The 60,948-nt window shown below is 34.9% G+C and overlaps 10 protein-coding genes and 2 non-coding genes across 19 annotated transcripts; 6 read left to right on the top strand and 6 right to left on the bottom strand.

Annotated features, from left to right (window-relative positions):
- Window positions 1-2,404: 2,404 nt before the first annotated feature.
- Window positions 2,405-4,160, top strand: LOC118052174 (ATP synthase small subunit 6, mitochondrial-like). Of its 2 annotated transcripts, XR_004688143.2 has the most exons (4): window positions 2,552-2,650; window positions 2,875-2,917; window positions 3,651-3,694; window positions 3,896-4,160. XR_004688143.2 is itself a non-coding variant. In XM_035063026.2 (2 exons), the coding sequence occupies exons 1-2, from the start codon at window positions 2,530-2,532 to the stop codon at window positions 2,919-2,921; spliced, it is 168 nt and encodes a 55-aa protein (XP_034918917.1). In that variant the 5' UTR covers window positions 2,405-2,529. The 2 variants fall into 2 exon arrangements, 1 of the variants encoding a protein (XP_034918917.1); XM_035063026.2 differs by lacking the exons at window positions 3,651-3,694; window positions 3,896-4,160 and having other exon boundaries at window positions 2,405-2,650; window positions 2,875-2,921.
- A 1,291-nt stretch (window positions 4,161-5,451) lies between these two features.
- Window positions 5,452-9,605, bottom strand: LOC118052173 (UDP-glucuronic acid decarboxylase 6). 2 transcript variants are annotated; one of them, XM_035063023.2, is made up of 13 exons: window positions 9,453-9,605; window positions 8,776-8,878; window positions 8,110-8,196; window positions 7,803-7,890; window positions 7,586-7,677; window positions 7,385-7,449; window positions 7,211-7,299; window positions 6,972-7,049; window positions 6,714-6,807; window positions 6,553-6,619; window positions 6,381-6,444; window positions 6,227-6,267; window positions 5,452-5,981 (listed from the first exon to the last, which is right to left on the bottom strand). In XM_035063023.2, exons 2-13 carry the CDS (start codon window positions 8,863-8,865, stop codon window positions 5,796-5,798), a joined length of 1,041 nt encoding a protein of 346 aa, XP_034918914.1. In that variant the 5' UTR covers window positions 8,866-8,878; window positions 9,453-9,605; the 3' UTR covers window positions 5,452-5,795. The 2 variants fall into 2 exon arrangements, with proteins under 2 accessions (XP_034918914.1, XP_034918915.1); XM_035063024.2 differs by having other exon boundaries at window positions 9,362-9,477.
- A 9,057-nt stretch (window positions 9,606-18,662) lies between these two features.
- TRNAR-CCG (transfer RNA arginine (anticodon CCG)) lies at window positions 18,663-18,735 on the top strand. Its single transcript has one exon. It is a non-coding gene; the product is annotated as a tRNA-Arg (tRNA).
- Window positions 18,736-19,847: 1,112 nt separating this feature from the next.
- On the top strand, window positions 19,848-20,225 carry LOC118052172 (dolichyl-diphosphooligosaccharide--protein glycosyltransferase subunit 4A-like). Its single transcript, XM_035063022.2, has one exon. The coding sequence runs from the start codon at window positions 19,848-19,850 to the stop codon at window positions 19,959-19,961; it is 114 nt and encodes a 37-aa protein (XP_034918913.1). The 3' UTR covers window positions 19,962-20,225.
- A 2,229-nt stretch (window positions 20,226-22,454) lies between these two features.
- TRNAH-GUG (transfer RNA histidin (anticodon GUG)) lies at window positions 22,455-22,526 on the top strand. The gene has a single exon. It is a non-coding gene; the product is annotated as a tRNA-His (tRNA).
- Window positions 22,527-25,049: 2,523 nt separating this feature from the next.
- On the top strand, window positions 25,050-25,409 carry LOC118052171 (dolichyl-diphosphooligosaccharide--protein glycosyltransferase subunit 4A). Its single transcript, XM_035063021.2, has one exon. The coding sequence runs from the start codon at window positions 25,050-25,052 to the stop codon at window positions 25,161-25,163; it is 114 nt and encodes a 37-aa protein (XP_034918912.1). The 3' UTR covers window positions 25,164-25,409.
- Window positions 25,410-28,319: 2,910 nt separating this feature from the next.
- Window positions 28,320-29,952, bottom strand: LOC118052170 (CASP-like protein 4C1). Its single transcript, XM_035063020.2, has 3 exons — window positions 29,192-29,952; window positions 28,716-28,851; window positions 28,320-28,611 (listed from the first exon to the last, which is right to left on the bottom strand). Exons 1-3 carry the CDS (start codon window positions 29,398-29,400, stop codon window positions 28,396-28,398), a joined length of 561 nt encoding a protein of 186 aa, XP_034918911.1. The 5' UTR covers window positions 29,401-29,952; the 3' UTR covers window positions 28,320-28,395.
- Window positions 29,953-30,994: 1,042 nt separating this feature from the next.
- Window positions 30,995-35,816, bottom strand: LOC118052169 (dephospho-CoA kinase). Of its 5 annotated transcripts, none has more exons than XM_035063015.2 (5): window positions 34,803-35,815; window positions 32,861-33,015; window positions 32,670-32,766; window positions 32,289-32,434; window positions 30,995-31,585 (listed from the first exon to the last, which is right to left on the bottom strand). In XM_035063015.2, the coding sequence occupies exons 2-5, from the start codon at window positions 32,896-32,898 to the stop codon at window positions 31,138-31,140; spliced, it is 729 nt and encodes a 242-aa protein (XP_034918906.1). In that variant the 5' UTR covers window positions 32,899-33,015; window positions 34,803-35,815; the 3' UTR covers window positions 30,995-31,137. The 5 variants fall into 5 exon arrangements, 4 of the variants coding, with proteins under 4 accessions (XP_034918906.1, XP_034918904.1, XP_034918905.1 ...); XM_035063013.2 differs by having other exon boundaries at window positions 34,789-35,815; XM_035063014.2 differs by having other exon boundaries at window positions 32,861-33,020; window positions 34,789-35,815.
- A 545-nt stretch (window positions 35,817-36,361) lies between these two features.
- Window positions 36,362-39,551, bottom strand: LOC118052167 (ubiquitin-conjugating enzyme E2 7). The gene is made up of 6 exons (XM_035063011.2): window positions 39,392-39,551; window positions 39,189-39,291; window positions 38,496-38,593; window positions 38,293-38,393; window positions 36,994-37,071; window positions 36,362-36,604 (listed from the first exon to the last, which is right to left on the bottom strand). Exons 1-6 carry the CDS (start codon window positions 39,435-39,437, stop codon window positions 36,527-36,529), a joined length of 504 nt encoding a protein of 167 aa, XP_034918902.1. The 5' UTR covers window positions 39,438-39,551; the 3' UTR covers window positions 36,362-36,526.
- A 761-nt stretch (window positions 39,552-40,312) lies between these two features.
- Window positions 40,313-44,111, bottom strand: LOC118052168 (ubiquitin-conjugating enzyme E2 14). The gene is made up of 6 exons (XM_035063012.2): window positions 43,951-44,111; window positions 43,759-43,861; window positions 42,551-42,648; window positions 42,286-42,386; window positions 41,001-41,078; window positions 40,313-40,619 (listed from the first exon to the last, which is right to left on the bottom strand). Exons 1-6 carry the CDS (start codon window positions 43,994-43,996, stop codon window positions 40,542-40,544), a joined length of 504 nt encoding a protein of 167 aa, XP_034918903.1. The 5' UTR covers window positions 43,997-44,111; the 3' UTR covers window positions 40,313-40,541.
- Window positions 44,112-51,555: 7,444 nt separating this feature from the next.
- On the top strand, window positions 51,556-54,557 carry LOC118052162 (heat shock cognate 70 kDa protein 2-like). The gene is made up of 2 exons (XM_035063002.2): window positions 51,556-51,980; window positions 52,639-54,557. The coding sequence occupies exons 1-2, from the start codon at window positions 51,767-51,769 to the stop codon at window positions 54,369-54,371; spliced, it is 1,947 nt and encodes a 648-aa protein (XP_034918893.1). The 5' UTR covers window positions 51,556-51,766; the 3' UTR covers window positions 54,372-54,557.
- Window positions 54,558-56,147: 1,590 nt separating this feature from the next.
- Window positions 56,148-59,686, bottom strand: LOC118052163 (uncharacterized). Of its 2 annotated transcripts, XM_035063004.2 has the most exons (3): window positions 59,535-59,686; window positions 57,277-59,064; window positions 56,148-56,660 (listed from the first exon to the last, which is right to left on the bottom strand). In XM_035063004.2, exon 2 carries the CDS (start codon window positions 58,766-58,768, stop codon window positions 57,314-57,316), a length of 1,455 nt encoding a protein of 484 aa, XP_034918895.1. In that variant the 5' UTR covers window positions 58,769-59,064; window positions 59,535-59,686; the 3' UTR covers window positions 56,148-56,660; window positions 57,277-57,313. The 2 variants fall into 2 exon arrangements, with proteins under 2 accessions (XP_034918895.1, XP_034918894.1); XM_035063003.2 differs by lacking the exon at window positions 56,148-56,660 and having other exon boundaries at window positions 57,078-59,064.
- Window positions 59,687-60,948: the final 1,262 nt, after the last annotated feature.

Genomic DNA, 60,948 nt, shown 5'->3' on the forward strand with positions numbered 1-60,948 from the left:
TTGTGTTTTCTTTCAAAAAATATTGGGACGAGCAACTTATATGTTCAATTCTTTGTGTTAAAAAAAAAAATCAGGTCACAACGAAGCTCAAATTAAATAGCTAGTAAATACTAAATGGTATGTCTAGGTCAGTGTATCCCTACCCTCAAAACACTATTTCACTTGAAAAGTGTATAATGTACGATTTTTTTTCCTTTTCTATTATTTTCAGTTTCACCATTCACCAACTTGATATGTTTTTTATTTTTTAAATTATCGTTTAATATTAGGTTGTGTTTGAGAATTGTACTTTGTAAAAAAAAATATTATATTTTTTGAAGCTATATACCGATCTCATGAATTTAGTTTTTTTTTTCTCGATTTCAACTGTAACACTATATCTATCGAGAACAAGGTTTTTATTTTTTTGTTATGCTTTATGAAATTATTTCAATCTCATGATCCAGCTCACAAGGTAACGAATTAACTTGTATTGACCTAATTTTTTTTAAAAGAGGCTGCATTTTATAATTATTTTGTTTTTTGTTTCATTATTCTATACTGAGTTAGTTGAAAATTAAGTTTTATATTTTTTTTAGTTTAGTTACCTCGATATCATGACTGAGTTGTAAGAGGTTGACCCAAGTTACCTATGTTTATTTTACAATGGTTATTTTTTAATTGAATTTCGTTATTTTTTTTCGATTTGTTTTATATAGGACATCTCAATCTTGTGACCATGAGTCACGAGTTTGACGAGTTAATATAGATTGACTAAATTTGATTTTTTTTGTTAATTTTCAATTGATTTTTTTTTAATTTCACATTCCAACAACTCAATTTTTTTTCCATTTTTAATTTTTCAATATTAGGTTGTTTGAGAATTGAACCTTGTATTTTTTTTTCAATTTATTTTTAGTTTATCACTATCTCATGATTTTTTTATTATTTATTTCAACTTATAATATTGGATTTGTTGAAAATTGAATTTTAATAATATTTATTTGTATGGAGTGATGTCATATCATGATACACAGGTTGCAAGTTTATAATGTTAAGTTCAGATTGATTTATTATGAATTTTTTTTTTTCTGTAATTTTTTTTATTTCAATATTTTAATATCAAGTTAGTTGGAAATTTAGCTTCACTGTTCTTGTATTTATTTTATATGAAATTATCACAATATCTTTATTTGGGTAATGGTTTGGCAGGTTACCCATATATGGTTTTTTGTTTATTTTTTAAATTTTTATTTAAGTTTATGTTGATTAGAAATTGACATTCATATATATTTTTATATATTATATAATTGCCAAAGTTTCATAATTAAAGTTAAAAATTTAACAGTTAACTCTGAATTAATCTAATATATAAATGTTTTGATATTTAAAAATAAATATAATTCAATATATCATATGACTGAATTAATATATTTTTTTATATCATTAAAAAACTGATCCGATCTGCAAAACAACGTGGGCTAATAAACTATTATTTATCATTTGAAAACAATGAGCTCATGCTCACGTAATTGAAATTACCGTATGTTGTTATCTCCTACTTGTCATTTGTCAATACGGAGAAGAAGAGAAGTCACACGAGTGAAGGGGAAATAGGATAATACAAAGAGAAGAACACATGAGTGCGAGAGGATTAGGAATACTATTTATCTTTTTTAAAAATGAAAAATAAATTGCAAAAATCGACGTTTCAGATGCAAGAGAAAATAGATCAAAGGTTGAAAATCTGTTCAAAATAAATAGTTTATTCTTTTATTCTTTCATGCATGGTTTAAAAATTTGGCATGGCTTAATGAGTTGACTTGAAATCCCTAAAATCAAAGTTGGAATTGAATTGAAAAAAAAAAAAAAAAAAAACTTAGTGTGACTTTTTGATCTTATAAAATACTTAATTGTAACTTGTTAATTATTTTTTTATTTCTTGTTTTGATAATAAAAAGATTTCTTGTTTTGATTAGAAAGAGATTTCTCTCATAGTATGTAGTAAATTTTAAAATATTTTTTTAAAAATTCATGCACTCCTCTACCGAAACACGTAGCTATTAATCTTAGCTTGACATATAAAACCTAATTAAATTGAAGTATTTAATTGAATAAAATAAAACATTGATTATGTTAAATTTATTTTACCCAATTAAATTTCCAGTGATCATTTAACTGTTCAAACCATAACAAAACACGGAAAGATTACCAAACCGTTAGTTTCTCCAGGGAAAAAAAAAATCTCCAATCTAAAAAAAAAAAAAATCACGGAAAGAAAACTAAACTTCACGTTCATGAACAGAGGCCCAAAGGGCAAGAGAACAGAAGCCCACTACAACCAAGACATCAGAAAGGTAGCCCAAAGCAGGTCTACTCTGACTGTAGCTCAGAATGGGCTGCACCTAAACCAGTTCAGTGCTAAACCATTATCAGTCAGCAAACAGATCCCCTCTGCTTCACCGCTAATTAGACGCCCGCACCGCAGTCATTGATTTTTTCAGCGTCTAAAAGACAATCACGTAGAAGAGAGAATCGAAAAAGAGAAGGATGAGGAAGTTCGATCCATGGCCGGTATTCTTCAAGAGAGAATGGAACCGTAACTGGCCTTTCCTCGTTGGCTTTGCCATCACTGGTGCTCTCATCACCAAATTCTCTCTCAGCCTCACCGGTAAACCCCCTTGCCTTTCCTCTCTATTAAGATTTCAGATCTGGCGTAGTGATTCGTGTTTTAATCACAGCCTTAAGCTATTTTATTGCAATTTACTCACTCGATTAGAATTAATAAATATAAATGTTACAAAATCTTTATATTTCCGTCTTGCGTATAAATAACTTAAGACTGATTTAGATGACATTTCTACAGAATTAATGTTTTAATTTCCTGTTCTGTAGAGGAGGATGCGAAGAATTCTCCTTTCGTGCAAAGGCACAAAAAGTAAGTGTGCCCGCGAAACCCTAGATTACGATGATGTTGCCATTTCTTCACTTTCTTTTGTTAAAGTTTGAATAATAAAAGATTTAGCTATACTGTGTGTAGAGTAATACATTGCTTTCTTATCCTTCTCGGTTAGTGAAAGATTGCTCGCCAATTTTGAGGGTTTGCTTTGTATAGTTTACAACATTCCAAACGGGGTCAATATTGCTAGTTTTAGTTTCTAGATGTGCGATTCACGGGCCGATGAATCTGTATAGTTTTTTTTTTTCCAGTCTACTTCAATGTATGAATCTAAAGCAAATTCTGCCTTCAAAAGCTTGTTATGAAGAAGGCCTGCGAGAGTGAGGAAATGCATCTCTCTGTTGCCTAAGTATTTGAATGGCAACTATTTGGTTTTAGAACGTGGGAACAATACTTTGTCGATGTTGTTTTTTGTTAAGATTTTTTCATTTTAGTGTATAGGACAAAATGCCCTTTCAATTTTTATTTTTGTGGTTATGGATTTATTAGATGCCTCCTCTGTACATGAGTTTCTTGCATGCATGAGAGAAGAAGACGAGAATTAAGTGGATGATTTTGTAAAAGTTTTTTTCAAGCCTAAAGTTCTTAACCTGGACAATGTGGATTGCGTTCATTATTTTGTGGAGACTACCTGCATTTCTTTACGTCCTTTCTTACCTTTACCTTTTAATTTTATCCAGTTAATGATTGCTGCTAACATGTTGTCTTTCAGGCACTGATGCTAAATGAACCCTGTCTAAGATGAGCAGCCTTCTGGTAATTTTTTTGCGCCTGCTTCACCTCCTTCTCTGTATGCATAATAAATAACCATGTCCAACAAGAAAGTGGCACTTAAAGGTGCCTTCAATCAAATCTTTTTTTGATGAAGAAAAAGTGAAAGTTGCTTATCTCTAGTGCCTGAAAAACAAACATGGAACTAATCCTTGCAACATTCTAATAAGTACCATGCCTTCACAGGTGAATTTGGAAATGTGCTCTCCAGGTGCCAGATCAATGCTTATTATGAAGGGCATTTAGCTTTGTTTGAGTTCATATTTCTCCTCTTAATGTTTTGCAGAGTTTTTGTTTCAGTCTCTGTGGTTAAATAGACTGATGACTTTTGGGTAAAAGAAAGGCTTTGTCTAGTTATAACAATTTCACTGCATGCTACTGCTGTTAGCCTCTGCAATGTAACACTTACAAGTGTGAAAATAAATGCACCATGTGAAAATTATTATTGTTATTGTTATTATTTCCATGGTTTTGTTCCATAAAAAAAGGTTCAACTTTGGTGGTTGATTCAGCTGTCGCTACTGAAGGAAATGCATTCACGGGCACCACCTTTTAGAAATTGGCGAGGCTGCATGAAAATTGTGATATTAGTGTAGTCAACACATGCCAGGGACTCTTACTTTTCCGAAGTAAATGGTATAGTTTGATTGTGCTTCAAACTTAACCTCCCCGGGAACCTTGATTGCAGCTTAGCTTTATGGTGAGCTTATTAATTTCATCCAAATTTCTCATTCTAGGACCTTTAGACTGCAACATGATTTTGCCAACTCTAGATGTTGTGACAAAAACGACAGCATCGATGCCTATGAAACTTCTGATAGGCCATGAAGATATTTGCCGGCAGTCAATGAATATCAATTGGTTACGAGCAAATTCAAGAATAGTGGATATATCCAAACCTTACTTGCAAACTTGTGCTTGGATATTAGTACTCAGTATATTTTTATAATAGAGATGTAAATTGTTATAATTCATCATCTCGTCTGACTTTTTTGAATAATCTCTAAATGCCCATTTGTTTTGCATCATCGCCATTAAACCTCAACTATAGTTGCAGGCATGTGTTTTGATTTTCTTTCTGCTGCCAAATCAGTCAAACATGATCAGTGCAAGAAATGAAATCAAGAAGAATCTGAGATGTGAAATATTAAGCTGTTGTACACATGGGACACTCAACCCAACATAAAACTGGAACTACCGATTAATTGAAGAAAAGATGATTTTTTTTTCATACATTGTTGAAGCAGGGGAGAAGAGATTGATTGAGTCTGCTGAACAAGTGAACGAAGCTTAGCTGCAGTGTTGAAGATTTTGGGAATTCATGCAATAGGACCGTTGGCAATATGATTATTATTGCTTTCTGTTTTATTTTGAAGCCGTTAGTTGTGGCATTCTGGAGGTCGGTAGATTTTACTAGCAGTGGCCAGTCTCTCCTCCCTCCCTCCCTCTATTTCTTAATTTCAGCCGAAACGACTGGTTTCAAGCACCAATTCGGCTAAAGCCCAACGCCCTTTCCTATTTCCTAGTTGGATCTGTATCTGTTGGTGAGAAGGGTGAGAAGTTGGCTAGACGTAATATGAATTTTTGGGAAAATCTCCATTGTTATTCGTTCTTCTTGTGTTGTACAATTCATTTTATCAAATGTCATACAAGTCATATTGAGAGGATAGAAGTGGAGTGCAGTGTCCATGCATCTCTCATGTGGTTTCTTGAAAAAGATAAACCTAATTAAATTTAATAAATTGTTGAAACTGGAAGTGAGAAATATCATAATGCTTCCCTCTCTCGAGGCAACAAGAGCATACAGACAAGTTGAAGAATTTATAATCATTCTTCTTTGATGTCACGTCTAAACCATTTATCTGGGTGTAGCTAAAATCAGGTTGAGAGACAACAAAATTCTTGATGGAAGCTGCGCCCCAGAAAAATCCTCATGAACATCTTGGGCCCAAATATGCTATTACCAAACTAAATTAACCAACTTCGGCCTGTTTTATTTTGTTATAGTAGTTGATAGCTGTAATAATTAATAGTTTCTATATTTATAGGTGGCTGGGAGATCAAATTCATGAAAATTTCACTTGGTTCAGTTCTCTCTGGGAACTTCAAGCCTCCGTCGGAAATCCTCCTCCATGAGAGGAAGGCCATCACGCAGCTTAATCTTCGGTTCCCAGCCTAACAATTCTTTTGCTTTTGTGATGTCTGGCTTCCTCTGGCGAGGATCATCTGGTGTGTTCTCCACTCCTATGATCTCTACTTCAGGGTTGATAAGCTGCCAATGAACGTGATCAAATTAATCAAATAGGCCAAATTCATTCATGGAAAGTTTAATTGGTATAGGTATTTTTGGTTTCCAACTGAAGATGATGAAGTCTGCACAAAGACTACGACAGTAAATCCAACACATGGAAAATACAACTAGCCATGGAGCAACGTGCTAATTTCAATGTGTCCTAAAGAGAAATTATTCCAAGTAAATTCATATCCAGGAGGAGATGCAGGCAAATTGAAACTAACCTCCTTAACAGTCTCCGCAAGCTCCATCATGGTGAATTCACCTGAAAAATCAAACCTTGGGTTAATAAGAGTGACAGTTTCCATCTATTTCAACTTTCATGAGATAGGTCGCTAAAGAACACCAAGTGATTTGTTACAGAGCTTGAAGATTAACCTGGATTTCCAATGTTAATAGGCCCAGTGTTCTCTCCTTCCATAAGCCGGATGAGGCCATCAACCTTCAAGTATTTGAAATAAAGATGAAGGGCACACGAGTAATTAAGACCCAATCATGACAACTAATATCATCTACCATCATTTAATGCAACGAAAAATTTCTAGCCTACCATGTCAGACACGTAACAGAAACTCCGGGTTTGGGTTCCAGGTGCTTGAACAGTCAAAGGCTCGTTACTGTATAAATTCACCGAACAAGTGCCAGTAAGATAAAAAGCTGTGACAATAACTTTTTCAAAAAATCACAAGAGCTGCTCTTGTACCGACTTACCGGATTGCTTGGGCTATGAAATTGCTGACAACACGACCATCATCAATGTTCATTCTGGGTCCATAAGTGTTGAAAATTCTGGCAATTCTTATCTCTGGCATAGGGGAAAAAATAGTGAAGATGCTTTAGATGTAGGAAATCACAGAGAGAGAGAGAGAGAGAGTTGAGTGAATATGTTTTGAACATTGGAAAATCACAAAAAGAAAAGATAACTGTTTCAAAATTATCTCGGGGAGAAAGGGAGAGAGAGCTACATACCTATCCCATGCTGCCTGTGATAATCAAACATCAGAGTTTCAGCCACTCTCTTTCCTTCATCATAGCAACTTCTGACTCCTGTAAAAATTAGCAACATATCCACAAAAGTTAATATGCATTGGAAGTGGTACAAAAAGTATTTGTCCTGAAATACAGTATATAAGGCATCTTCAAAGAAATGAACAGTTTGATGAGGAAGGCTTTTGTTCCTGAAGGAAAAACATAGAAATCTAACACACCAATTGGGTTGACATTTCCCCAGTAGCTCTCATCCTGAGGATGTACAAGTGGATCTCCATAGACCTCGGAAGTTGATGTAAGCAAAATCCTGTTTGCCAATTAATGTAAGCTTCAGTAACAAAGGATCATCCATTATGAAATAATAACTGCGAGCTAGAGTAGCAGTCTCAAACCTTGCTCCAACTCGCTTGGCAAGTCCCAACATATTCAATGTCCCAATCACGTTTGTCTTTATGGTCTGTCATGCATAGAAATTTTACAGGTCAAATGGCAATTCAATGGTCAAAATAAGGATTCAGAGTCACAAGAACTTAGAGAGGGAGAAGTGAACAAATATATAGATAAGGACAGGAGCATGATGTACACAGGCATACCTTTACAGGATTATATTTGTAGAAGATTGGGGAAGCAGGGCAAGCAAGGTGGTAAATTTGATCGACCTCAACTAGCAATGGCTCAGTGACATCTGCACAGAAATAAAGCAACATCAACATGGCCATTTTAATTAATGAACAATAGAGAAAGCAAGACATCATTGACATGCATTGGCTTTGCACTGCTGGAGACGCAAGAAGTTAAAAGCAACAGTACCGTGACGAATGAGCTCAAATCTTGGATGACCGATCCATTTCTTTAGGTTGTCCTTAGAGCCAGTGAAATAGTTATCCGCCACAATAACCTAGGAGACGTAACAAACATAATTCAGAATAGACCAACCATGAAATTCAAATATTACTCACAAATTTTTATATTCTATGAATGTGTGGAAATGCTTTCCACTTGTTATTGGATGGACAACTGTCTGTTCTTATTGAAGCAAAACAGGCATAGCCAACTCATAAAAACCTGTCAATCTTCTTGAATATCTTCAGATGATTTTGAAACAAGATGTGCCTACCTCATTCTTTTCATTTTCCATCAACCTGTCCACCAGGTGTGAACCAATAAATCCAGCTCCTCCAGTGACCAAAATCCTCATATTGGACTACCAAAAAAATAAAAAAATCTTTTATTAAACAGAAGGGGACGCCATAGTGACTGCTGAGAAAAAAAATATATGTTTCTGATATTACTACCAAACAATTACCCTCTATAAAAAAATCTCAATTAAAGCACGAAAACATCCACAATCAAGTGTTAATGCACGGGTACTTTTCAGAAACCCTTCCATGATGGGAAAATCTACCATTGAAAAATTACCGATCCTCAATGAACTCAAAATCCAGAAAGTAAAACTAGATTGCATCTAACAAGATCTAGCAAACATGTTCTCTAAATTGCACTCGATTTTAATATTATAACTTCGGCGTTCAATTTTAATATTGTTACTTCTTTTCCTTGCAATCCAAAACTCAATGCAGCATGCATTGCAACCCAAAAAGAACAGATATAGAGAAATAAAAAGTAAATCGCAAATTGGATGTCGATGTGTAGCTTGAAACAAATTTATCACGATTTTGTGCCATGCAGATCATGGATCATACAAAAACTTAATCGAATACCAGAGAAAAAACAAAAAGATCACAGCATTTATAAATGGAAAAAAAAGTCAAATAGTTAATACCTGGAAGTACTTGGAAAATCTTAAAGGAGATGGAGTTGGAGGAGCTTTTGTTGCAGAGTTGTGATTTCCATTCGAAGCCTCCTTGGCCATTCTTGTTCAATTTCTAAACAAAATCAAGAGATTAAAAGAAAAATCTCAATCTACATCAATTTCACAAACAACCCAGAAAAAGAAAACAGTAGATGATCATCAGATGCATAAACAACCCAAGAATTAAAAACTCAAAAACCTCATATCAAACCACCCGACTAGCATCAATCCAAAAAAAAAAATCAAATCACCTAAGTGATGTGAAAAAAACGTCAAAATCTCAAACTTTGCTACAAGCCATGAAACTCAAGACTGCAGCTTTACATAAAGAGTTCAATTGTAACCAAATTGGCTTCAAAATTTAAGGTTAACAGCTAATTATGAAAATAAACAGACTGACAAACGACACCAACTAGTGACGGAGAAGGAGAAAGAGAAAGACGCATGAATTAAACGGGACTTCGAAAACACGAGAAGAACAAAGCTTCAAATGCAATAACAAACCATACCCCACCGAGATTTTTAAAAAAAAAAAGAAGAGAAAAGAAAAGAAGACCTCAGATCTGAATCTCTCACAATCCCGCATCCTTTTCTTTTCGACAAAAGAATAACAGAAAAAAAATCCCAAGTGATTGAGAATTAATTACCAGGATCACTTTTGCAGCAGGAAGAATTCGAGAGAGGATTTTATAATTATTATATTTATTTTGATGGGACTTAAAGATATGAAGGACTATATATATAGTGTTCGATGTTCGATTGAGGTTGAGTTAAAGCGAACGTCGCTGTTGGTACAGGGAACTTGTTTGATTTCCGATTAAAGAGTAGGTACACGTCAGATTAAGGTTTTTATCTCTTTACTACGTTTGTCATAAGACATGCATTCGTTTACGTCATCCTGTTAATTATCCTGGATCATGGAGTTTGGTAAGGTAGGGCGAGTCTACGAGATCCGTGTGGTCACGCAAGTCTTGATATTCCCACGTGACCTATCCTCCAACATCGGTTCATGGGTCCATGTTTTCGTGTTCCACGATGAGACTGTGTTTATTGATTAGATAATTAATTTATTTAAAAAGTATTGAAAATATAGTAATGTTTATTTTTAAAAATATTTTTTATTTAAAAATATATTAAAATAATATTTTTTAATTTTAAAAAATTATTTTTGATATCAATGTATTAAAATAATCTAAAAAAATAAAAAAATTATTAATTTAATAAAATAAAATAAATTTAATAATCTCTGTGAGAGTTTTGAGTTTTGTTGAATTACTCTTTTAGAATTTTTTTAATGTTCTTAATTATTGGAGTTATTCAATTGTTAAGTAAAAATTTAAGTTTGAAATTGTTATTTTAAACAATTAATCCTGTTTTATTAAAACATCTAAAATTATTAATTTAATACCTGGATATCAAATTATATAATTTACAGTACACAAAACAATATTATTTTAGTAAATTATTGTACTTGAATGAAATTATTATATAAAAAATGAAAAAAAAATAAAACACGAGAGGAAGATTATAAGAAGAAGAGACAAGATTAAATTAAGAGTTATCATAAACGTTTTGAAAAAAAATTAGAGGGTCAATTTGACCCCTTCTCTTTCAAATACCCCCCTCGATCTTAACCCATGTACCACCAAAAATTTCCTTCCATCTCTCATAATTTTTTTTTCCCTTCCTGCTTTACTTTCTGCTTCGCTGCAACTGCTTGCATTATCTCTCTTCTAGGGAAGAAAATGATTTAGCAGAAATCTGGGTTTTGATTGGCTGAGACCACTGGTAGCTGGTGGTCTAGCGACCATGTGATTTTTAACTCGGACAGCTAATGATCCAGGAATGATTCAAATGAACTCTCCGTTATTTATCTGCCACGTAAGATACAGCACGGTTTTTGGAAAAATGTTATGCCTTGTACGTGCCAACATTATCATCCTCGTCAGATCCAGACCCATCACACGTCTTCACTCCGAAAGTATGACCTACCAGTCTGCACCCAAGAAAGAAACCATTACCGACCGATCTCTACTCACAGCCCATCACGTAATGGCAATATATTAATTGTAGTCCTTTGGGAAATATTCTTATTTGTTCAGCGTATAAAGTTCAATATTCTTGTAATCTTCCATGACAGGTGCTGATCATAACAAATTCAAAAAGGAAAGTAGAGAGAGAGAGAGAGAGAGAGAGAAGATGGAAGATTGTTATGTATGGACACAAGCTGGCTGCATGACGGCGTCAACAATGACTGCTGGCGGCGTCAAGGATGGCGGCAAGGACGGTGGGCAGTGGCTGCAAGGTGGCAATATCGGTGGTTGCCATATTTGACCAAAGTTGGAGATAATTATCTCCTACCTCTGCTATAAGAAGAAGCTGCCAAGGAGAGCCCGTGTAACACAAAAACAGAGAGAAACACAGAGAGAAAACAGAGAGAGAGCTAAGGAGAGTTGAGTTGAGTTGAGAAGATTTTCTCCTCCTCCTTGTATTGTTGTTTGTATTGTTTGTAAAGCTTCATTAATACAAACCAGTAGCTCCGTGGAGTAGGCAAGTTGCCGAACCACGTAAATTGTGTGTGTTTGAGTTCTGGAAATAACCCAACAACTGGTATCAGAGCTTGTTCTTGAAAAAGAGGGTGTTTGATCCAAACTCAAAAATCAAAGTTCTCAAAACGTGTTTTTTGAACATACCATCGTGTAGAGGACAACCGGACGAATCCACTGTTGAAAACCCGGCGAATAACCGACGTCCTGCATGCCCGCACGCGCCCACACGCTCCGAAGCAAGCACTGCCCACGCGCACCAACGCGCCGTACGCGCGCCACGCTCCTTCCTCGCCCGGTTTTCTGAAAAACGGGTCGGGTCTGACCCGCCACGTCATCAGGTCAGACGGTCAACAGACACGTCATCCTGCCACGTCAGCTTACTAATCGGCTGACACGTGTCTTAATCAGGACCGTAGTAGTTTCGATCCAGTGCGACTCAGGCCCTAATCTGCTGACACGTGGCGTAATCTACACCGTTTCTGAGTTTTGATCTGGTGCGACGCAGGCGGTACTCTGGCTGACACGCGGCTGCATCTGAACCGTCCGTTAATCCAAAACTTCGATTGCTAAAATCTGAGCCATCCGAAGTCCGATTGGGGTGATCTCAGTGTCATTTCAAAGGTTTTTGGCCGTTCCGGACACATCTGTAAGGTCAGATTTGGGAAATTTGAATCGGAGAAGTAGTAAAAATGGCAGATGAAATAAAGGCTGCTGGAATTGAAAAATTTGACGGAACAGATTTTGGATACTGGAAAATGCAAATTGAAGATTATTTATATGGGAAGAAACTTCATCTTCCCTTATTGGGAAGCAAACCAGAAAAGATGGAAGAAGAAGAATGGCAACTTCTTGATAGACAAGTTCTGGGCATTATCCGGCTATCGTTATCAAGAAGAGTTGCTCATAATGTTACGAAAGAAAAATCCACTGCAAAATTGATGGAAGCCTTGTCTGGGATGTATGAGAAGCCATCAGCAAATAATAAAGTGCACTTGATGAAAAAGTTGTTCAACTTGAAGATGGTCGAAAACGCTTCTGTGACACAACACCTCAACAACTTTAATACCATCACAAATCAATTATCATCTGTTGCGATTGAGTTTGATGATGAGATTCGTGCACTCATCTTGCTAGCTTCACTTCCAAGCAGTTGGGAAGGCATGAGGACAGCCGTGAGCAATTCGGCTGGAAAATCCAAACTGAAGTATGATGACATTCGAGACTTGATTTTGGCTGAAGAAGTGCGAAGGAAAGACTCGGGTGAAAGTTCAAGCTCAGGATCAGCTCTCAACATCAACACTCGAGGGAGGAGACACGATAGAGGCTCATCCAGAGGCAGATCAAAATCCAGATACAGAAGTAAAAGCAAGTTTGGATCCAGAAAGCAGGTTGAATGTTGGAATTGTGGCAAACCTGGTCATTTCAGTAGGAATTGCACAAAACCGAAGAAACCTGAAGCTGACTCTGCAAATGCTACCACAGATGAGGTACAAGATGCTTTAATTCTTTGCTGTACATAGTCAAATTGATGAGTGGATTCTTGATTCTGGTGCTTCATTCCACTGTACGCCACACAATGAAATGCTGGCAAAATTATGTTGGAGGAGATCATGGTGTAGTCTATCTGGCCGATGGAACACCACTGAATATTGTGGGTATAGGAGATGTGCAAATCAAGACAATGAATGGATCTATATGGACCTTGCAGAATGTAAGGCATGTTCCTGAATTAAAGAAGAAGTTGATCTCTGTCGGACAACTTGATGATAGTGGTCATTCAATACTTTTTGCTGGAGGAATGTGGAAAGTATCAAAGGGAGCAATGGTTTTTAGCTCGTGGAAAGAAAAACCGGCACCCTGTATATGACCACAAGATTTGCAGACATCATCGCCTCAACTGAAGCAGAAAATCAAAACACAGCTATGGCATTGTAGACTTGGCCATATGAGTCAAAAGGGGATGAAGATACTTCAGTCGAAGGGAAAGCTGCCAGAGTTAAAAAAATGTCGATCTAGACATTTGTGAAAGCTGTGTTCTTGGAAAACAGAAGAAGGTCAGTTTCTTGAAGGTTGGTAGGACCTTACGACCAAGAAAGCTAGAACTGGTACACACAGATTTATGGGGACCGTCTCCAGTAGCATCACTTGGAGGTTCTCGGTATTATGTGACTTTCATTGATGACTTCAGCAGGAAGGTATGGGTTTACTTTCTGAAAAATAAATCTGATGTGTTTGAAAACATTCAAGAAATGGAAGGCTATGGTTGAGACTGAATCAGGTCTAAAGTTGAAATGCTTGAGATCTGATAATGGAGGAGAATACATTGATGGAGGTTTCAAGGAGTATTGTGCTGTCAATGGTATCAGAATGGAAAAGACCATTCCAGGCACACCGCAACAGAATGGCGTTGCTGAACGGATGAACAGGACCATCAATGAACGAGCTAGAAGCATGAGGTTGCATTCAGGGTTACCTCAAACATTCTGGGCTGACGCAGTTCATACCGCAGTTTACTTGATCAACCGTGGACCATCAGTTCCTTTGGAATTCAGACTGCCCGAGGAAGTATGGAGAGGAAAAGAGGTACGAATCTCTCATTTGAAGGTCTTTGGATGTGTTTCCTATGTTCATATAGATTCTGATGCTCGCAACAAGTTAGAAGCCAAATCCAAGAAATGTTTCTTCATTGGCTATGGAGATGAAGAATTTGGATTTCGGTTCTGGGATGATCAGAATAGAAAGATTATCAGAAGCAGGAACGTGATCTTCAATGAGAAAGTTATGTACAAAGACAGATCAAGTGAAGAAACAGAGATGGCTGATTCAGATACAAGTCCACAAAGATCTGAATTCATAAGATTAGAAGGGCTTCCCGATGTTACTAAGCAGAACAACAATCAAGAGTCTTTACAAGAAGATTCAAGCACATCTGTGCCCACTACCACACAAGAATATGCGGAGCCAATTGAACCAGCTGTTCGCAGGTCTTCGAGGACGATAAAGCCCCCACAACGGTTCACACTTTTACTGAATTATATTTTGCTGACAGATGGTGGTGAACCGCTAACTTATGAAGAATCCTTACAAGATGGAAACTCAAGCAAGTGGGAGTTAGCCATGAAGGATGAGATGAGTTCGTTGCTGAAGAACAAGACTTGGGAGCTAACAACATTACCTGAAGGAAAGAAGGCCTTGCACAATAAGTGGGTTTACAGAGTGAAGACTGAGCATGACGGAAGTAAACGGTTCAAGGCAAGACTTGTTGTCAAAGGGTTTCAACAAAAGAAAGGCATTGACTACTCTGAGATTTTTTCTCCAGTTGTGAAGCTCACAACAATCAGAGTTGTTCTGGGGATAGTAGCTGCAGAAAATTTACATCTTGAACAGTTAGATGTAAAAACAGCATTCCTTCATGGTGAATTGGAGGAAGACATTTACATGCAACAACCAGAGGGGTTTGAAATGCAAGGAAAGAGAGAATCAAGTCTGCAAGCTACAGAAAAGCCTATACGGTTTGAAGCAAGCTCCAAGACAGTGGTACAAGAAGTTTGACAACTTCATGTGCAGTTCCGGGTATACAAGATGTCAAGCTGATCATTGTTGCTATGTCAAACATTTTGACAACTCCTACATCATTCTACTATTATATGTAGATGATATGTTGATTGCAGGATCCAGCATTGAGGAGATTGATAAGCTGAAAACAGCAGTTGTCGAAACAGTTTGAAATGAAGGATCTGGGAGCTGCTAAACAAATACTTGGAATGAGAATCATCAGAGACAAAGACAAAGGCATACTAAAGCTCTCACAAACAGAGTAATGTCAAGAAGGTTCTCAGCAGGTTTAGTATGGATAATGCTAAACCAGTAAGTACACCACTGGGGAATCATTTCAAGCTCAGCAAAGATCAGTCACCAAGAACTGAGCTAGAAAGTGGATACATGGATAAGATTCCATACGCCTCAGCTATCGCTCTTTGATGTATGCTATGGTCTGTACCAGACCTGACATTGCCCATAGCAGTGGGAGTTGTAAGCCGATATATGAGCAATCCTGGAAAGCAGCATTGGGAGGCGGTGAAATGGATCATGAGGTACTTAAAAAGGTTCATCGGAAACCTGTCTTAGTTTCACAGCTGGTGGTTTTAAAACTTGAAGGTTTTGTAGATGCTGATCTAGCAGGAGATATTGATAGCAGAAAGAGCACTACAGGATATGTATACACTCTAGGAGGCACTGCTGTTTCCTGGAGTTCTACCTTGCAAAAGATCGTCGCTCTTTCAACAACAGAAGCTGAATATGTTGCAGTCTCGGAATCTGCAAAAGAGATAGTATGGTTGCAGAGTTTCCTAAAGGAATTGGGCAAGTTGAATGGAAAGGTACTTTGTATAGTGATAGTCAGAGTGCAATCTTCCTTGCCAAGAATCCAGCATTTCACTCCAGGACGAAGCATATTCAGATCAAATATCACTTCATCCGACAATTGCTAGACGACGAGCAACTAATGCTAGAGAAGATCTGTGGAAGCAAAGAATCCAGCTGATATGTTAACCAAAGGTGTTACTCTTGATAAACTGAAGTTGTGTAAAGCTTCAGTAGGCCTCCAAGACTAAAAGATGGATATAAAGCCATTTGTGTCAAGTGGGAGATTGTTATGTATGGACACAAGCTGGCTGCATGACGGCGTCAACAATGACTGCTGGCGGCGTCAAGGATGGCGGCAAGGACGGTGGGCAGTGGCTGCAAGGTGGCAATATCGGTGGTTGCCATATTTGACCAAAGTTGGAGATAATTATCTCCTACCTCTGCTATAAGAAGAAGCTGCCAAGGAGAGCCCGTGTAACACAAAAACAGAGAGAAACACAGAGAGAAAACAGAGAGAGAGCTAAGGAGAGTTGAGTTGAGTTGAGAAGATTTTCTCCTCCTCCTTGTATTGTTGTTTGTATTGTTTGTAAAGCTTCATTAATACAAACCAGTAGCTCCGTGGAGTAGGCAAGTTGCCGAACCACGTAAATTGTGTGTGTTTGAGTTCTGGAAATAACCCAACAAAGATGATATATTATATGCAGGAATATGACGCTGCATTCCATAATTTCACCACTTGAAGGGGAAGCATCCTACCTATTTGGTTGTTCTTGCAACAATCTCCACCGAGAACAGGTGGCGATAGCGACTAGAAAAATACAAGAAGGAGAAGAAGAAAAGAGGTGTTGATGTGTAGGAATGCACTGTATTCTAGTATTTTACCATTTGGATTAGGGGAAGCATCCTACCTGTCTGGTTTCCGACAGCTAGAGTGACGCATCGTGTTGTTGAAGCCTTTAAGGGGCTTTCTCATGTTGCGATCACGCAAAGCTCGACCTTGAGCAAAACTAGGAAAAAAAATACAGAGCTAGTAATAATTCAATTCCTGCGAGATAATAACTCAGTGCCTTAATTATCTACGATTATCAATCCCTTAAAGGCCATTTTAGTTTTTTTATAGCATGATTAGAATATATTAATATCCATAATTTTATAATTTCAACTAATACACAAGTTAAAAAGGTCTTTTAAAAAATAACTGAATCCATGACAGTTCAACAGCTTATTACCTAACATTTAACAGGAACACTAATAACATTCAATACAAAAATTAAGTTGTGAATATAAATATAAAAACACGATACTGAATAATTTAAATAAAAGAAACTGTGCTTTACCCAATAAGAAGTTGTGTGAAAGCTATTTTACCCATAATTTTTTTAGACTCAGTCCGGTTCGAAACCCGAGTTACCGGGTTGTTCGGGACAATTATTTTTTTTAATCAAGATTATATTGTTTTAGTGAAAAAAAAAAGAAGTTAATAGATTACAACTGGGTCATGCTAGGTTTTTTGTTCAACCCGATTCGATTCTAGTTTTGAATTCAGAGTTGACCTGTTGAGCCAGATCGGATTTCAAAACTATGATTTACGGAGGAGGCTGTTTTTTAGTGGTGAGAATTCCACCCGAGGAGACCTGCGCTCGAATCCCAGCAGCCACATTGTTTTTGTCTTTGGATTTTAGCATGCAGCAATATAGACTTTCATTTCAAGTAGTTCTCGAACTTGCTTGCTTGGATCATTCTCGATGCATGCTCCATTTCGTTTCTTTCGTAGCAGCTCGATATCTATTACACGTATACAAATAAAGTGAGAAATTTGAAGCCATATTTTATCCACTTGTCGAGTCTGATGTTTTTTAATTGTCAAGTCAACATGTTCTTCCATCAATTTTCCTGGCTACTTTTGGGTATTAGCAATTTAAAAAAAAAAAAAACATTTGTGAAATAACCTACTTAAAAAATTAATAAAATAGCACAAATTATATATATTATGATTAAGAGATAAAATCTTTTCTTCCGCTGGCTTCCATGCCAACATTTTCCCCTTACTTTGCTAGCAAGTCCCAAGCTTGCAGCCAAGAGTTAATAACTCGAGATATTCTTAATCAGCACAAAATATTATTTAACCTTTCTCTATCCAATATTCTTAATTAATTTTAGCTGTAAACATGAATATTCTTTTTTACGCCCCCATACATAGATTAAAATTTTTTACTTAATTTCATATATCTGCACTTGTTTTCTATACTCAAATTGAATTTTAAGCCTCCTTCACGTCTCTAGATACACATCGCATATATATTTTTTCTATTTATATAAAAAAGAGAAATTTTTGGGAGATAAAACTTAACCTTGAAAAGAAACCTAAAATTGCCTTTTTTAAGATTAAATTCTACCCTTTAAAAATAAACACATTTGGACATTAAACAATGTTTTTAAGTACCCCAATCAAAAAATTGCCACTCTTGGGCTTTGCCTCTTCAAAAAAAACATAACGTGGGCCATTAAACCCATGTAACACACACGACCCGTGATTACAAAAAAAACCCATCGACTTGCATTTGAAAGCAGCTGCTGCTGCTAGAAAACAGAGAGATCGCGAGAAAGAGAGAGTCCAGGAGACCCAGAGACAGAGAGCAGTTACTCCCGTCGTCTGAGATCTAACCATTAGTTTGCCCTTTTCGTTTCGGATCTGAAAAAAAGGTATGTTTTGTAATTTTCTCTATTATTTTCAAGTTTCAGAGTCTTCAATTGTGATAGAGATCGTAGATCCATATAATCAAAACAAACAATTGCATTGAAGGTTTTTCGTTTTGCTTTTCTCATCTTTTTAATTTATGTTTAGTTGTATTCACATGATTTTGAAAGGAGGAAAGCAGGTCTGTTATGTAATTCATGACATGGTGATTAATAAATAAAACAGTACGAATAGAAATCATAATTGATCGCATAGCGGAGTGGATATCGCGTTAGACTCCGAATCTAAAGGTCGTGGGTTCGAATCCCACTGCGATCGGTTTCCCTTTTTCTAGTTTTTATTTTTTCATCGTATTTTTTTCAGTGAATTTTATGATTATGAAATCTGGATTCCCATAATGGGAAATTGCATTCTATTGCCTGAAATTGCTGACCTGTTGCAAAAGGTTGCAATTTGTTTGACTGAAGCTTGCATATCTAGTGTACTATGGAAGTGGTAAATGCTGCTTGAGATTGTCTTGGTTTAGCACTGGGTTTGCATTGATGTCATTTTAGGTTTGATGTTTGAACCTTGTCGAGTTGATACATCTTGAGTTTGTGCAACCTGCTGTGAGCATATGAATTAGCATTTACAGGTCCTATTAACAACAGGAAGTTATCAGTGTGAATTTAGATGCTGTAGGGTGATTGGAATAAGTCCTGATTTGCCTCTACATCAACATGGGAAAATGCATTGTAGTTTGTCGGAGAAATGAAATGTGCGCACATCTGAATTGAAGCTAATAAATTTGGGTTCGAGTTGTACACAAGTGACTCTGAGTAACAGAAACCATCCTTAATCTTAACTGAAAGAATTTGAAATGCATTTTGTCTAGTATTTCCATCAACCGATAAGGAAAGTGTCATGTTACCAAATAGACCAAGCTAATGGTGATTGTGATGGGGTTTGATTTTAAGTTGCCAAATTTGATTTGCTGGGCGCAATTGAATGAAAATAAAATGATGACTGTGTCATTTCCACTCATTCTTGTGTGTATTTTTGTAATTTGTAGTTTGTCTTCAGTGTTTCTTTTTTGTGTTGACTATGATCCCTCTTGTTCCCCATATGCTTGCATTTCCAGGCTTCCTTAGACTTCGATTGGAAATATAACCATCTAAATGGGGGCTTGAAAGGCCTTTTTTACATCCATTTTCTAACTTATACAGACTCCCTTTCAGTTTTCTTTCTAGTAGTAACACAATAAGCTGAGAGGGAATGGAACCAAATAGTGATTACTACATGTAGGATTTTGAATTCAGTGTCCTTGAGGTTGTCAACCTTGCAAGCACAGTATACAGTCTCTTTTGTTAAAGTCAGATAAAATTGCAAACACATTGTTATCAATTTTGTTGTGTTACTGATAAATTTGCCTTCTATTTGTGCTTCTGCAGATGTTTGATGATCAAGATCTGGGATTTTGTGCCAATTTTCTTGGCATTTTTATATTTGTTCTGGTGATCGCCTATCATTATGTGATAGCTGATCCAAAGTACGAAGGCAACTGAAACTTGTGTTGTGCACTCTCAAATAAGTGTCCGAGTGATAGTCAGACTGTCAATTTTGTTAGCTCAACCACAGTGAAAGGTTTGAATAGATTGTTGCAGCTCCTTGATGTTTTCAATTTCTTTTTGAGGTTTTAGAATCTAGAGCATTGTTTGTGGCAAAGATGATATGGGATAATATGTTTGAGATTACCAGTGTTTTTACAATGATGTAATTCTATAATAAATTCTTCAAACTTGCACAGGTGCAGAGCAGGTTAAAGCTAAGTTGGACTGGCTTACGCTATAATGAAATCCCCTGAGAGGTATAGATGAACAAAAAACTAAATTCAATCAAAATGTATTTATGAAGTTATTGGAATTTATATCTCTTGAGCAAAAGATACATTTAGTTTTATTAAAATCTCTCATTGCAACTCGTGATGAATCAATTTAACAACACCAAAAATGAAACTCCCATTTATCACCAAAAAAAAAAAAAAAGCAATAGATGATTGAGTTGGAATTTAAATTTCAATGAGGAAATCTGAGATCAATGGTGAAATGTATTTTGCTTGATATATTTTTGAAGGAGATAAATAATAATTAAAATAATAAAGATTAAATCTAAAAAAAGAAAAGAAAAGAAACAATGAATCTAAACATGTAAAAAAAGAAGAAAAGAAATCAACCAATTAATCCCTATAGAAAGCTTAGTAAGAGCTTGTTGTTTCGCAGTCTGGCTATAATTGTTTTTTAAATAATTTTTTTGTGTCAGAATATATGCTAATGATTTTTTTTAAAGAAATTATTTTTAACATTGGTATATTAAAATAATTTGAAAATACTAAAAATATATTAATTTAAAGTTAATAAAAAAATTTAAATTTTTTTAAAAAATTTTTTTTAAAATGTAAAAATAAAAGATAAAATGATAAGTGAAAAATGGGAAGAACATCATTGAGTAATAAGGAGTAACTTAGACAAACGAGTCATCCCACCACCAGTGGAAATCGATGCATGGAAGTGCTGTCCGTACCAATACAGCATAAGAATTTTAGCGAGAAGATTCACCCAACGTCAATAGTTGTGCGAAAAATTTTCATGTTTCTTTAAAAAAATATTAAAGGGGAGGTGAGACAAAGAAATAGATGAGTTTTAGCTGTGATTGTGGTTTTTATTTGTGGCTTTTCAAGTATTTGGTAATGTTTCCGTTTGTTTGCAGGAAAGTGGTTTTCTTTTGGAAAGTGAATTCGGGGAAAAATGAATTCCTGGAAAGTGAATTCCGGGAAAGTATTTTCCGATGTTTGGTAGTGTTATGGAAAATGAACTGGAAAACACTTTCCAGTGTTTGGTTGTGTTATGGAAAATGAACTGGAAAATAATTTATTAATGAATTAATTTTTTTTTCCAAGTTTATCTAATATATATAAAATATTTAATCACTTACAATTGTCATAACCCAATTTTGATCTTTTATTTTTATTATTTAAAAAAAAAAGATGATGAAAAATAAAAATAAAATAAATGAAGGATGAATTAAAATTTGGGTTAAGGGCAACATGATTGGAAGTTTAAAAATTTAATTAAACTCTTGACTAGTTTAATTAATTAAATCAAGGGTTTAATTGGAGAATTGATTTAATTAAATTTTAGATTATTTTAATTAATAAAATCAAGAGTTTAATTGAAAAGTTAATTAAAATTTGATTTAATAAAAAAACTCATTACTTAAATAAAATAAACCAACTCTTTGCATTTAATTCGCTGAGTAGCAGTGAATTATAATTCACTGTTACTGTAGCAGTGAATTAAATGCAATGATACTGTAGTTGTGAATTAAAATTCACTGGCAGGCGTGCGGAAAGTGTTTTCCTTTCTTTAACCGAAGGAAACACTTTCCTTTCTCAAGTAACGATTTTACGTTGACCGGAATTAAGTTTCCGTTGACTTACTGTTTAACATTTGTTCCCAAACATGGGAAAGTCAGGAAAACGAATTCCAGGAATTCATTTTCCTTGAAACAAACAGAGAAAGCTAATGTCACAATTCTTTTTACATATTATTTTTTCAAGGCACAATTTATATTTTTTTTTAAAAAGCACTCTTAAAAACCATAACTTTTCCGAACCAATCTTAAATCTATAATAGAAGAAAGTAAAAGACGTTAATATGTACTGGAATGCACTTGTTATGGAGGTGTAATTTAGAATTGCATTTCAAATAGTTTTTTTTTTTTTTTTTTATAAAAAATCAAAATTTTTTGTTTAAATTTCTTTTTATATATTTTTTAGATCATTTTGATATGTTTATATCAAATAATTTTTAATAATTTTAAAAAAATCATTCCTAAACAACTCCAAAATAAACAGAAAAGCAATATATATTTTTCTTATACATAATATTGTAAATTTTATTTTTTTCCGCGTCCAGTCTCTTGACCAAAAAAGAAAATGTCCATCTAGGTGTGGTTTTAGACATTATTATAAGTATAAGTTGAGATCATAGTTTCAACATGTGGCTGTAGTTTAGTGGTGAGAATTCCACGTTGTGGCCGTGGAGACCTGGGCTCGAATCCCAGCAGCCACACAATTTTTAACGATGCTCTATATTGAGACTTGACACTCGCAATTTAATCCCTTTTCTTTTTCCTTTTCCTGTTGAGAGTTTGGCAGTTTAAATTATCATTCCATGTCTTTGAAACCTGGAAGGGTTATACGAGGTTTTTACATTACTGTAGTGTCTAATATTGTTGCCTTTTTGCTATCCCTTGAACCTGGCTATTTCCGTTCTTTCTTTCTCTGGTCTATCGATTAAATGCTTGCCAGTAACCACCGAAGCACGAAAAAATCATTATTTTATAATGCAAGAATCATTCCGAGTCTTTTCAGTCGAGGATGACAGCGGAGCTGGAGGATGTATAATTCGTCTCCTTCATGCTCAAGGCAAGTCTTTATTTGAGACTTTTTTAACGGCATTTCTCTATCTAGTAAATACATGAACTGTGAAGAAATAAAATATTTTTATATTTATCAAATAAAGTTATAAAAAATAATTTTATTAAAAATTAATTTATTTTAGATACATATTTTAAAAAATTAAATCATCTCTGTATATATTTTAAAAATTAATAATAATTAATATAATAATTTTAAGTTAGGCCCTCCAGGAGGGCAAGACCCAATGTCTAGCTCCGCCACTAGTAATATATACTTTATGACCTTTCTACTGAAAGACAGATCCATGATCTCTCATAAGGCCCACATAGTTAGATATGGGCTGGGATAGAAAGGCCCAATACCTTCCAGTGGGATTTCCAGTCAACCAGAGTAAGTAAACGGACATATAGCAAATAATCATCAAATGCCTCTCGCGTTCCACTCCCGTGACTTCCACAGAGAGCGCGTCACAGGGAGCCACAAAGAGCTATCTACTCTCGCCGTTGAGATCTAGTCAGTAGTCACTCTTCTAGCCTTTTCACATCAGATCAGCTGAAAAGGTATGTTTGATTACCTCCCTCTTACTGCAATTTCGGTTTGCTTTGTTCTCCAAATCTTAGTCTTTTGCAACGAATATAACTCGATGAGAGGGAATTCGCACTAACATAATTGGAAATTGCATTTTATTGTGGAAACGAAGTGGCCTATTTAGAAAATTTACTCTCTGAATTTGGATCTTTATTGTAGAATCTAAATGTTGTCTGACATACTTTCTCGGATTTGTGTATCTTGGCACTTCTTTTTTGGGTTTCTACTTAACCTAGCATTGCTTGGAACTTTGAGACATAGTACATGGTGGTTTGTTTTCTTAGCTTTCGCAACTAGGCTGGAATTTTCTTATTTCCAGGCTGTACATGTTTCTTTGTTTTATCGTCAATCTGTTGGTTGAAATGGAATGTGATATGATATCCCAATAACACTATAAAGTTAGTTGAGATTTGAGGGAAATAAATTAGTTGTTTATTTGAGTTTCTGGAAATTTTGTTATGGGGGCCAGGGACACTATCACGCCGGGGTGTTTAGAAGTGTAGCAGTGTTTGCTATCCCGGTTTTCAATAGTGCCTTTTTTATTTTTAAAAATTATTTTTTATATCAGCACAACAAAATTATCTGAAAACATCCAAAAAGATATTAATCTAAAGCAAGGAAAAAAATTAATTTTTTTCAAAACACTTTTAAAACGTAAAAATAAATAGGCTCTTAGTTTTGATTGTACTGCTTCAAATATTGAAGGGAATTTCGGTGCAACTTTATCTGCCCCGCGGCACATTTGTGCCAGGAAGTCATGGGAAGTTTCCTGCTTAACAAATAGCTGATGAGCATGTCTGGCATTTTTTTTTTACTATCCCTATCAATCCAGGCTAGAGAGTAGCAGTGTGAATTTAGGGACTGCCTTTGTGATTAGAACAGGGAACATTGTTGATTTAAGGAGGAAAAGAAATATGCATGCTTGGCAAAGCTATGACTATTCAAAGTGAAAACCAGGATAGGTCGAGAAGGTGTCCTTTTTTGTTTCTTTTCGTTGGCTTTGCCTGCTTGACTACTATGCAGTTTTGAGCTGTATGCAAATCATTAAGTTGAATGTTAGATAACTTACCTTTGTCTAAACGAAATGAATCTCTAATGCATTTCATTCTGGGCTGATCTTAGTGATGAGAATTGTTCCATGATAACCAACTAGTACTGGGTAGCAGCATTACCGTTGGGATTTAATTAAGATTTGGCAATTTTGATGTGCGCAGTGATTAAATGAAGAAGTATGCATGGCTTTTTGATTCATGTTTTGTTTTTTTTCATAACTCATGGCTTGTTTTATGTTGTTGCTTTCTATTAAGCCATCTTGTCAACTGTACGTGGGTATTTCTGGGCTTGGCAAGGTCATAACAAGAATTTTAATATTCTTTAAAGACCTTTAACATGCTGCAAATACATCCATCTGTCCTGTGAAGATGAAATAAATTGCAACAATAGACCCCCCCTCCCCAATGATCTCCTCTAGAGTAAAAGCATTACAGCTGAGAGGGAACGAATGTAACAGAGTGAATTGTAGTCTTGACATTGTCAATTGTGGTTGTGTTACTGATGCATTTTGCTCTTATTCATGCTTCTACAGATGTTTGATGATCAAGACCTGGGATTTTTTGCCAATTTTCTTGGCATTTTTATATTTGTTCTGGTGATAGCCTATCATTATGTGATGGCTGACCCAAAGTATGAAGGCAACTGAAATTGGTGGCGTTGTACACTCAAATAAGAGTCTGAATGATAGTCAATCAGTGTGAATTCGTGTAGTTTGATCATTATGAAAGTTTTAAATAGAACATTTCAGGCAAATTCTCTAACGCTTCAAACTTTTTTAAGGTTTTAGAATGTGAAGTCTGTAATGGCAAGGATTTCGGGAGAAAATCAATATCTCTACCATGCCGCATAACTCCATGTGCCAAAGCATATTTTATCCTCATTGGTGACAAAACTTGCATCCCTCCCTTTATTTTTTTAATGTTTGGTTAGATCATCAATCTCAACCTAATAGTTTGAGTTGTTATGTTAAATTTCAAGATATAATTTATATTATTCTTTAATATATCTTTTTAAATAAAAGTTTTTTAGACATAAATTTATACAGACTCATATTATTTTGTATTTATTTTTATTAAATAAATAGAGACAATGAGATTTGAATTTCGTGATTATTTGATTATCAATATTTTAATATCATGTTAAAATATTATTTTATTCTAATAATTTTATTCTAATAACTTAAGTTCCCAGAAAGAGGTTATGTTCACAAGTTTTTGCCTGTTTACAGGTTCTTGCCTAAGAAATTAACGAGGTAGTTATAAAACCCCTTCAAATTGAGTGTTCTTGGCTTGCGGGTGTTGTTTTTTATTTCAATATATATATATATATATATATATATATAATCAACTATAATCTCAGCACCTCTAAAGCTTTCAATACCCGTGGGGTATCGTGATCTTCTTCTAGTGATGTAAAGATGTCTCTAAAAGGAGGAACGAACAGCTGAATGAGATTGTTTTGATTGGATAAGGCGTCTAAAGTTACCATTGTAATGCATATTTATATGGATTTTTAGCCTATGGCTTTTATATATATATATATATAATGAAGCATGTAATTCGTGCTACCACCTATATTGTTCATCACCGGGTTCTTATCACAAACGTGTTTAACGCTTGGAAGCTATAATGGATTCGGGGATAATGCTGCAGGGAAATCCCTGCATTTCAAAACTTTTTTGGTGTCATTTGAAATTAAATGTTCGTGTTTTAATTTTAATATTGTATTTGTAACAATAACAAATAATTGAAATAAGATTTAGATTTTTTAATGGCTTGTTTTTATGAAGAGAAATAATGATTAAAACAATGATTTTTTAATAATAGTGGAAATAATAAAGATGTTTGTGCCTTCGTGATAGGGATGAATGGAGTGATAATAATAATAATAATATTTTTATTAAAAAAAATTGATGGAGTTGAAGAAATTACGAGAATTAAGAGTGGTGGTACAATAATAATATTAATATAATATTTTTTTAAAATGTTGGCATTGATCACGGTTGGAGCGGTGATAATAGTATAAATACTTGATATATTGATATGTAATGAATATAAATAGTATATTATTATTATTATTATTTATTTTTATTATGACATCGTCTTTAAAAATAAATCTATGTTCAATTTACATTCTCATCCACGCTCTTACTTTTATTTCAATCTCATCAACAAAATATGTCTACAGAGTGAGAATAGAACTTTTATTTTCGTTATCGCGGTTGCTTTCTTTTTTTTACTTGCAATATCTCGAAGTTCAGCTTAGAACTTATTATTATATACTAGACTAAGTGCTTATTTTGTATTATTGTGGTACTGATTATTTTTTAAAATGTTTTTTATTTTAAAATATATTTAAATAATATTTTTTTAAAAAAATTAATTTTGATATCATTATATCAAAATCATATAAAAACACAAAAATAATAATTTAAAGTAAAGAAAAAATAATTTTGTTTAAAGCGCTAACGCAAAATCAAATAAACTCTAAGTTTTTAATTTTTTGTTACAAGTTTAATTGCTTATAAATTCCTCCTAAATTCATGATCAATGTTGCATAATAAGCTTTAAATCTCCATCTGATTTATTAACAAAAAGATATATGTAAAAAAAGTACCACATGGCCATTTATCTTCTTTTTTTTGAAAATATTTTTATAATAAATCATGTTAGATTTTTTGTTCATTTTTTTTATCTATTAAGATAAGAATATTTTTTTAAAAAAAATTATAAATAAATAAAAATAAATTGAGAATAAATACGAGTTACACTAATTCCCAATAATTCAAGGTGTAAAAATAAAAGAAATTTAAAGATGCATAAATTCAGATGTAAGCTACTATAAGTTGTCTAAAATCTAACCTAGATGAAAATTTGACCAAAAAACACAGATATCAAACACAAAATAAACAAATGATGTTAGTGGTTGAATTGTGATAGTAATTTATTTTTAATTAAAAATATATTAAAATAATATTTTATTTATTTATTTTTAATTTTCAAATCGCGATCATTTTATTCATTCTTTTCAATCACAGAGAGTAAAAACGTGTAAAATGGTCTCACGCATACAAAAAAACATATTCCCTCTCTGTCCAATCTTAATAATTAATTTCATACACTATTAATTTAATCTACTAATAATCTGAGCCGTTAATTATAAGGATTGTTTGAGAGTATTTGATTGATGTTATTTTTTAAAAATATTTTTTGTTTTAAAATACATTAAAAATAATAATATTTTTAAAATTAACGCATTAAAATAATCTAAAATATATTAAAAAATAATTTTTAATAAAAAAATTATTTTTTTAAAAAAACACCAGTACACCGCATTTTATATACTCCCAAACTATCATCATTCATTCTTTTCGATGACACACAGTGAAAACGTGAAAAATGGTCTCACGCATGCAAAAAAATATTCCCTGTCCAATATTAATTAATTAATTTCATACACTATTAATCTAATCTACTAATAATCTAAACATAAATAGGAGAGCCGCCGTTGATAAATTTAAATTGTTTGAAAGTATAATTATAGTTATTTTTAAAGTATTTTTTATATTAAAAAATATTAAAATAATTTTTTTTTATTTTTTAAAATAAATTTTAAAATTAACACATCAAAACAAATTTAAAACATATATATATATATATATATATATATATATATATAAAATTTAACTAAAAAAAAAAATCTTTTACAAACACGATTACAACCATGTTTCATGCACTCCAAACGATCATCATTCATTCTTTTCGATCACACACAGTAAAAACGTGAAATATGGTCTCCCGCATACAAAAAAAATATTCCCTCTCTGTCCAATCCTAATTAAATAATTTCATACACTATTAATTTAATCTACTAATAATCTAAACATAGATACGAGAGCCGTTAATTATAAAACAAACCACCCGAAAACCCGAAAACAAAGACGAAACACCCAAAAACAAAAACCCGACAAAACCCAGAGCAATCGCAATATCTGACTGCACACAGAACGGCTTGTTATCCGGACACGCGTCTTTCATTCTCCTAGCCATTTCCGTGCCGGTTGAGTTCGCTGACAATAACAGGTACGCAAACACCTGCACCACGCACACACCATCAAAACTCTCTCGCTCACTTCCAAGATGATTAAAACACGCGTGCATATATACACGGACGGACGGAGGGATATGAATACGTTTACCTGATCATGGCCGAAATCGAACCAGACTTGGCAAACTTCAGGGAAGAGCGTGGCGTTTCTTGAAATTTCCCAAACGGCGGCAGTCATTTCGAATAGAGAGTAAACGGCGACGATCGCATTCGCAGCAAAAACGTATCTGTCAACATTTTTAAGTGACTTTAGGAAAGAATTTTGATAAAATTAATTTTACTCTTCTCAGACATGCAAAAATCGCGAGGAAGTCGTTGGGTCAAATAAAGAATTTTCAAACAATTTTGGACTTCCTAAAAAAATCACGAAAAAGCAAAAAGCGGGAATAGATATATTTTTTTTATATAAAAAAAAAACTGAATCTAGAGCATTTGAAGAGACATCCCTTTTGATTCTTACACTTTTTTTTCCCTCACGAACGAAACAGGAATTTACAGCAAAGAAAAGAGCTTAAAAGAGAGAGAGAGAAAGTAGTTTGAAATCTGTGATATAATATGTACATATACCTGAAAGCGCCAAAATTGTACCAATGAAAGGAATCAGATCCTCTAGAATTAGTGAGCATGAAAACAGCAGAGGCAAGAGAGAAACAAAAGGCAGAGAATCGAAAAACAAGAATGAGTGAGTTGAAGCGTTTCAGCTTCTGTAAGGAGATGGTGGAGTGGAAGTGTTGCTGGGTCTCGCCGCCGTTACGGTGGGGCTGTGGAGACCGCATGATTCTTGATGATACAGCTGGTAATTATTCTGCAGTCAGAGAAATAGGGAGGAGTCCCGAGAGAGAAGAGGGGTGAAAAGGGTCGTTAGGTATCGAGTAGTGAAAGGAAGATATGGAGAATTTTGAGGTGGGAGGTTGAGATTGAGAAGAGGAGAGTTGTTGAAAGTCACGGGACATGACATGGGGTTTCAATGTGTTTCATGGGATTTTTGAGAGAGAGAGGAGTGAAAAGATTAAAAGAAAGCAAGAGGTGATTTAATGTGAGAGGAAGCAGAGTATCGATTGAGTGGGGTTATTGATAAAAAGATTGACGAGAATTGAGATCAACAGTAGAGAATAATGAGTCAGTCAGGTTTTGAGGAGAGATTAGAGGGAGTTTTTGTTTGCTAATTTTGTTCAGACTGGAGAGAAGGGGATAAATAAAAAGGAGGTAGATGAGTCGAGACTCGAGAGTTTGCTTCAACTCTCTCTTTCTTCTTCTTCTTTTCCACGAACAAACATCTTTTCGTCTCGAAATCCTGCTTGCTTTTTTTTTTTTTTTTCTCTAATCTTTTGCTGATTTATTTACATTATAATAATTCCCCACTCTCTTTAGTTAAAGCGTGAGCAGTAAAGCACTGCCTCATTTTCCCATCTGATAATCATTAAGTCAATATTCCAGACATCATGGTTCTACATATTCACACAGCCATTGACTTTGATTTTTCTTTGTTTTTGTAATTGACTCTGGACAAGTCAGCTAGATATTTTTGGGTAAGCTCATGATGGGTTTTACCATCCATTAACTATGCTGTTTTTTTATTGGATGCAGTGAATTGGTAAATTCAATTAGTTTAAAGCTCTCTTGTTGTGGTGACGTGTTAGAAAAATGTCATGGTCATTTGCATGATGGATTTATTTATTTCTGAGAGACAGCGAAATCTCGGCAACTAATAATTTATTTGCATATCCATGGGTGTGTGTTTTGACTTCGAGACTCTCCGAGCTTGAACAGCATGCAGGCCGCTTGCTTGTGGTACCTGACCAATTGATTTAGGTTTTGATGCATTTGTGGTCTGACGCATGGCTTTGGTTAGCTTTCATAGCAAAGGATACATTGCTGTTGATTTAGTTCTGGAGACATGTTGAGTGAGCTTGGTTGGTAGCTGTGGAATGTTTTTCTGATGTATAGGTGTGAATAAAGAAGGAAGAAGAAGAGGCTAATCCGCATTCTTGCTAATTATTTGGAGATTAGTTAAGCACGGCCCACGGGAGTCATAATTAATTTGAAGAACGCACGTTGAAAATCTAACAAGTGGCCGGAATCCAGTGAGCGAATTTCTTTCAACAGCTGGAGTGGGAAGCCGAATGGCATAATTACGGACACCGCAGAGTTTTAGCCTCTTGCAGGACAATTCATGAACTCGAGTGCAAGGTAGCTTCAAAACTCTTGTTAACACGGGCTATTAGACTAATCGGATGTCTATCCCATAAAACGCTCGTCTGACGTCCTGTTTCCGATAGATGCTGTGGTCTCCTTCCCTACCTCTCTCAAAAACTATTTCCACGCACAAAACCCATTAACCTCATAAACATCGTTTGGACCGACCGCAGGAAATTCAAGCTAGAATTGCATTTAGTTCCACTCCTGGCAAGACATTTCATAGTCTGGAAATTGTTATCGAATACTACCATGTCTTTTTTTTCATAAATAAAATACAAGGGGCAGTGTTAAGCAACGGGAGTTTAGATTTTCAGCTATAATTTGCTAAGAACATTTTTTTTTCCGGCAACTACTCCAATAACAGTGGACACAAGAGCCGAGAAGGCTCCCTGTCTTGAAAGCCAGAATTCAGTCCACGTCAAAAGCCGGGTAACCTGGACCAATACCTTCTGAAACTGTTCCTCCAGGTCCTCCAAGGAGCCAGAGTTGTCAGTGACAATATTAGCCTGTGACCTTTTCAAATCCAGGGACACCTGCGCGTTTATTCTATTCCTGGCGTCTTCCTCGTTGATTCTGTCTCTTGCCATGAGTCGCTGAAGCCGTGTTTCGGTGTCAACCCATACAGCAGTAATGGGTTTTGTCCACTTATCCATCCTGGCTTCGAACAGCAAAGGGATGTCTAAGACAATTACCTTGTACCCCTTCAACCATAAACTCAAAATTTCCCAAAAGATGTCAGAGGATATATAAGGAGCCAAAAGCCTGAAAGAATACAATAGCCAAGCATAAAAAGGCGTGTAAAGTGCAACTTTTGTGACATTGTTTGATAGAACACTATCTCAATCAAGAATGCCTCGGAAAAATTTAGGCAAGAAATGACGAGATTAAAAGCTTGAGATTTAACTTGGACATATAATCACATGAATTAGAAATTCACGGGTGTGACTTCACAATTAAAAGGAAAAAGGATATACAACAATCCGCGTCATGAATGAATGCGAACTGAATTTACTAAAACATGCATGCCACTGACATCATGTATGAGCTTCTTAAAACTAAAATTAGCTCATTTTTATCCATCTACTAACGATATTTTTTGGTCAACAAGCAACGAATTTGGTTCTTGTTTCATTTTATAGACAAAAGAAAACCAATGCAAACTATGATATTTGCATGATTCCTTGAATCATACATCTTTTTCTCCGAGAAATTTAATATATTCTTTCACGCACGAGTTGAGCCCCTGTAGCTTAGAGCATAGACATAAAAAGATGAATAACTTGAGACCATGTCATTTCATTAAACATTTAGTAACTCCAGTCTAGGACCTAAAAATTAAAATGCAGCCATTCTTCTAGATACTTCATTTCATAAGTATATTTTCCCTTTCATATGGTCCAAATGCTATAAATATAATTCACCTGTTATTCCTCAAACACACGACACGATACTAATTAAACTGCACCGATTGAGAAGTTGACGCTTCCCGGGGTCAGAAAACCCAACCTGGCCCAGCTTTGGCCTATCAACTTCCCCATTAGCTTGCAGTATGTCCTCTCCAAATGCTGCAACCACCCCCTTATATCCACTGGTGCCTTTCCTCAGTACATCCTGCAATCCATTCGATTCATAACCACAACCACAACCAAATCAGCTTTAATCGGGAATAATTCTTTCAAGCAGCCATGAACAGTTAGAAAATTTGGCAGTCATGTCTGAATTTGATGTGATAATCAGATTGTTCCATCCAAAACAAGGAATCATTCGTGAAATTTACCAAATAATGAGATGCATGTGTAATGCAACCAAAGCAAGAGATAAGAAAGAATCAAGGGGGAATACCCACCCGAGCAACAATATCAGCATCAACGACGGGAATACCATGGGACTTGAAAAGATTAGAGACAGTACTCTTTCCCGATGAGATTCCACCTGTCAATCCACTATCCTCATTTTCACTCTCATTACCAAATAATGAGATGCATGTTTAATGCAACCAAAGCAAGAGATAAGAAAGAATCAAGGGGGAATACCCACCCAAGCAACAATATCAGCATCAACGACAGGAATACCATAGGACTTGAAAAGATTAGAGACAGTACTCTTTCCCAATGAGATTCCACCTGTCAATCCCACTATCCTCATTTTCACTCTCACTCAATTTCTGTATTGTCAGTGGTCTTCCTGCCCTTCTGCCCTTGTACATAGATAAATGTATGTAATTAATTAAGCAACATCACATACATCGCGTAAGAATGCAGTTCCACTTCGGCAATCACAAGCATACAGGATTATTTTCAAAACATACTATCATTACTTGAAATCGACTCTAACTTCAACAAATAGATTGCAATGCTCAAAAATCACATGTCTTTTCCTTGTTTCAAACTCTTGGCCTTTAATAATAATGATAATTAAGAAAAAATTGGACACCTCCAGTTTTTAATCTCTAACTTTTTAATTCCAGCCCTATCACTTGCCTAGTTTACATGGAAAATAGAGAAATGACAGCACCAAGTGCCCGTTAGTCAATGGTTAGTGTTGAAGAACTAATTCAATTCAAAAGCTTAAGCTGTTAGGTAAGGTCCTAAGGTATGATTTATATTATTCTCTAACATACCCCCTCAAGTAAAAACCTTTTGGGCTTGAAACTTGCACAAGTTCACATGACCTTATGCTTAATTTTTATCAAATAAATAGGGATGGTGAGATTTGAACTCGTGATCACTTGGTCATCAAGGCTCTGATACTATGTCAAAGAACCAATTCAACCCAAAAACTTAAGCTGTTAGGTGAGGTTCCAAGGTATGATTTATATTATTCTCTAACAGTTAGAAGCTGCGGGGTTCAAATCTATAACAAAAGGAACAAAAGTGCAGGGCTAGGAGTTCAAAGTTCAACCAAAAAGATTACATGGACAAGAAGCACACCATCTAGTATATTGATTAAACAAAACACAACAATCAATTTATATGTAATAATAATAAAAGCAACAACAAATGGCAACACCACCACCTCCTCCACACGCCACCATGCTAGCCTTTGAACCTTTGCCCTCCTGAATTGTGTATCAACACCATAGTAGCTTACTGGCTTGTGCTGATACACAATTCAGGAGGGCAAAGGATCAAAGGCTAGCATGGTGGTGTGTGGAGGAGGTGGTGGTGTTGCCATTTGTTGTTGTTGTTGTTACATATAAAAAAAAAAAATTAAGTATTTTAGGATCCTTGTATGTTTGTAAAAGAACAAACTCAAATGTGCTGGAGTTCCACATGGTGTTTCAATGCAGTGTGGCAATGAAGGAATTTAGTATAGGTCAACAGTAAGCGCTTTCACAAAATCCAGGTCACTGGTCTATCGTGTAGGGCAATAGCAACTATCTCGACATAGAATTGCAACTTGCAGGTTGGATCATGTTGGTCCGTTGTTTAAGTTGAGCTTGTTGCATGAAGCCAAACCAGCCACTAACCAAGATCGGCATGTATATGCAGTAAAAAACAAATGAGCTGATAAAATGAGTCTCGTATGGATTTCCAATCCCAATTTTAAACGCGTGCCAAAAATGTTCTGAAGAGCATGTGTATGGATCAAGTGGTGAAAGGTTCATAGCATCTAAATTCAATATTGGAGACAGAAAAACGGGTATAGAGCAGCACCTAGTTCCCCGGTACTAAACAAAAAACCATACCCCAACCAGACTCCTGCTGTTTTTAAATTCAAAACAGAAGTCTTGGGAGAAAGTCTTTAGCTTCTGCATTCAGTTTAAACTTAAAGGTGTCCACATTCTCATGTCATCCAACTCAGCATCTCAATTACTGAAACAATTTGCATAAAAATTCAACAAAGCACACCCACCAAGCTCAAAACTCTTAGACCAGATTTCAAAACAAGACAGTGAACCTGGTTTCCATAAACAGACCCCACATGAGCACAAACACTTGATACAGTACAAAATGTAGTCTCACCGAGTTTGATTTACCGAAAGTAAAGAAAGACACCATCGAGCTTGCCCCCATTTGAATAGCTAAAAATCGTAGTGTTCCTCGAAACAACAGTACGTACTGGCATTTTTTCGAACAGGAAGAGAGCAATGCCCAGTAGGTCAATATGTGGCACGTGTGGTCATTGCAGTGTTTGTAGAAACTATGCAAGGGGAATGGGTTTTTGGTGTTTGGTAACGGGTCTTGGTTTCTCTAAGAGCACATTTACTATTCACGTTATTCAACAGCAAAAAAACTCCAAACAACAAAAACAATCGACAATATCTCTACCAACCATTAAAATAGAAGTGGGTATTTAACAAATTATCCAATAAGGCTTCTTCAAAATAAGGTCGCAAACTTAAACCCCAGAACGTGAAAGAGGGAAGGTTACTTAAGGAGGATGACGAAGAGAAGTGGGATGCGTGGGGTTTTTAGCAGAGATATATTTGAGGAAGACAGTGCTGAAATCTGACGCTAAGCCCGAGTAACGGTCGCCTGAGTGTAGGAACTTGAGACTAGAGAGAGCCAGGGAAGCGTGTCGTGGTTCATATTTAATGGTTCGGAGGCGTGAACTTCATCTTAGTTCTTATAAAGTGACCAATTTTCCATTTCCACCCTTGTATATTTAAAATCTACAAATCTCACTCTTCTAGTGTTCAGAAGTTTCAGTGCTGTCCCTTACAATCAAAATCCCGTAAGTTCTGAATTTGGTAGAACTCAAGGTTAATTGGGATTTTAAGTGTTTTTTTACATGTCTGGGGATCTAACGGGGGGAAGAGAGGTAAGATAATTATATGAAAAGGAATCAGTCTTTTGTTGGTTATTTCACAGGAAGGGTAAAATTGGCTTCTAAAAACATTTTTTTTCGTTATAGTCTCGTAAAACTATAGGGAAATTATAAACTTAAAAGTGGAATATTTATGACACTATAACGTCAAAATATAGCCTGCCCTACATAAACTTGAAAGGAATAACGAATGCTCAGTTATTTCATGTTTTCAATTATATATATATATATATATATATATATATATATATATATATATCAAGGAATCAGCATCCAAACGTGGATATAGGTATTTTTAAGTGATTTTTTAAAAATACTGAAAAAAACTGATGATTTTTTTATGGTATAACAAAAATAAATAAATAAAATTTGGAAATGAAATTATATTGACGAATGAAATAAAATATTAAATTGATATTATGTTTTTTGAGTTTTTGATAAAAATAAATAAATAAAATAATTTTGATGAGTGATTTAAGAAAAGGAAAGAAGAAGACGTCATTTTAATTAATTTCAAGATTACAAAAATCAAACCATCTTATTTTTTTCTACATTTCAAAAATACTTTAAATAAAATAAAAAAATTTTATTTTATTTTTTTATTAATTTTAAATTAATATATTTTTAGTGTTTTCAAATCATATATTAATTTGAAAAATAAATTATTGATATACATTTTAACATAAAAAATTATTTGAAAAACAAATACAATCAAACTGCTAAGATTAAAATACAAATCAGGTCCGTGCAAGTTCCAGAACAGTCAAGTTTAAACCAAAATATTAATATCTAAGACTGATAATTGTCCCTCAAAACATGTGCACAAAGAGCTAAGGTTATAATGGATTGAAAACAAAAGGTGTAAGGAATTCTACAAAGTTCATTGCTGCTTCTCTTGACTACAGATACCATAAGCACCGCAGCAGCACTGGGTCACATCATTTCTTGTGACTTTCTCACGCATCGGCTTACTTTCTTCTTGAACTCGTCTCTATTCTCTCTCCATTGTTTCTGAAGGTGTTCAATCAAGAAAATGTTAAAATGCTGCGGAGCATTGAACAGAATTACTAGGAAAAAAACTATAGTACGATCCTTATATACGCTCAACAAAAAATAAAATGCTGCCCATATTGCTGTTGCTGATACAGAATACGATAAGATATATGATAATTCAGATAAAGTGTGCTAATTACAGCAAAGAGAAGCATAATTCCAAAAATGTATCAAACTGATTATGCATGGCAGCATTAATAAACTGCCAAACTGGAATGCACTGGTGATTTTGAAAAATCTTCTTGTGAAAACATATGTTTTTGTGTTTATTTCAAACTTAAAAATTTTCTCATTAAACATGTTCATGTTTATGATAAAATAAATGATATAAATGATTATACACATACCGCAGCATCAACATTTGCAGGAGATTCGTCATTTGGACTAGAAAGCATTGATATGATGCTTAAAACAATGCTCTCAACCTGCACAAACCAGGTCAGTAACTATGACAGGTTAAGGGAAAAAAAGAAGATAAACTCTCAACCAAACAAAAAATAAGGCTCAACACCAAGTAGAGTATTTCGAGGCAATCTGGCCTCTGAACTGTGTTATGCAGTGCTCAGTTGTAAGGTGAAACACATGGAGCTATTTGGCAATCAACTCAATATAATTACATGTTGTGCCTCTAGTTCTTTGCATTCGGAATACATCAGTTGATATTTTCCTTTTGCAAGTGAAATAGGTTAAATCTTTTCAACAAAAGTTCTCATAATGTTAACAAGTTGTATTCACTATCGATGAAGACAAAATGATTCCCCCACTCTGCTTGAGTTTAAATCCCAGGCCATATTGTTTGCTGATACTACCACCTGTGCTGGCTTCTCCCAAAAGTGAAGAATGGAGAAAGTAAACTTTGAGTCACAAAATTTAAAACCCCCCGTCACCTACATGATCTTTTAAACTCAAATTACAAATTTTAATCTTTCCTAAATCAGCCACTCTAGTGTCGCGTGTTTGATAGGCTAACCAATACTAAGCAACCCCAGCCTAACTGACCTCTACACGCACGACCTTTTAAACTCAAATTATTATATTTGATCTTTCCTAAATCAGCCAGTCCAGAGTCCCATGGTTCATAGGCTAAAAAAAATTAAGCAACCCCAGCCAGAGCAACCTCCTGTAACCTATAGTTGTCCCATGCCAAAAAAACAAGCACATAATCTTAGCTAGAATTCGGCCCCTCATAGCTGAGCTGCTTTTAAGTCTAGCAGTCATCTCAATTTTCTATTCTTATAGATGCTGATTTCTGAGATGCATCTCCAATGCAAACCACCATCACATGGTCATGCTGCAAATCAAAATCATGCAAAAGTGGAAAGAGCTCCGATTTTCTATATCCATGTTTCCTCAGGCATTCATCATTCAGAACAGTAAGTTATAAATTGCTTGTCCAGACAATGGAAGCCTTCCAAGGGAGTAGAGAACAGCTTATCTCATGAATATCATGAATACAAAAGGACATCTCCTCTACGCAGCTGTTAGTGTTCACATTCAACACAGACTGGGGGGGGGGACAATTATGAACTGAACTTCCACCCTATGGGTAATAGGATAAAGAAAAGGTAAGAAAAAATAAGCATTGTATTTATAAAAACTGCAAGGAACACAATAATGCAGTAACTGTAAAACATCAAACCACATACTGTATGAACTGGACTCCAGCGCTCAGTAGCAAGCTCATAGCCATTTGGGTCATCACCAGGTGGGTGAAGAATTGATATGCAAACTTTTCCATTGGCATAAACTGTAGTTTGGAGACAGCAACGCTTTAGTAGTTTTGGATTTCAAAGTGCATGGATGCAGGAAAGTGCGCACACACAAGTATGAAAAAAGAAAAGGCACCCACCATTCGGATGCCACACCTCTGAGGTAAACCTGACAGTTGGAGGACTCACTGGATAATTCTGTGGAAAGCTCATGGTGGCATTGAAGAACCCCCCTTCACTGTAAGCAGAGTACAAGTTGTTAACAAACAACATAATCTCACCTAATTGTCCACTAATAATGCAATAAATCGAATGCTCCTAAAAGCTCTGGATATAATTCTAAAAAACAAAATAAAACTCAATTCAACCAGGCCTTAGTTCCAAAAACTAGTTGACGTATATGTAATTGTATCAGCCTTGTCAGGTTACCAGAAAGCACTGGAATGAAACAAAGCAGAAGGCTCGAAATCAATAAAAAAACAGAACGCATTCATGGCTTAATTACGCTCAGGTGGCAATCCAATCGAATAAAGAAAATCTGATGGGCTCAATAACAGCTAAACGAAAAGCTAAAGACATTAACACCAACTTTAAGTAAACTTCACAAAAAGAAATCCAAAAATCATCACTGGAAATCAAATAAAACAGAATCAAATATCCAGACATAAAAGGTGATTCTACTAGCATCATCACAACCAGATGATTAATTAAAACCCTGAACCAAATTCAAACCAAAAGGCAACAATATTTAAAAAACAAATTATTAAAATAAAAAAAGCTGTTTAGCCCTGGAATTTCTAAAAAAAAAACTTATTGAATTGATGAATACTCACTATAAGGTATCAGGGGGTCCTATGATTGTAACGTTCCATTCAAACACGTTATTTTCATCAATCAAACCAGCAGAGAATCCATCAACTGGGTTCTTGCATAGATCTACAAAATCAATCAGCGAGAAAAAATCAACCGTCAAATCAGTAAAAAAAAAAAACAGAAAAAACTTTAAAAAGGTAGAAATAGGGGTGGGGTTATTAACTTCTCAGCTGCTTTTGCAGGAGGAGACTTGCTTGAGAAGCGGCCATTGATTCTCTATATGATTAGAGTTAGAGAGAGAAGGGAAGAGAGAGAGAGGCCGAAATGGAAGGGAGGGAAAAAAGATAATTAGGGGAGTATATGTAAGGTAAGGTAAGGCGATGCAGTAAAGTAAAGTGTAAATCTTTTTGGTTTTGCACTATGGGCCAGGGATTTTATTTATTTATTTATGTGGAGGAGGAGATGAACAACAGGGATTTTGAGTTCTATTTAGGAGCTTGTTGGATTTTCTTTTTCCCAGTCTCAAATTAAAAAGTTTAAGTAGTTTTCGTGATGAATTTGGAGCCTTTAGAGCATTTGCTTAGCGCTTGTATTTGGCTTTTTTCTCTGTGTTGCATGCATGGCAATCAACTGCAGAAATTTTATGGTATTATTCGCGTGGATTTGTTTTAGCATTTTAAAACCGTTTTTAAAAAAAAAAATATAAATAATATATATATATTTTTTTTAAATTAATATTTAATATCAAAAATAATTTTTTAAAAAATATATATATTATTTTAATATATTTTTAAATACAAAACACTTTAAAAAACAACACAACCACACTCCCAAACACACTTTTAATAAATAATTAAAGATGTTTTATTAATTATTTTTTAAAATTTATCAAAAAATATATTTAGAATAAAGAAATTCTTGATAAAAATACTTTTTTTTTTTTACTTTTAGTAGTTTATAGATTTCATCTTTTATTTTTTTGTGTTTTTTTTTCAAGTAAATCTTAAAAAATAATAGGATATCACTAGTTAAAGTGTGAATAGTTGAATATGAAAATTAAGGTGATTACTGTTAGTTTTCATTATTTATTAGTCAACAGATTTCCTTCAAACATAAGTGAACTACTATTGTACGTGTTTCAGCATAAAGAAAATAAAACCATTAAGATACAAGAAACCAATGAAGTTCATACAACTCCACGAAAAGCCAAGTTCAAAACCATATATAGATATCCAATACTGATAACTATCACCCCGAGACATGCACAGAAGGTGCAGGTTACAACGAATTCTAAATGGTTCACTGAAGGGTCTGATGGCCACCAGTTCTTCCCTTGATTAAGATATGCAGAAGCTATGCAGCAATATATAGTGTCACAACATTTCTTGAGATTTTCTAACACATCGACTTACTCTCTTCCTGAACTCCTCCCTGCTATCTCTCCATTGTTTCTGAGGTTATTGTACAATTCAAGGCATTGTGTTATAAAAGCAGTGGAGCATCAACCAGAACAATAGAAATAAAAAAAAGTGCATGGTCCAGTCATAAATGAATAATCACAAGACAATGAAGCATCTCATGTGAAAGCTTGAATGGCAGCCATAAAATGCGTACAACTCTATGCGATGAGATATGTAATGAGACAGTTAACCCATTCCAATCATGATAAAGGTCAGGCAGAATGCGAATCGGATATTCTTCATACACAACATTGAAATTCTTCAAGGGATTAAAATATTTATTTTAAACGCTCGATCCAAAACCCAACTCAATATACTTACTCAAGAAACTATTGAAATGGAAGTAGCCAAAATATGAAATACTACACCTACCGCAGCATCAACATTTGCAGGAGACTCGTCATTAGGACCGGAAAGCATCGATATGATGCTCAAAACGATGCTTTCAACCTGCAAAACATAATCACATGAAGCCAACCTGGATTCAGTAATAACAAGGCTTCAACTTAAAAGGTCACAAAAAAGCACCAAGTAAAAGATTTAAGGAAGAACATTTGCCGTGATGAAAAAGACCACAATCTTGGTTTTGAAAGGAGCACAAAAAACACAACATTATCATTAGGAATCAGATTAAGTTCGTGCATATAAAAAGAGAGCACACATACACCATGCAATCCTAGCATCAGCTATAAGCAATTTCAATCCTTCTGCCTCTAATTTTCCCTCAAGCAAACTCAATAAAACATCGCATCGCCTCTGCTGGCCATCCTTCTGATTAATTTTTTCTCCCTGCTAATAAGACTTAAGACTACTATATGTAACCTTCTTTTCTCTAGTCTTCCTTCTCTTATAGGGCTCTATGGGATTGAAGTATGACTGTTCATGTTTTTCTTCTGCACTCAAATATTTTCATTGTTTCAACAGCATTTCTGAAATTGAAAGTCACATGGATAAAATCCATATGACTCCCACTCCATGCTGCCCGGGTTTCCCTCCATGTTTATTGCATAAACCTAATTATAGTTTTTCAATTTTTCCCAGATTGTCTGGATTACTTTTTCACATGTCCAATGAGCCATGCAGTGCTAACCAACCCCGACAAAGTGACCTCATGTAAGCTAAAGTTGCGCCTGGGCTCAGGGAAAAGCACCTCAATCTGGGCTAGGAATTAGCCACTCAGAACTGAAATGCAATTCAGTCTTGCAGTCATCTCGAGTTTCTCTCTTTATAGTTGCCCATCACCAATAAGCACTGCCAACCAGAACCACCATCACATGATCATGCCATAAAGTGGATTAAAATCATGCATGAAAGCAAAGAGTTACCATGCACATTTCTCCAGACTTTCTTCCTTATCCATGAACCAAATGGTAACTTAGAACTGCAAGTGGCAAATCATTATTCAAACGCTTGCAGCCTTCCAGTGGTAGATGTTAGATAGGAGCACAAAAAAGCATATGTCACAGAACAAAAAAAACATATGGTTGATAGAATTTCACAGGGCAGCTACTTAGTGTTCACAACAAATGCAAACAAAGAAAACAAACAAATCTCAAGCCAAAATACCACCTGTGGCTGATAGGATAAACCAAAAAAAAAAAACAAGAGAAAGTAAGCTACGCTCTCATAACAGCCAGAAAAAAGAAGTATCACATACAGTATGGACTGGACTCCAGCGCTCAGTTGCAAGCTCATAGCCGTTTGGGTCATCACCAGGTGGATGAAGAATCGATATACAAACCTTTCCGTCTGGGTAAACTGCAGTTCAGAGAGATAGCCAGACACATTTTAGAACTTCACTCGTTTGAAATATACAATGGAAACATGTCGGAACGCATGCCATGCCCAAATCCCAAAATAAAAAAGTAGCTAAAGTATGAATATACATATTGGATTGACAATAACAGAAGAAAAGCACTCACCATTCGGATGCCACATCTCTGAGGTGAACCTGACTGTTGGAGGACTATTTGGATAGTTCTTTGGAAAGCTCATGATGGCATTGAAGAAACCCCCTTCACTGTAACAAGAGAATTGCTTGTTAACAAGCAACATATAATATAATTTTAACTGAGCCTTAGTTTCAAACTCATTGCCATAATTTGCATGTTAAAAAAGTTCTGCATAAAATTCTCCAGAGAAAAAATATAATATAATTTGAACTGAGCCTTAGTTTCAAACTAGTTGCAGTTGGCCACACCTACCCTTCTTCTCCCCACCCGGATCATGACATGTAATATTTGACTACATTGTAGGCCATCAACCTACCCTAAACCTACACCCGACTAAGGATCAACTAGACTAAGCATATATATATATATATATATGCTTGTGTGGCCGGCTGGTTAGGGAAAAGAGAGAAGGGAGAATTTTTGTGAGTTTATACTAAATCCTTCCATTTATCTTGGAAAACTCATGCGATAGGCTAGTTCTAATGAGGATTTAGAGAAGTAAACACCTAAACACCATACTAGAAGAGATGTGGGAGAGAAATTTTGTGAGAAGCTCATCCATTAACGAACTCGACTTTTTTTCCTCCCAAAAAACACATCAAAAAGAAGGAAACACCCAGCTTCGCAGTGTCTTATGTATAGAAGCAAATATATCCAGCTCTATAATATCAGCCCTGGCAAGTTATCGGAGAGAACTAGAATGAAACGAAAACTAGACCAAAGACCATATAAACAGAGGATTCGTGGATAGATGATTTAATCAAGTCCAGCTAATCATCCGATTAAACCACCAACCAGTTAATCATTGCCCTCTAGGTAGCTTCTCAAGTAGTAAACCAGAATCATCGCTCAAAATCAACAAACCATTAGACTTCAAACTGAAAGAAAACATGAAGCCATCATCGTGGAGCAAATATCAAGAACATCATCAGCATCAACATCAGACAATCAAAACCCATACAGTAGATCCATACAGGGAAAAAAAACACGATCCTTGAAAAATATGAACAATTATCATAATCCTAGAACCAATTAAAACATTTAAAGATCAAAACTTTTTATTCACGTAAAAAAAAAAAAACACGATCCTTGACCGAAAAATATGAACGATTATCATAATCCTAAAACTAATTAAAACATCTAAAGATCATAACTTTGTATTCCTAAATACTACTCACTATAAAGTATCAGGGGGTCCCATAATTGAGACGCTCCATTCAAACACGTCGCTTTCGTCAACCAAGCCAGCAGAGAATCCATCAACGGGTTTCTTGCAGAGATCTGGAAAATCAACCAGAATACGTTAAAAGATCAAAACTTAAAAGAAAAACATGAAAAATAACCCGATTCAAAATCATTGATTTTTCTACCTCTCAATTGCTTTTGCAACAGGAGACTTGCTTGAGTCGCGGCCATTGATAAGAGCGAGAGAGGGACAGGGCCGCGATAAAAGCGAGCGTGGATGAAGACGATTAATCAGTGATTAAGAGAGAGAGAGTCTTTTATATAAATCTTTTCTCTGTTTAGCAACTTGCTTTTGGTATTTATAGAGGGGGCGGGTCCAAGTAAAGAAAGGGGAAATTGACTTTTATTCTGGTCACCCTGCTGAAGGAAACCAAATCTATATGGGTAGGCCACGAAGGATTATTTCTCCTTTCTTCTATTTTTGGTGAACTGTATTTTTTATCCTTGTAAATTCATAATGCTTCACTTTTGCCTTCATAGTATGCTATTTTCCAGTTTTACCTCCGTAGTTTTTAAAAGTTCCAGTTTTACTTTCTATTACTGAATAATCAACAAAAAACTTACCTTTCGTGTATTTATTCCATTTTTTCTTATATTTCTCTTAATTTTTCCTTTCGTATTTTTAATATCTCATAAAACACTTATAAAACATAAAAATGAAAACCAAATTCAAGAACTAGACTATGGTACAGTTGAAATGCTTCGAGAGCTAGAAAAAAATAGCTGAGGAGTTTCAAATTAGAGATGGAAGTGGGGCGTTGGTGAATTTACAGGGACAAGAACTAATCTTTTGCTTTTTCAGGGAAAAAAAAGGGGGAATTGGAGAATCTAGTCACTGAAAGTGGCCAGTGACACTGTAGCAGCTTCATTAGGATGGCAATAGAGGTCGGCATGTATACGTGTCTATGGAAGCAAATGTGGAGGAAGATCACGGAGTAAGATTTTTGTGCGAAGGAGGATGTGGAGGCAGCACAGCGGCGGGTGAGGGGGGAGATCTTATGGTACATTTCAAGCAACAGTGATATACCATTAATTATTCTTTGAATCTAGTTTGCTCAGGAAAACAGCCTGCTCTGTTTAAAAAGAGCCCAATAAACAAGGGAAGTTTCTGGTATACAGAATAATTAACTGTATCTAATTGGTTAATTCTTGAAATTAATTTGAAACAGGAAATAAACACAGTTATAAAATATAATAAAATTCACCAAAAATTCCCATCCCACTAAAAATAATAAAAATATCTTCACCAAAAATTTATCTACCATAGTTATACATGTTTATTTATCGTGAGCTCTGGTGGGTAACTAATAGAAAATCATTTGCTACTCCATATGCATCATATAGATAAAATAAAACAAGAAATTAAAATTTAATCTAATAATAAATATTAATCCCACTTAAATAAATAGATATTTTTTTATAAATATCTTATTCAATGAAAAATAAATAGAGTGTAAATACTGACAATCCCAACTCAAAACCCTTATAAACCTAAACTGTATATGTGTGTGTTTTCGTAACATTTAGATTTTTTTAATACAATATGATATATGTATATATTATAAAACATATATAATATTTATAATTTTATCAATGTATGTGTTTTTATATATACATGTGTGTGTGTGTTGTAACCAGCATGGATTATTATTATTTTTTTCATCGCTTGCAATCAGTTTTACACACTTTCATTGTCGGATTTGTTTCAAATAATAAACTCAGGCTTTTATCTGCTTCAAAAATATTATTATTTTTTTTTCCGTAGACCCCGTTAAAGATGAATACAAAAATTAATAATCATCTCTAAACCAATAAGAGAATTACATAAAAATATAGCTCGAGAGTACTAGAGAATATGATGAATCAGCTTAGAGTTTTGCTCAGCTTGATTTCGATCAAGAATATCCAAATCTATCACGTGACTTTATCTTCGATCCAGTTGAATCAGGCTGGACGAGGAACATTTTCCACTTCCAAGGGTACCAAACTATATATATTCTCGACCTGATTTTTTGTTTGCTTTTTTATAGATCAGAATCTTAAAATATAAGATCTAAGCTCAAGAGATAAATTATTACATGTGAATCATAGAATCATAAAATAGAACATAAACTTTCAATCTATGCACAAAAGCCATGAAAATATTTTACAAGTAATGAGATAAAAATTCCCATATTATATTTAAAAAGAAAATGACAACTTCATAAAATAACAAAAAAATCATTAAAAAAGCGAGTGAGAGTCGGTCTTGGCAAACCATTTCGCAGCCTTTATACCTGACTTCAATCAAAATAACTGAGTCGAATGACTCCAAATAACCCTACTAAAGATGCATATTTTAATTTTTAGAGTCTAAAATTAATTAAAATATATACAGATAGATTAATTCGGATATTTATATTAATAAAAAAAAATACTGAATATCCACTCTCATCACCATCGTTTGTTGATTACTATTGCGAGGTTGGGTGTCGTAAATTGCACAGGGCCTTTATGTTGGTTGGTGCAGTTCGGTTTCCTTAGTGTTTGAAAATACAGATAAAATTATGTTTTTTAAAAATTTAAAAAATATATTTTATATATTTTTAAATTTTTTAAATATATTAATATTAAAAAATAATATTTTAATAAATTTCTAAATAAAAATATATTTTAAACCACTGAAATTTTAAAATCATGTACGGTAAATAGATCTGGACAAGCGTGTCTGCGAGAAAGCAGCTGTTCTGTCCCGAACAGATACATGAATGTCGCGCTGTAAATACAACCGACAAATATTAATTGGCATTTTTGGCTTCCCTCCTATGATATTTGTCAAGGATCATTTACAAGCTTACCATTCATAAGGTTTTGCGTTGTTGAGATTTCTTGCCAGAGCCAATAAATGATTGTGACATTAATTAAAGACGGTTGATTGATGCTATTCAAGTATCCGTTCATTAATTTCTTCGTTTCATTTCTCCTTCTGTTTACTCCTTCCATTCTCAGTTCTCATGCCTTTTTATCTTCTAGCTATTTTTGTTGTTGAAGAGGTGGTCGAATTTTAAATTCAAATCCCTCGCGGACCAGACTATTACATCCTGTTGATTGGATCCAGTGTAACCATCTTTAACCAGAGTTGTCTTTCTTCCTGTTTTTTTCTTTTTTCAATTGCTAATAATACTATTTCACAAAAATTAAAAACAAGAAAAACACATGATTCAAGTCCCTGGATTGCTGGACCTATCAGTAATTCCTGTATCAATTGCATGATTCACTAAGCTGTAATTTTTATAGTGAAAACCGTATTTCTTTAAATTTTAAATTTTTTTATTTAAAATTATTTTTTATTGTTTTAAATTGTTTTATTATTGTGATATCAATTTTTTAAAAAAACTATTATTTTAAATATTTTTAAATATAAAATATTTTAAACTATAATCATTACCACAATCTCAAAATATTTAATGAAAAACAACAAAATCACACAGACCATTTTATCACCGGAGTCCGTGATTCATCCCACCATAAAGCCCCATCTCGTGGAAGAGGTATGGTTGGTGTTTTCAGCTTTTCACCTTAGAGTACTGCAATTTATTTATTTATTTTTAAATTTTTTTCTAGTAATATATGTGAATATGAGTATTTTATTTGAAAATATATTAAAATAATATTTTTTTTATTTTTTAAAAATCTATTTTTGATATTAAAATATCTAGGAACACTAAAATATTAATTTAAAATTTAACAAAAAAATACATGTTAAAACTCAATTAAATTTTTTTTTTTTCACCACTTTATGAATCTCCACCACTGCCATCAACACCAATTCATACCACCACATGTGGCAGCTGTCATGATTTTTAGTATATGGGTCGGCTACGCACAACCGTGAAGGTTCGGCTCCACCCTCCCCAAGTCGTGTTAAGCCTCGATCACTATCCATCGTCCGCAAATCTGAAATCTTCAAGCATTAGCTCGTCCATCAGAGAACCAGCAATCCCACTTTTTTCCTGCAGGGCCGGCCTTGACAGTGATGGCTGCGAATGTCTTTTCAGCTAGAACTCGGATATCTACCACCCAAATGTGCGAAGTTATGATTGTGTTTATTAGGGCATGGAAGAATCTCTCTCTGTTTCTTCTTGAAATGGAGGGTTTGGCACGGTTGTTTTCATCTCTTTTCTTACAGGGTTCTTGAAATTGACATGGTTTTTACTCTTGTCACGTGGGAGGTATGGCAAGACATGTATGAAAACATCATGGCCAGGAGGCAGGCAATAAGGAAGACAACCCACCCCATTCTTCTTTAATGCCTTCTTTTGACCTGATCTATGAATCATGGCCAGCCACTTCAAAAGTTTTAAGATTTTCTTTCGTCTCTCTCAAAAGCAAATCAAGATATGGCGCTAGCCTATAGCTTTTTGAGTGCGAACAAGACAGAACATTTGGGCTTTTTACGAGTGCAGAAATAGGTGAAAGGTTAGACCTAGCCCTCACCCATTTTTTTCAACTATATATATATATATATATATATATATATATAAGTTGAAAATCTTATTTTTTAATATAATATATAAATTTTTATCTTATTATTGTTAACGAATGGTTCTTATAATCTTAGATATGGATTTGAAGTTTAAAATTTATTTTATGAATTTATAATTAGTTGATAAAAATATTGTTTATTTTTAAGTTTAGATTTTATTTTTCAAAAATTGATTTAAAAAATAATAAAAACGTAGCAAGTGAATATGATGTAATAAAATTCTGTTCGTTTTTTTGTTTCAAAATTATTTTTTTAAAAAAATTTGCTTTAAATTTTTTTTTTGATATTTTCAAATTATTATTTCAATATATTAACATAAAAACAATAATATTATTTCAAGTCAGAACAAAATCTATCTCTAAGCCGATCCTGTCATATCTAAGTCTCCGGCGGGTTGACGGAATCATGAATTTGACATGGTGAAATTGTTTGGCGTGCGAAGGGATTTTCCATTGTTGAATAGTCAACAGTGCTTGAATCCAGAACTAAAAGCAAATGCATTTTTTAAAACAACGATAATTTAATGGAAAAAAAAAATGAAAGAACAGTGTTATTCCAAATGATCGTGCCAATTGTGTTTTTAAAAACTATTAAATTATCAAATCTTGAAACAACTCACATCCGGGCATTTGGTCTAGTGGTATGATTCTCGCTTAGGGTGCGAGAGGTCCCGAGTTCAATTCTCTCGGAATTCCAAGCCTATGTTGTCTGACAAACTTTCAACCAGTCTACAGCTTTTGAACATTAGGCCCATGGAAACGCAAGTGAGAGTTGCCTCCCCCCCCCCCGTACAGTTTTGGAATCATTTTTAAAAATGGTTTAGGCCCATGGTTCTTTCATTGTTGAATAGTCAACAGTTGCTTTTGAACATTAGGCCCATGGTTCTTTCATTTTTTTTCCTAGTAAATCGAATAACATGCCGTTGAAAGCCGAAATAAAAATAAAAATGAACTACCATTTAGTTTTGTTTTTGTTTTTATTTTTATTTTATAAAGTATAATAAAATAACTAAGATAATTTTTAAATAAAAAAATCTTTAACTAACATTTATGTGCTTTTTTATATTTTCATTATTGGTTTTTTTTTTAAATAATGAAGTAGATTGAGAAGCAAATCAATATTTAAATAAATATAAAAATATTAATTATAAAATAAAAAGTGATTTACACATTTTATGCATTTGACGCCAATTAGGTGGCGCATGAGGGGTTGTTAAATGGTAGTTGTCAGGCAATGTTCAAAGCATCTCGATAGCCCCTTTCATCATTGAACAACAAGCGTGACCAATGAACCTCGAGTGTGATATTAATAACTTTTTTAAAAAAAAATAATTTTCTCTTGCTTTTTTTTTATATTCATCATAGTTTTTAGATCCAATACAATCTAAAACCCAAGTTTCGAGTTTTGACCAGATCTTGGGGTTGTCCGGGTGAATTATTTTTTTAAAAAAATTAAAACAACACCGTTTCAGGTCAAAAAAACAAAAGTTAATAGGTTACAATTGAGTTTTTGATCAGGTCTTGCTGAGTCAACCGGGTCACGCCGAGTTTTTCCTATCCTATTTTTTCTTTAATCCGACCAGGTTCCAGCACTAGGGCGGCCAGGTCCTGAGTCGACCCACCAGGCCGATCCGGGTTTCAAAACTATGATATCCATGTTTAGTTCTCTAATTTTTCATGGTAGCTTTCCAATTTGTTACTTATTCATATTCAATAATTTTTATTTTAGTTGCTGTTTGTTTTATTGAAATTATTTATAATATTTTTATTTTATTTTATTTTAAATATATTTTTTAAAATTAATTTTTTTTCTAAGATTTAATCCTTCATTTTTTGTTTTTTAAATAAAACCACTCTGCATTTTTGTGGTTAAGTTATTTTTTTTACTCTGCCTTTATTGTTTTAGAAATTATAGTTTACATCTTGAAATTTATAATTTTATAAATACAAAAAAAATAAATTATTTACAAGATTGTTATTGCATTTTAACTAACAACAAAAGAGCCCTTGCATTCTCGAAATTATAAAATTACAAAATTTCCATTAAGTTACATGAAAAAAAAATACTGGCATTTGAAACAATGCTACCTCAGCTTGTTCTACCTAGCAGCAACATTTTTTTCTAGTTTTCTTCTGTAGTTCATCAAGCTTGAATAACAATGGCAGGCGCACCTGGGCAGTTTTCTTCAACGCCCAGGCTCACGTGGCTGAGAATGTTTTTTTTGTTATTTTATACTTGGCTTAAACAATAAAACAAATCACTTAACCCAGTTAAATATATTAACTGAATTATAGATTTAATGGGTTAATTTACAATATCTAGACTGATATTTACTTTTCTTTTTTGTCCCTTGATTAATAATAAAAAAAAAACAGCTTCACTGTCTCTTATTAATGATCCCTTTTTTTTTTTTAACTTAAACCAAAAGAATGCATTTTCACCCTTTTTTTTAATCTAAGTTAAACATATTATGATTTTTTTAAAAAACATTATGTTTCATATAAAAAAATTATCATGCGATTTATTATTGTGTAATTAAACAAAAAATAATTTATTGGATAAAGAATTTAATAAATATGATGATATCCATGACTTTATTTGTGAATTTATTTGGTTGACTCGAGTTTATTTAGTTGACTAAAATTTACTTTGTTATTTTTTATCGATTTCATCTTAAACATTGAATTAATTCATAATTAAATTTTTTAATTTGTTTCTCAAGATTATCACTACGAGTTTTTGTAAATTAGTCAAATTTAATCCAAGTAAATCAAACGTTTTTCTATTCTAATATTATTTAATTCATGTTTGAAATCTATTTTTTTAAGAAAATATATTATCAATTCATAAATATTTTTATAAAATATTTTTATTATTATGAACCGTGATGCAGCGAGGACCAATGTAATAGTTAAGAAAGATAAGTAATAACATCTCCGATAATGGGTTTAGGTATCTAGTCTAGAATGCGCCCTAAGTTTATGGTTTTTTATAGATTTGACCGAAAAGTAAACAAGAATAGAGATTCAATGATGGCCGGGCCCATATCAAAAAATAGGGCCGGGCTCCCTAATCTCGAGCCCAATGAAAATTGGGCTTTCCAATAAAAAATGAAAAACGGAATCTGGCGGGAAGAAGCAAGATTGGTCTCCGTGTCCTTGACGCCAGTAGATAATTCTTCTCTTTCAAGTTTTAAAACAAGGAAAAGAAACTTCACGAACCACCGAGAAGGTTAATATTTCGCCAATCGATTCTTCTCGAATCCCATACACCGGCACCAAAAACTTGTATAAAAACGCCCTCCCCTCCCAAAAGTTCATTGTCTTTCAGATAAAAAATAAAACGCGCTTCAAATCCTCTGCTTTCATTCTTTAAATTCATTCCCATCCTAGTTTTTAATTCGCTAGCTATCATCAATGGCTGGAAAGGGAGAAGGGCCAGCGATCGGTATCGATCTAGGCACAACATATTCATGCGTCGGTGTATGGCAGCATGACAGAGTTGAAATCATAGCTAACGATCAAGGCAACAGGACGACGCCGTCTTATGTTGCTTTCACCGATACAGAGCGTTTGATTGGTGATGCTGCTAAAAACCAGGTCGCCATGAACCCAGTCAACACCGTGTTCGGTGAGTATAGTTGTTCAAAGCCTTTTACTTTGTAGTAGTAGATATCTATGTTGTTAAGGTTTCGCCTTTACTGTCTGGAAAATTGGAATTTGCTTTTAATTTCTTCGTGTTTAAACAGCAAGAATGAGGCAGTTACAACTGCAATGTGCAATTGATGGACTGATCATGGAGGATTAGGTGTAGAGCAACAAGATATTTAGTACAAATCAGCCTGAAATGGATGCCTATTTTAGTCTTCTTTTAGAGAAGGATTAAATTAAATCACGTTTCCTAGTAACGTACGATTAATTACTTCTATATAATGAGAGATACGATCTCTGATTGACTTGAACTGTAAATTTTGTTCTGATTTATTAGTGTTTTTTTTTTGACCTTGTGTAGTACATAACCAAAAAATTAAACCCTGTCTGGACAAATGAAATTTGATTAAGATTTAGTCTTTTGGTTTACTAGTTGAGAGAAAAGAAGAAGAAGTGTGTTTGAATAGTGTGAACCAAACCGTCAATAGATTGATAAACTTGTGCGAATCTGAATTATATATAAGTGAAGATAAAAAAATATATATCCGTTTATCAACTCTACTTGTCAATTCGGATGGTGGTCATGTATTAAATCTATAAATTATTGATCACTGATGGAGTATTTGCATGATTCACAGATGCTAAGCGTTTGATTGGTAGGAGATTTAGTGATCCTTCAGTCCAGAGTGATGTTAAGCTGTGGCCATTCAAGGTCATTGCTGGTCCTGGTGACAAGCCAATGATTGTGGTTACCTATAAGGGCGAGGAGAAGCAGTTTGCTGCTGAGGAGATTTCTTCAATGGTTCTCATTAAGATGCGTGAGATCGCTGAAGCTTACCTTGGCACCACTATCAAGAATGCTGTGGTCACAGTCCCTGCTTACTTCAATGACTCTCAAAGGCAGGCTACTAAGGATGCTGGTGTTATTGCTGGTCTGAATGTGATGCGTATTATCAATGAGCCCACCGCTGCTGCCATTGCTTATGGTCTTGATAAGAAGGCGACCAGTGTGGGTGAGAAGAATGTGTTGATTTTTGATTTGGGTGGTGGTACTTTTGATGTCTCTCTTCTTACCATAGAGGAGGGTATCTTTGAGGTTAAAGCCACGGCTGGAGATACCCATCTTGGAGGTGAGGATTTTGATAACAGAATGGTGAACCACTTTGTCCAAGAGTTCAAGAGGAAGAATAAGAAGGATATCAGCGGAAATCCCAGAGCTCTTAGGAGGTTGAGAACTGCTTGTGAGAGGGCAAAGAGGACTCTCTCATCTACTGCTCAGACCACCATTGAGATTGATTCTCTCTACGAGGGTATTGACTTCTACTCAACCATCACTCGTGCAAGATTTGAGGAGATGAACATGGATCTCTTCAGGAAATGTATGGAGCCTGTTGAGAAGTGTTTGAGGGATGCCAAGATGGACAAGAGCACTGTCCATGATGTTGTCCTTGTTGGTGGTTCTACTAGGATTCCAAAGGTGCAGCAGCTTTTGCAAGACTTCTTCAATGGGAAAGAGCTCTGCAAGAGCATCAACCCCGACGAGGCTGTTGCTTATGGTGCTTCTGTTCAGGCTGCTATCTTGAGTGGTGAAGGGAATGAGAAGGTGCAGGATCTGCTTCTTCTTGATGTCACTCCATTGTCTCTTGGATTGGAAACTGCTGGTGGAGTGATGACTGTTTTGATCCCAAGAAACACCACCATTCCCACCAAGAAGGAGCAGGTTTTCTCCACCTACTCGGACAACCAACCAGGTGTGCTGATCCAAGTTTACGAGGGTGAGAGAACTAGAACAAGGGACAACAACTTGCTTGGCAAATTCGAGCTCTCTGGCATTCCTCCTGCACCCAGGGGTGTTCCTCAGATCACTGTCTGCTTTGATATTGATGCAAACGGTATCTTGAATGTCTCTGCCGAGGACAAGACTACTGGCCAGAAGAACAAGATTACTATCACTAACGATAAGGGAAGGCTGTCCAAGGAAGAGATTGAGAAGATGGTACAGGAGGCTGAGAAGTACAAGTCGGAGGATGAGGACCATAAGAAGAAGGTCGAAGCCAAGAATGCTCTGGAAAATTATGCTTATAACATGAGGAACACCGTGAAGGATGAGAAGATTGGATCCAAACTGAACCCAGCTGACAAAAAGAAAATAGAGGATGCGATCGATCAGGCCATTCACTGGCTGGACAGCAACCAGCTTGCCGAGGCTGATGAATTCGAGGACAGGATGAAGGAATTGGAGAGCATTTGCAATCCTATAATTGCAAAGATGTATCAGGGCGATGGTGCTGACATGGGTGGCCGCATGGATGAAGATGCTCCCTCGACTGGTGGCAGCGGTGCTGGCCCCAAGATTGAAGAAGTCGATTGATTGATAGTTTCTTTTTCACATCTAAGATTAGGGATTGACGTATCCGCCTGCTCTGGATTTTGTTGTGGTTGATTTGGGTGGATTTTGTGGATCTTTTGCGATGAACAACTTATTTTCCCGTTTAATAATTTGTTTCTGTCTCAACTTAGCTCTAATATTGGGTTTCTATTATCTATATTCTATTCATTCATTTGTGTTTTATGACGCCGATAAAATAGAGAAAGCCTCGCTCATTGCTTACCAGTTGCAGCAGAAATCAGGTACCGATCTTAAATTATGAAATCGGAAAACAAGATCAATTCTTTCTTCAAATCTTGCTACAGTGGCACGAGCCCTTCCCGCGTTTTCTACTCTCTCCAGCCTCGTTCTCTCTTTCTTCCATGTTATTCCTTCTAATTGCATCATCTAGTCTTCAAAATCAAGATGAATTACCTTTTCAAATCTGGCTACAGTTGCACGAGTGCTTCCCGCATTCCATAAATGATTTACAACATGAATTTTTTATGAGCTTATTTGTTTTTATATTTTAAAAAAAAATTATTTTTTTTAATTTTTTATTAACTGTTTTTAATATTTTTAAATTATTTTAATATATTAATGTTAAAAATAAAAAAAATATCATTAATATATATTTAATATAAAAATTTATTTAAAAAACAACTATAATCACCCTACTATTCACGCTTTATAATTGATTACATTGATCCCGGGCCACCTCTGGAATTTACCGACCTAAGAAAAAGTGTCTTGATAAGAATGAAAATAAGATAGCCTCAGTTCAATATGATGATCTTTTTGGCAACTGTGCCATACCAAACTTTCAACGACGCCGTTAACTTTCTCCTCTACATCTCTGACCCCTTCCACCATCAGGTAACTGCAATAATTCACTTCTCTTTTTAATTTAACTTCCCGGGGTTCCTCTTTCCATTTTCAATATGTTTTTATCCTTTTATTTATTCTATTATTTGAATTTGTTATATACGCATTGTGTACCACACGCTCCCTTCCTTGCTCTCTACATTTCTTTTTAGTCAAGGGATGCCATAATTTTAATTATTCATGTTCAGTAATATCCAAATAATTACAATTAGTGGTAAGAGTACAAAAATTATTATCATGTTCAGTAATATCCAAATAATTACAAAAGTAGAGTTTACTTTTAAAATTTACTTTTAATATAAAAAATAATACTAAAATACTAAAAAATTTAACTTAAAATAAAAGAAATTAAAAAAACACGAATCGATGGTGCACCAAAACACTTCACGTATAATACGGGAAAGCATCTATCTGTTCGTTGTTCCTCCAAAATTTAGCCACCTATAATTCAATCTTATAGGCTATACACGGCTGGTGGTTGAGCCACCTATAATTCAAACCAGGAGGCTATGAGCATACTAGTGGTCAACGTATCAGATCTGTATTTCACTCGTGCATATAGGCTTGTTATTTTACTGGGGGATACCCTCCACGTGTCACCACTTGTTGGACTTGGGCATGAGAGTGAGTTATACACGTGGAGATAGCCGGCAAGAATAATTAGCTTTGGCATTGAACGGGGGACTTGTTTAAAGTGGGTGTCATTGTAAGCGTGTAATCTGATGCAGGTTGCCGACATTGATAAATGTAATTTTTGCGACCGTTAAATTTTGGACGGGAAGCGTCCGATGTGGCACCGATGACATGTTTTGCCGTTCGGTACAACGCATACGTCGGAGTAAACGAGCCACTTGGGATAATTTCAATTTATTACTGTCTGACGTATCCGTGAGAAAGGATAAGCAGCGGTTTTGCGCCATCTTAAGCTAAGTTCAACATGATATTTTCAGAAATCATGGCGATGGCCTCCATAAAGAACTGCGGATATACTTACAGAAAACAAACACGTGAAAAGGCCAGTGACAGAAAATATCTACACATAAAGGAACAGCCAAGCTTCCCAGTGGACGAAAAATTCAGAGACGAGCTGTCATAAACGAGGGTGTGAGTTGTCGCTTTGAGCCACACAGCATAACAAACGAGTTCCCACTTCTTACCTAGTATGGCAATGGATCACTTTACGACATGAAAACTGTTACTGAACAAAATAACCAGGCCGTCTAATCTGCAAACGCCTCATCTTAAACTGACAGACAAAACAAGTTAGGAACAACCACAGTTCATGCAGCCCCTGGAGAGAAAATGATAGCTTCACCCATTCTCCTTTAGGAGGACTGGCAGCAACCCTTCTGAAAAAAGCAGGAAGTTACGACTTAGGGTTCCTACGAGTGAGCTTACCTTCCACCCCTAGATCGAAAGGAAAGGAAAAAGTCTTAGGCCATCACGAAACAAAAATACAGATTCCAGACCATCATAGCTGCAGCATTTAATCAAATCTTTGAACAGAAAACGGATAGAAAATGACTTCATTTGTTCTCATTATGTAAAACAAATAACGATCCAGCTATACAATCAGTAGAAGATTGCACCGAGATGATAAACAAAGTATTTTCCTACCTAACAACCTTTATATAATTCGTACTGCATTTGCAAGTAGCAGAATGCATGCTCCACAGACAATTTAAAGGCTACAAGAAGCATAACATAGAAATGGAGGCAAAAAGAAAAAGGCTTCAAGTCCATGCTCATCTCTAAACAAGTCTAGGGGGCTGAATGTTTAAAACAAGCACAACGAACATTAGTGCGTTCCAAGGTCAACTGAGCTACTAAAGTTCTTCCCTTGGGGAGTAAGATTAATTTACTTTGTAAAGCCACCCAACCCAAACATGAATCGAAAATACAAACGTATAAAAGAAAAGGACATGAAATTTCATCTAGAAAAAGGGAAAATATCATTTCATAGATTGCTTTATGGAATGAAGTTAGTAAACAATGAAGCACCAACTACTATAACCGTCCTTACATCTTCAAACCAATGTCTCTTTCGGATTGACAGATGCTCATTCACTCCAAGGAGAGGGGCGAAGGCATACACGAACTTCATGTTCTTCTGGTCCTACACGATGCTTGGGCACAATAATTTCAAGCACTGTTCCGGTCTCATCACGGTATGCTTCCAGCTTCGCATCTTCTGGAATGAGGTTTGGGAGGGGAATTTCCCTAATGAATTCCCCAGGAGGGCAGTGCTCTGGAGTTGGATCTGTTAGCTTAAATGTCCTATCATGCCGCTTAATAAATGGCATGCATGCTGTACTTATACAAGATATCTTAACAATACCATGCGATTTAGTATTCCTCCAAGTAACTTTCACCCTTTGAAGATCTGCAAAGGGCAAGCTGACAATGACTAAAAAAGCTTTATCATCCTCGTATATTGTTTTTGCTGCTGTAACAGGCCCATTTACATTCTTCATTACCCCACTGAACTCGTTTAACCATGTTCGCTCAACTGGGTGGATATTCATATCAACAGAATGCAAAAATTCATCATCACTGCCATGCTTCCGTTTGTTGCTAATAGGAGACAAGTCAATGCCTTCTCCATTGCTATGGTCTGATGACTGAGTAGACAGATTCAAACCAGTACCATTAAGCAACTTTCTTGGGTGGGCATTTCCATTACTCTTTAGTGCAGTTGGGGGCCGCTCAAGCTCAAATTCTGTGCTTGGAAGGTTCCTCCATGAACCAAAATCACTTGCCTCTGGAGGAATGCAGAAATTGATGTCTCGGCCTGTAAGCTCCACCCACCTCTTCCGCTCTTCATCGTCAAGATTCATGAGACTGGGTGATCGAACAACTTCAATACCATGAACGCACTGAGGGTTGGAGAGACCCCTATAATGCTTCCTCTGCATTCTATGAGACCGGACAAAGCCCCTGTCAACACTGAATGGAAATGGGGGCTCCCCTTGGCGAGAATGCCCATTCATGTAGCTCCTCAGTTGCATTTTACCCAAAGCATTTTCAGGCCTTTCCTTGAACACCCACATGTACATGTTCTCCATGTCATGCTGAACTAAAAAAGCATCTAGCTGCAAATCTGATTTCTCAAACCCAGAAACACCATTACTATCCCTGATTATTTTGCATTTCGACTTCTCATTCAAAACAGGCTTGAAATAGAAGCTAAAGAAGAGCCAGGCACCCCAAATGCTATCCAGGCGCTTTGTGCATTTCTTCACAACTTTTGGAATACTGACAATCGTCTCAGCCTCATAAATCTGAGGCCCAAGACCTACATCCAAGATGTCGCATGGATCATTCCAAGTATGGGGAGGAGGTGGACTAGGCTCAGACGACAACGGGAGATTGATATCAGGCGGTCTTGAAAGAATGACAGACCGATTCATTTCCCTCTCCAAATCATCATGTGTAAGAGAGCCCGAGTCCATAGAAAGAAGTGTAGATGGGTGATAATTTTCCATAGATAAAGTCGTTAGAAGAGCTTCCCCCATATTCTGTCTTCCTTCACTGTTTTCCTGGCTTCTGGGCTTGTGATTTGCAAATCCCAGCACCACAACTGCTAAAGGCTGACGACAAACATCTTTACTGAGCAATCAAACAATAACTCAGATAAAAATATATATGTAATTGCAGACCTCCGTGCCCTCAATCGACAAAACCAAATAAACAACTCATAAATATCTTCATGATTTCAAATCCCCACAAATTCCCGAAACATCAGTTCACAGAGTTTCATAAAAAATTCGGCAAGTCAGCAAATTTTAATATTGGTATCATTAGCAGCGACCTGGAAAAATCAAAACAAACAGAAAAGTGAATAACAAACAAAAAATTAAACCTTTTTTCACTTCTAACCACACTCTCTACACTTGCACAATATCTTTTTTAAAAAAACTACCCGGGTGCCAAGAAAAAGAAAAGAAAAGGACAATTCCTAGAAGAACCAATACTCAATCTCCTATTTTTCAATAAAAAAATGGAGCAAAATTAGGCGAAAACTTCAGATTCAAAGAAAACCCAGATGAAATTGCGAACTTACTAAACTTTCCCAGTAATCAAAAAGTGAATAATAATCCAAAATAAGAAACGACTTGATAAGCCCTAGAATCTAAGAAAAATTCTCCAGTAATAATAAGAAAATAAAGTCACAGATTCAAAGCAATCAAATCCACCAAAAATCGAACCCTATGATCCCAAAAAGAAAAAGAAAAAACATTTAGAATTTAAAAGATAAAATCAAGGAGATTCGGAAATTACCTAAAAAAAGAGGCTTCAAAATCCACTCGAAACAGAGACTTTCGCATTCGATCCCCGTTTTTAGAGAGAGAGATAGAGAGGAGACGACAGAGAGAAAAAGGAGAGAAGAGATGGTTACGGAGTGTGTTTTAAAGAGACGGAGACGGAGTTAATTAGAAAAGACCTGCATCAGTTAACCCTACCGTTTGGTGGGGATCAAGGTTGACGTTAAGTGACGGTGATAAGAGGAATTGGAGGGGTCAAAATCGGCGTCTTATGTGGTAGAGTGTTTTTCCTTATAAAAAGGAAACAAAATTACAACATGCGGTGATGTTACACTTATATATATATATATATATTTTATTTCCTAAATTAAATTTAAATACTGAATTATTGACATTGAGTGGAGCACTTTTTTCTTTTTGCTTGCATGTGTTTTTTATAAGTGATAACTTGGATGGAAGTGGCATCGAGATATCTACGCTTGCGTTCTTGGAGTTGAACCAAGGATGTGGCCCCTCTCTCTCTCTCTCTTTTTAATAATAATAAATAAAAAACGTTCATCTTTTGAAAGTTAAAAGAATAACTTTGAGGGATATAGCTTATCAAATTATATTTCAGATTTATTTTTTAAAAATTATTAATTTAAATTTTATGGCTATTTGAGACTTACATAATCATTAACTTCAGGGCTCGTGAGATTAGTTGAGGTATGCGTAAGCTGACTTAAAAAAAAAAAAAGAAATCATAAGTTCTTGTATTTGAATTTTTAATTTTACTTATTGGTATTGCCCGTGAATTTTCGAGAAGATCTCCAATACAATTTAAGAAATATCACAACTGTAAATTAAATTCATTCTTTCATTGATTGTGTGTGTATATATATATATATATATATAAAACAATTCACACCTTAGAGCTAATGATTTCATTTTGAAACACATATATTAACGTTTCAAATATTATTATGGAATTTTATAAGTATTATTCAAGCTATTCAACTAGGTTTATCCAGGTTAACCAAGTTTCACCAGGTTAAATCCCCGAATAGTTTTTATTTAGACCCGACCTGGGCCAGTTGGTTCCCAGATCAATCTGCCAGGCCGGATTTCAAAACTTTGTACTAAAAAAACTCGTTCTAAAATGTGTCTTTATTTTTTAATAAAACAAATATAAAATCAGTAAAATCATTAACTTCAGAAATGTTTCTAAGTATGCATTTGACGCCATCATTCACAAATAAATAAAATTAATTATCATTTAAAGATGAGTGATTTATCTATCGCATTTGATCATGAATTTTCTTCCCTCATTGCAAGAATTTCTATTTATTTGTATATATAGTAATTCATTTACTTGCCATTTACTAAATGTTGCTTTGAACATTTAGTATTTGTGATGAAATTCTGGATAGTATTGTATCAATGATTCCCCG

The sequence above is a fragment of the Populus alba genome, chromosome 8 (assembly GCF_005239225.2).
Source record: "Populus alba chromosome 8, ASM523922v2, whole genome shotgun sequence".
Lineage (NCBI taxonomy): Eukaryota > Viridiplantae > Streptophyta > Magnoliopsida > Malpighiales > Salicaceae > Populus > Populus alba.

Excerpts from the sequence above, each read along its gene's own strand:
- LOC118052168 (XM_035063012.2), bottom strand. The coding sequence starts at position 43,996 with ATGGCCGCGACTCAAGCAAGTCTCCTGTTGCAAAAGCAATTGAGAG. Across the intron at positions 43,862-43,950 it reads GTTGCAAAAGCAATTGAGAG|ATCTCTGCAAGAAACCCGTT; the intron begins GTAGAAAAATCA and ends TTGATTTTCCAG. Across the intron at positions 42,649-43,758 it reads GGACCCCCTGATACTTTATA|TGAAGGGGGTTTCTTCAATG; the intron begins GTGAGTAGTATT and ends CTCTTGTTACAG.
- LOC118052172 (XM_035063022.2), top strand. The coding sequence starts at position 19,848 with ATGTTTGATGATCAAGATCTGGGATTTTGTGCCAATTTTCTTGGCATT.
- LOC118052163 (XM_035063004.2), bottom strand. The coding sequence starts at position 58,768 with ATGGGGGAAGCTCTTCTAACGACTTTATCTATGGAAAATTATCACCCA.
- LOC118052170 (XM_035063020.2), bottom strand. The coding sequence starts at position 29,400 with ATGCGGTCTCCACAGCCCCACCGTAACGGCGGCGAGACCCAGCAACAC. Across the intron at positions 28,852-29,191 it reads TACAATTTTGGCGCTTTCAG|ATACGTTTTTGCTGCGAATG; the intron begins GTATATGTACAT and ends AAATGTTGACAG. Across the intron at positions 28,612-28,715 it reads TCGATTTCGGCCATGATCAG|GTGTTTGCGTACCTGTTATT; the intron begins GTAAACGTATTC and ends TGCGTGGTGCAG.
- LOC118052169 (XM_035063015.2), bottom strand. The coding sequence starts at position 32,898 with ATGGTATTCCTGTCGTTGATGCTGATATTGTTGCTTGG. Across the intron at positions 32,767-32,860 it reads ATGCTGATATTGTTGCTTGG|TGGATTGACAGGTGGAATCT; the intron begins GTGGGTATTCCC and ends AAATGAGGATAG. Across the intron at positions 32,435-32,669 it reads ATGCTGATATTGTTGCTCGG|GATGTACTGAGGAAAGGCAC; the intron begins GTGGGTATTCCC and ends AATGGATTGCAG.
- LOC118052174 (XM_035063026.2), top strand. The coding sequence starts at position 2,530 with ATGAGGAAGTTCGATCCATGGCCGGTATTCTTCAAGAGAGAATGGAAC. Across the intron at positions 2,651-2,874 it reads ATTCTCTCTCAGCCTCACCG|AGGAGGATGCGAAGAATTCT; the intron begins GTAAACCCCCTT and ends CCTGTTCTGTAG.
- LOC118052173 (XM_035063023.2), bottom strand. The coding sequence starts at position 8,865 with ATGGCCAAGGAGGCTTCGAATGGAAATCACAACTCTGCAACAAAAGCT. Across the intron at positions 6,620-6,713 it reads TTCATAGCCCAAGCAATCCG|TAACGAGCCTTTGACTGTTC; the intron begins GTAAGTCGGTAC and ends GAATTTATACAG. Across the intron at positions 5,982-6,226 it reads TTGCGGAGACTGTTAAGGAG|CTTATCAACCCTGAAGTAGA; the intron begins GTTAGTTTCAAT and ends GTTCATTGGCAG.
- LOC118052162 (XM_035063002.2), top strand. The coding sequence starts at position 51,767 with ATGGCTGGAAAGGGAGAAGGGCCAGCGATCGGTATCGATCTAGGCACA. Across the intron at positions 51,981-52,638 it reads CCCAGTCAACACCGTGTTCG|ATGCTAAGCGTTTGATTGGT; the intron begins GTGAGTATAGTT and ends CATGATTCACAG.
- LOC118052167 (XM_035063011.2), bottom strand. The coding sequence starts at position 39,437 with ATGGCCGCTTCTCAAGCAAGTCTCCTCCTGCAAAAGCAGCTGAGAA. Across the intron at positions 37,072-38,292 it reads GCTGGAGTCCAGTTCATACA|GTTGAGAGCATTGTTTTAAG; the intron begins GTATGTGGTTTG and ends TGGTTTGTGCAG. Across the intron at positions 36,605-36,993 it reads CTGCAAATGTTGATGCTGCG|AAACAATGGAGAGAGAATAG; the intron begins GTATGTGTATAA and ends GAACACCTTCAG.
- LOC118052171 (XM_035063021.2), top strand. The coding sequence starts at position 25,050 with ATGTTTGATGATCAAGACCTGGGATTTTTTGCCAATTTTCTTGGCATT.